At 34.0% G+C, this 69,711-nt stretch overlaps 8 protein-coding genes and 2 pseudogenes across 12 annotated transcripts in view; 7 read left to right on the top strand and 3 right to left on the bottom strand.

The window, feature by feature from the left end:
* Positions 1 to 2,455, top strand: part of LOC18612766 (ER lumen protein-retaining receptor-like) — a 3,276-nt gene extending 821 nt beyond the window's left edge. Inside the window, exons 3-6 of the mRNA XM_007049686.3 lie at positions 1 to 59; positions 816 to 889; positions 1,891 to 1,954; positions 2,057 to 2,455. The exon at positions 1 to 59 is cut by the window's left edge and continues 57 nt beyond it. Of these exons, the coding sequence (XP_007049748.1) occupies positions 1 to 59; positions 816 to 889; positions 1,891 to 1,954; positions 2,057 to 2,093 (234 nt within the window). The 3' untranslated portion in view covers positions 2,094 to 2,455. The remainder of the gene's footprint in view (positions 60 to 815; positions 890 to 1,890; positions 1,955 to 2,056) is intronic.
* Positions 2,456 to 2,635: 180 nt separating this feature from the next.
* LOC18612765 (small ubiquitin-related modifier 1-like) lies at positions 2,636 to 3,687 on the bottom strand. Its single transcript, XM_007049685.3, has 3 exons — positions 3,488 to 3,687; positions 3,227 to 3,376; positions 2,636 to 2,968 (listed from the first exon to the last, which is right to left on the bottom strand). Exons 1-3 carry the CDS (start codon positions 3,587 to 3,589, stop codon positions 2,891 to 2,893), a joined length of 330 nt encoding a protein of 109 aa, XP_007049747.1. The 5' UTR covers positions 3,590 to 3,687; the 3' UTR covers positions 2,636 to 2,890.
* Positions 3,688 to 20,432: 16,745 nt separating this feature from the next.
* LOC18612763 (Transducin/WD40 repeat-like superfamily protein) lies at positions 20,433 to 31,785 on the bottom strand. 4 transcript variants are annotated; one of them, XM_018113969.2, is made up of 16 exons: positions 31,595 to 31,785; positions 29,650 to 29,865; positions 29,338 to 29,464; positions 29,158 to 29,198; positions 28,654 to 28,747; positions 27,432 to 28,315; positions 26,496 to 26,627; positions 25,223 to 25,295; positions 24,829 to 24,868; positions 24,636 to 24,708; positions 24,133 to 24,198; positions 22,980 to 23,057; positions 22,714 to 22,886; positions 22,002 to 22,048; positions 21,101 to 21,356; positions 20,433 to 21,010 (listed from the first exon to the last, which is right to left on the bottom strand). In XM_018113969.2, the coding sequence occupies exons 2-16, from the start codon at positions 29,853 to 29,855 to the stop codon at positions 20,661 to 20,663; spliced, it is 2,640 nt and encodes an 879-aa protein (XP_017969458.2). In that variant the 5' UTR covers positions 29,856 to 29,865; positions 31,595 to 31,785; the 3' UTR covers positions 20,433 to 20,660. The 4 variants fall into 4 exon arrangements, with proteins under 4 accessions (XP_017969458.2, XP_088666811.1, XP_088666818.1 ...); XM_088810685.1 differs by having other exon boundaries at positions 29,650 to 29,839; XM_088810692.1 differs by having other exon boundaries at positions 29,650 to 29,833.
* Positions 31,786 to 33,036: 1,251 nt separating this feature from the next.
* LOC18612762 (xyloglucan endotransglucosylase/hydrolase protein 2-like) lies at positions 33,037 to 34,007 on the top strand. The gene is made up of 3 exons (XM_007049681.3): positions 33,037 to 33,137; positions 33,260 to 33,456; positions 33,602 to 34,007. Exons 1-3 carry the CDS (start codon positions 33,084 to 33,086, stop codon positions 33,993 to 33,995), a joined length of 645 nt encoding a protein of 214 aa, XP_007049743.3. The 5' UTR covers positions 33,037 to 33,083; the 3' UTR covers positions 33,996 to 34,007.
* Positions 34,008 to 34,891: 884 nt separating this feature from the next.
* Positions 34,892 to 36,319, top strand: LOC18612761 (xyloglucan endotransglucosylase/hydrolase protein 2-like). The gene is made up of 4 exons (XM_007049680.3): positions 34,892 to 35,109; positions 35,226 to 35,326; positions 35,445 to 35,638; positions 35,750 to 36,319. The coding sequence occupies exons 1-4, from the start codon at positions 34,935 to 34,937 to the stop codon at positions 36,138 to 36,140; spliced, it is 861 nt and encodes a 286-aa protein (XP_007049742.2). The 5' UTR covers positions 34,892 to 34,934; the 3' UTR covers positions 36,141 to 36,319.
* Positions 36,320 to 36,636: 317 nt separating this feature from the next.
* On the top strand, positions 36,637 to 38,014 carry LOC148764598 (serine carboxypeptidase-like pseudogene; annotated as a pseudogene).
* A 366-nt stretch (positions 38,015 to 38,380) lies between these two features.
* Positions 38,381 to 40,115, top strand: LOC148764597 (dehydration-responsive element-binding protein 2C-like; annotated as a pseudogene).
* A 9,274-nt stretch (positions 40,116 to 49,389) lies between these two features.
* On the top strand, positions 49,390 to 54,491 carry LOC18612758 (GPI transamidase component Gpi16 subunit family protein). Of its 2 annotated transcripts, none has more exons than XR_016028581.1 (5): positions 49,390 to 49,790; positions 50,760 to 52,028; positions 52,898 to 53,047; positions 53,117 to 53,314; positions 54,217 to 54,491. XR_016028581.1 is itself a non-coding variant. In XM_018113978.2 (5 exons), exons 1-5 carry the CDS (start codon positions 49,542 to 49,544, stop codon positions 54,396 to 54,398), a joined length of 2,031 nt encoding a protein of 676 aa, XP_017969467.2. In that variant the 5' UTR covers positions 49,395 to 49,541; the 3' UTR covers positions 54,399 to 54,491. The 2 variants fall into 2 exon arrangements, 1 of the variants encoding a protein (XP_017969467.2); XM_018113978.2 differs by having other exon boundaries at positions 49,395 to 49,790; positions 53,134 to 53,314.
* Positions 54,492 to 55,020: 529 nt separating this feature from the next.
* LOC18612757 (amino acid-ligase) lies at positions 55,021 to 56,783 on the bottom strand. The gene is made up of 4 exons (XM_007049673.3): positions 56,359 to 56,783; positions 55,783 to 55,926; positions 55,559 to 55,678; positions 55,021 to 55,420 (listed from the first exon to the last, which is right to left on the bottom strand). Exons 1-4 carry the CDS (start codon positions 56,660 to 56,662, stop codon positions 55,266 to 55,268), a joined length of 723 nt encoding a protein of 240 aa, XP_007049735.3. The 5' UTR covers positions 56,663 to 56,783; the 3' UTR covers positions 55,021 to 55,265.
* A 2,879-nt stretch (positions 56,784 to 59,662) lies between these two features.
* LOC18612756 (uncharacterized) lies at positions 59,663 to 62,605 on the top strand. The gene is made up of 11 exons (XM_007049671.3): positions 59,663 to 59,865; positions 59,961 to 60,056; positions 60,232 to 60,308; positions 60,403 to 60,482; positions 60,691 to 60,751; positions 60,842 to 60,909; positions 61,031 to 61,112; positions 61,243 to 61,323; positions 61,426 to 61,503; positions 62,022 to 62,141; positions 62,267 to 62,605. The coding sequence occupies exons 1-11, from the start codon at positions 59,850 to 59,852 to the stop codon at positions 62,459 to 62,461; spliced, it is 954 nt and encodes a 317-aa protein (XP_007049733.3). The 5' UTR covers positions 59,663 to 59,849; the 3' UTR covers positions 62,462 to 62,605.
* The last annotated feature ends 7,106 nt before the right edge of the window (positions 62,606 to 69,711 follow it).

Here is a 69,711-nt window from a genome sequence, read left to right as displayed (position 1 = left end):
CTCTTGCAAAGGACTAGAAACATTGACAACTTGACTGGCCAATATGTTTTTCTTCTTGGGTATGCTTTAATTTTTCCAATGGTGATTTAATCAATTGACAATATCTTATATCTTCTGCTTTGTTTGGCTCATTTAGTGCATATGTTTGAATTTTTTTTAATTCTTCTTACGATAGTTCTTTTGATTTTTTTGGTGTTTGAATTGGTTGTGCCTTATGTTTCCACTAACAATCTGTAGCTAGTGCCTGAGACTTTTTAGTTGGCAGTCTCTGCATCAAAACTATAGCCTTTCCCTTTGCATCACATTTGGTTTCTTAACTATTGCTGTTCTTTAGGACTTGATGAACTTTGGTATCTTTTTGAGTTTAAAAAACTTCTCCAACCTTAAGAAGGTTTAGGGTTGAAGCTCAAGGGATAATGACTCAGGATTTTTTATGCCTGTAATATTGCTAATTTTTCTTTTGGTTTAGATGTCCTCTGTGCCAGAGAACCAAATTAGTTATAGTTTACATTGAAGAGAGCTAGAGAAAAGGATTTTTTGTAAACTAAAAATAGAAATTTGTAAGCTGTGTTCCACATATTATTGTATGAGCACTGGAACTACTGTACGCAGTATGGTAGTAATTTAGCATTGCATCATTAACCATAATATGAAATTTCCAAATCAAATAAAATGAGGCATTCTTTTTGTTTTTTAAGAATATTTACTTGATGATGTCTTCTAGATGTGTAGAGATTTTGTTTTAGCTAAGTGGATGTGTATGTTTATGTGTGCAATGGACTGATCCGCTTATGTGTTTTTCTCTTTCATTGCAGTGCATATCGAGGGTTATACATTCTTAACTGGATTTATAGGTACTTCACCGAACCACACTATGTTCACTGGATACGTAAGTCTTTCTCTCTTTATCGGTAAGAGCATGCATTGTTTAGGGACCCCTAGATTCAGTATACACTCATATATTGGTTTATGATTGTCTTCAAACCCCTGCATTGGAAAGGCTGCAAAGAGTGTCTTTCTTCTATTTCCTTTTTCTTCCCCTTTTAAATTTTAAACACATGTGGGATGGGTGAGCAATGCCGACAGTTCATCTATTTGCAGGTGTTTCTAGAGCCATGTGCCTTTACATCCTGTTGATATATAGAGCCAAATAATTGATTTTTTTTTTTATTGTTAGGATTTCCAGGACCTCTTTGTCTGCCAATAGTGTTTGTTACATTATTCAAAAATTAATATTTGGACTGTTGCTATCATGTGAGCGGATGTCTATAACATATTGCGTATGTTGATAGTGTTCCTCCTTTATTGTTGTCAAATAATAATTCCGCTTTTTTTTATTGCTAGTACTAGAAATAATTGTAGTAGTTACTCAAAATCACTTGAGGTTGTATAATCTGTGAATTCCTTCATTTGGTTCTGAACCTAGCTTTGTTTTCTCTGCCTTGCATAACCAGACAAGGTGGTGATCATGGAGTTACCTTGGCAAACATCATTAGCATCTTCTTGGTTATGTTGGTTATCTAAAGCAACAGAGCATATTAGATTAGTACCATCTTTGACATTCTCAAGAGGGTTCTATGTTTATCTGATACCCGACCTTTTAGTGTATTTACGGTGTAATAACTTTTGGAAGGATTTCCCAGCTTGTAGATCTGATTGTATCTTTTAAGTTATCCCTTGGCTTATGACTGCTTGAAGCTTATGACAAACTTTATCATACTGAATAAAGCTAATTCTAGAAAATTTAACTATTTTGAGTTCTGTACTTGGGTTTTATTCAATTGCCCTTTTGTGGCTTTTGCCTTTCTTGATGTACTCTCTTGTATGCTTCTGTAGGCTGTTGCTTCCCATATCATTTCTTTGTCACTGATTCTTTCATGTCTCTGGCAGCTTGGATTTCTGGGCTCATTCAGACACTTGTTTATGCTGACTTTTTCTACTATTACTTTGACAGGTGAAAGTCTAAAATTTTGATACACGAAGTTATGCTTGTTTCTGTTATATCTGTTAATCTGAATCATCTCCTTTTGTATTCTATGCTCCTTAATGATTGCAGCTGGAAGAACAACAAAAAGCTCCAGTTGCCGGCTTGACTTCCTCATACATCATGACATGCAGAGGATTTCCATCAGTACCTGGGATATGATCATTCCTAGAGAACCGAGCTAAACGTTTGTTGAATTTTGTTTTGCTATCGATACTGCCATCCCATTTTACATGTCACTTAGGGATGTATACCTTTTTAGATTAAAGATGATTTGTTTCATAGTTGATAGGAAGGATATCAAGGTTAAGAAAAATGAATCTTAGCTTCAGTGTGCCGTCTGTGACGTGAGAATCAACTTAATTTCTCAATTTATGTGCTGAAATTGTCGAATTGTACCTCTGGGTCGGAACCCCGTTTATTTTGATGTAAATTTTTTATCCTAATGCATCTCAATTTCTTGGCTGTGTATGACTCGCAATTAGCTCCATGGTGTGAAGTGAATTTTACATAATCTCTATAACCATTTGGTTAGAGGCTGCTAAAGTATTTGGTCACTGAGGTGAGGTGAGGTGAGGTGAGGCAAAAATAACCCTTGGAAACGGGGATGATCCTTGACCAAAACGTCAAATGCGCACAAATCCAAAAGGATTTTGAAGCATTATAGCAATATACTTGTTCATGTAGTATTTTGAAACACAATTGACATACCATTAAATATCCATGCATACAGCAATTTACTACTAGCATATCTAGCTAATCAACAAAACCATTGGTGCAAAAGTTGCTCCAGACCGCCATTTACAGTGAACATTTCCATAGACGTACCAAAATATAATATGTACTATAGTTTGCTCCAAGTCTGCGCTCCCTAGCTTTTTTCATGTGTATTCAAATGTTGTCCAATTAGCAGCCATGGACTTCCATGCCGCCTCCGGTCTGGTGCAGCATTGCATCAATTTCATCTCCATCCTCCATCTCGAGCTAACCACCCATGAAAAACATCCAAACCAAACCACAGCATTAAGTATGATAATGATCCCATTAACATTCCGGCAAATAATACATGTCACAATTTAATGAAGTTTCTTCAATTTTATGGTCTGAAATCACAATATTAACAATGCAATATAAAACATATATTAAAAACTTTTACATTAACATGTCATTTAGGCATGCATATATTGCAGAACCTCGAAATAACCGTGTCAAGACAACTAAACCAGCGCCAAGGAGTTTTACCTCGTCGGGAGTCTGCTCTCCCCGAAGCCTCCGCCCATCAAACAAGAAGGCAATTGAGCTCAAATCCACCGACTGCCTATCGCAATAGGCAGTCATCAGTTTCCTCAGCTGAGTGCTTCTCTTAATCCTAAAAAACACTTCGTTACCATCCTGCAAACAAACGAAACACATCAATAAACAGAGAAGGCGCAAATAAGCAGCTAATAAAATAAACAAATAAATAAAGAGAAAATGATGATCTAAAATACGTGACAATAAAACCTGGCCCTTGACTTTGAGGTTAATGTGGGCAGACTGATCGGCAGGCTTCTTATCCTCCTCCTGTCCTCCGCCACCTGCTCCCCCACCGCCTGTCGCAGACATTTTCCGTGCCGCCCTTCGCAACTTTCAGGGGCAGAAACTTAAAAAAGGGTGGTTCGCAGGGAAGAAGACAAGGAGGGGGGGCTTTGAAATAGAGAGGAAAGCGTTGGTTTTACGCTATATATACAATTGTAAACCACTAAGTGGACCCACTTAGTCAACTCAAACCCGCAGGGCCCTCACGTAGTGGCATTTTCGGTAATACCATTCAACAGAATGTCCCGTGTTTGATTAGGTGGCGATTCTGAGACGGCGAGTTTTGGGGGTTTGCGTACTCGCCTTGGTGTGGGAAAAGAAACGCTTTGGAATTGAACCGGATTTGATAAAGATTTGGATTCCAGGTTTTGGAATCTGGGGATCGTCAAAAGTGGGCTAATCTATTAAAGGAAATTTTGTAGTTTTTGGGGTAAAGGATCGGAATGGACGATCGAGATGGAGTAGTTGGGGAACCGGACGGCTGAGGATGGGTTGGATAATTTGTGGTGGGATGAAGCGGAGGGGGCGAGTCGTTTGTTTGGGAATTTGTTGAGAGTACGCTGTGTACCTTTTTTGGGACGTGAAAGATTGGTAATTGGTTGAATTTCATCCTTATCCCATTGGAAATTTGAGGGGTTTGCACGTGTTGGATATGAGTGGATCCGATCAGAAATACGGTAAACTATCCAATCCTTGGCCAAACATGGGTGGCTTCAAATTGGAAATTCCTAAACGCTTTTTGGCACCATAAGTACTTAACAGTAGCATATGCTTATTATATTCTAAAGCAACTCGATTTGATTTGGATTTGTCTTTTACTCAAAATCTGAAAATAATTTGAATTCCAAGAACTCAACTATTTTGTACAACTCATTCATTGAAAAATCACATGGCCATGACGATTAAATAATAAACATGGCTCATTTCCCATAAATTGCCCAGAAATGTATGATATTATTCAGGTTTATTGTCAAGCCTGTAGTCAAAGAGTCAATCTAGATAAACCTAGCATTGTTTTAAGCAATAACGTGCCAGTTGATGTAAAGAAGCAAATCGACGATGCAACTTTGCTACTTATTTAGAAAAAGTTAAAGTATTCAAGTAGTCTTTATATTTATGCGTTTTTGTCAAAATTTAATTAATTTAATCTTTTAATTTTTAGAATTGAAATAATTTAATTCTTTCTTTTACGTTGTCTAATTTTATTGTTAGAGTTGATGACATCAGCATTGGACATGATGACATAACAATTTGAGAAAAAAAATTTCAAAAAAAAACTGAAACATGTCACAAGGATTAAATTAAATAAAACTATACAATGCGTAGACTAAATTGGGTTGTTTAAGAATAAATTGAACAAAAAAATTTAAAAAATATAAATCTTTGAGTAGATGATATGTATACTTATTAATAAATTAAATATTTTAGTGTAAAAATTTAATTTTCTTAATTAATTTTTTGATTTCATAATAGGTATATTAATTCATCTTCTTTGCAAAAATTAAATTGGAATTCCCCTTCTATAAAAAAATTCAATATTTTATAAAATTATTTTTATGAATATCATGATTAAAACCATTATCATTTAAAATTTCCCTTTTTTTTTTTATTAAACTTGATATTATTGTTAATGAAATTATTTCATAATCCATTTATAAAAAGAAACAAAAAGATTTAATGGCCTTTTTAATATATGTAAGAAAACCAAAGTAAGCCCATTAAATTCTTTAATGACAAAATAATTTGCCAAGAAATAATCTCATTTAACATTGTGATTTTGAGTACTTGACAACATATTGCTTTTCTTCTAAGATTAAAATTTAAATAGCATTTATTAGTTTTGAATTAAACAAGTATTTTCATAGTAATATTTCTACAAATATATGGAAATTCCATTGTTAAATTATCAAGGGAATATGTGTAATTCTGAAATTTGAATGGATGTTTCTAAAATTAAAGCGTATTACGCTGTCTCTTCAAATCATTCTCTTCTTAAAAGAAGCTTAATATGACTGCAGTTGTGTTTACCAATGTTTTAGCAGTTCATAGTAGTGAATCTGGCATTTCTTGATTTGATTTTTTGAGTCACTCCAAAATAAAGTTTGAAGATTGCCTGGTAATCAGGTTAACTGTGTGACTCTTGCAACCTACATATAGGAACTCTTCTTCTTGGAACTAGCTGTGGGTACAGTTGGAAATCCCTATCAAAAACTTGCTTCATTTCCCTATAGCATAGACAAGTATGGTAGGAGGTCACCATCACTTGCAATGCGCAACAGTTGCAGTTACGTGACAACACAGGAAGAAACAAAGGTGCAATTATTTTTAAATGTACTAAATTGTATCAACATTCTTAAGTCGGCACTCTACCCTACTAATTAAAGGAAAATGTAGAAGAAGAAAAACTTGACACGGAAGAATACTTGTGAAGACTAAGAAAGAATTATACTTTAGTTCAATTAACAATTATAAACACTCAATCAAAGGCACCACTGCACAAGGAGAAAGAGAAAGAGCAAGATGATTTCTTGGCAACTTTTTGGTACCATAAATATGTAGTAGTAGCATATGCTTATCATATTCTAAATCAACTTAATTTGATTTGGATTGGACTTCGACTCAAAATGTGAAAATTTTCGTTTTCAAATGATTCGAATTTGAAGAATTCAATTACGTTGTACAACTCGTTAGTGAAAAATCACATGGTAATGACGATTAATAATAAATATGGCTCATTTCCCATAAATTGCCTAAGAATGTCTGATATTATTCATGTTTATTGTCAAGCTTATAGTCAAAGAGTCAATCTAGATAAACTTAGCATTGTTTTAAGCAATAATGTGCCACTTGATGTGAAGAAGCAGATCAAGGACGCAACCTTGGAACCTAATGTTCAAAGTACTCAAATAGTTTCTGTATATATGTATTTTTGTTAATTTAGTCCCTATATTCAAAATCTAATTATTTTAATCATTTGATTTTGGGAATTGAACCAATTTAGTCCTTCTCACTTATGTAGTCCAATTTTGCCATTAGAGGTGATGACATCAGTGCTGGTAGGACAGATTTTGTTGATGTGGCAATACCATGTCACTTTGATGTGATAATGTGGTAATGCCACGTGGCATTGACACGATGACATGGCATGCCATGTGGCACTGAATGATGGCATGGCAATGCTAAAATGGCAATTCGAGAAAAAAACCTGGGTCACATAATAGGGACTAAATTAAGCAAAAAAGTATAGTAAATAGACTAAAAAGAATGAAATTACGGTGTTTAAGGATTAAATTGATCCAAAAAAGGTATTTGACAAATACAAATCTTTGAGTAGATAATACAAATACTTATTAATGAACCAGATGTTCAAGTGTAAAAAATTTATGATGTTAAGAAATAATATAAATATTTTCTTGATTATTTAATTCTATAATAGGTATATTAATTTATTTTTTTTGTAAAAATTAAGTTTGAATTTTGCTTCTATTAAAATTTTTTTAATATTTTATAGAGTTATTTTTTAAAATATCATGATTAAAATCATTATCTCTTAAATTTTTCCCTTTTTTATTAAAGCAGATATTATTTATAATGAGATTATTTCATAATCCATTTATAAAAAGAAACAAAAAGATTTAATTGCCTTTTTTAATATATGTATGAAAACCAAAGTAAGCCCATTAAATGCTTTAATGACAAAATAATTAGCTAAGAAATCATCTCATTTAACGTTGTGATTTTGAATATTTGACAAAATATTACTTTTCTAATAAGATTAAAATGTAAATTGCATTTATTACTTTTGAATTAATCAAACATTTCCATAGTAATATTTCAACAAATATTTTGAAATTTCATTATTAAATTATCAAGAGAAGATGAGTACTTTGAATCTCAGAATAGATGTTCTTAAAATTGAAGTGTATGACTCTATCTCTTCAAATCATTCTTTTCCTAGAAAAGGCTTAGTTTGATTGTAATTGTGTTTACCAATGTTTTAGCAGACCTACTGCCCGATAAGCAAGTTAACTATGTAACTCTTGCAACCTACATATGGAAACTTTCTTCTTAGTACTAGCTATGGATTTAGTTGAAAGCCTTATATAAAACTTGCTTTATTTCCCTATAGCATATATAGACAAGTATGGTAGGAAGTCACCATCACTTGCAATGTGCAAGTGCAAATGCAATTGCAATCAGGTAACAACACAAGAAGAGACAAGGTGCAATTATCTTTAAATGTACTAAATTGTACCAACATTCTTAAGTCGGCACTCTATCCTACTAGTTAAAGGAAAATGTAAAAGAAAAAAATTGACACAGAAGAATACTTGCAAAGACTAAAAAAAGAATGATAATTCAGTTAAGCTAACATTAAACACTCAATCAGAGGCACCATTGCACAAAGAGCAAGATGATTTCTTGGCAATTTTAATCTTACAAGGAAAGCAATGCTTTATCAAGTACTCAAAATCACAATGTTAAATGAGATGATTTCTTGACAAATTATTTTGTCATTAAAACATTTAATAAACTTACTTTGGTTTTCATACATATATTAGAAAAGGAAATTGAATCTTTTTGTTCCTTTTTATAAATGGATTATAAAATAATATCATTAAGAATAATATCAAGTATAATCAAAAAAAGGGAAAAATAAAGTGATAATAATTTTAATCATGATATTTATAAAAATAACTTTATAAAATATTGATTTTTTTTTTTATAGAAGGGAAATTCAAATTTAATTTTTACAAAGAAGATAAATTAATGTGCCTATTATGGAATCAAATAATTAAGAAAATATTTATATTTATTTCTAACACCATAAATATTTTATACTTAAACATTTGGCTTATTAATAAGTATATGTGTCATCTACTCAAAGATTTATATTTTTCAAATATTTTTTTATTCAATTTAGTCCTTAAATACGTCAATTTTGTTTAATTTAGTCCTTGTACTGTACATTTTTGTTTAATTTTGTCTCTACAACGTGATCTAAATTTTTTTTTTTGGAATTTTTTTCTCGAACTGCCATGCTAGCATTTTAGTGCCATGTGGCACTATCATGTCAGCATGTCAAAGTGATGTGGCATTGCCACGTCAACGTTGATGTCATCATCTCTAACGACAAATTGGATGACTAAAAAAGAAAGGACTAAATTGTTCCAATTTTCAAAATCAAAAGACTAAATTAACCATATTTTGAGTACAATGACTGAATTGACAAAAAGGCATCGATACAAGGACTATTTGCGTATTTTGATCTTTTAAGAATACAACCCTTATGGGAGAAGACAAAAAGTGAAGCTTTAAGATAGTGTTGGCAAAAGCTTAAGAATTCGAAACAACAAACTTTCTTGGTGGGAGGCAAAAAAATTTTGATAATGGCTATAGCAAGTTCTATTCCTACTTATACTATATCATGTTCCAAGTTCCCTAAGAAGATCCGTAATGAAATATATTCAACAATGACAATTTTTATGGGGGCAAAGAGAAAATGGAAGAAAGATACACTAATAAAGCTAGCTAAAGTTAACAAAGACAAAGTTGGAAAAGAGAATGGGGCTCAAAGCTTGGAGCTATTCAATAAAGCACTATCAGCAAAATAAAGCTAAAGAATGTTACAAGAGCCTGATGCTTTATAAGGGCAACTTTTCAAGGGTTTATACTTTCCATATAAATCAATGTTGAGTCCTACAAAAGAAGTGAGGGCATCATGGGTTTAGAGTAGTATTCTTGAAGGCAGAGATTTTTTAAGAAATAACCAACTTTGGTCAATCATGGATAAAGAAAGCATTGATATTTGGAATGAGTTGGATTCCAAGATTGAGAGGACAAATAACTTTTCCAAGTGCTGTGGACTTTCCTTTACCAGGTAAGATTGTTGAAATTACTAATAAGGAATAAGGTACATGAGATTTGTCTGACATAGAGAATCGAATATGAACAGACTAAAGGATGCAATTCAAAAGATTCCTATATGTAATCAGGAAGGGGAAAATGAATTGATATGGCCTCATAATGAAAAAGGGAGAATAAGTTGTGAAGTCAGGTTATAAGGTGATAAAAAAGATTGCTAATAAATCTTTTAATATTACTCTTTTTAATTCTAATTTGGTCTATGAAGAGAGTTTGGAAAGAGATTTGGAAGTTGTAGATTCTTAGTAAAGTTAAGGAATTTCTATGGAGATGTGCTTAAATATCTATTTTTGGAAAAAGCATTTTGCTCAAAAGAAGACAAAACAGTACAACACATGCCACAATAATGTGATTAGACAAGGCGAGTATATGGATAGAGGGTTGTTATGGCCTTAAAATAACCAAAGAAGAGATCAAGACCTTTGGCCAATGGTTAATGGATCTTTAGTGGTCTAAAGGAGTTGAATGAGGAAGAAAATAAGATGAAAGTTAATAGGGTAAAATACGAAAACCTCCTTCAATACGAATCCAAATCCTCTGTCCCCATTTCTTGCCTTAACTATCATAAATTGGCACATGTTTATTATTTTATTATTAAATTAATACATGTTTGATTTTAATTTTTTCCTTCTTTCTCTCTGATTTTTTTCCTTTTTTCTATCTCTTTTCCTTTTTCCACATCCTCATTTATTTTTTCCAATAACAACTACTCCTTTAGTTGGCTCTTGTAACTTCCACTTGTCCGAAGTTCATCATTTTCAAAATCAATTCTGGCATATTCATCAAGATTAGGAAAACTGGTAATTCTTTCAAAGATCCAAGTAAGGGATTCTAAAAAAGGAAGCATTCTTGTCATTAAGCTTTTTGCCTTGTAATGACAGCTAGAAAGAAATCCCCTCTTCCACTTAAGGAATAAATCTAAGTAAGGGATTCTTAAGCAAGAAGCAATTTTCCTTCAAAGATCCAAGTAAGGGATTCTCAAGCAGGAAGCAATTTTCATCTCTGCTTTTTTGTCCTTTATCTTACGAACACTTTATCTTTAAAATTACAACTAAAAATAAATGAAAAAAAATAGCAAATTCAGGGCTTTCTTTTTCTTGTGTAATTTGTAAGCTTATCAATGGTATTCTTTTTAAACTGTAGTAAGAGTTAGTCGGGCAAATATAAGAGTGAAAGGCAAGTTGCATTTAAAAGAAAATAAGTTGTGAAGAGATAAAGATGGGAAAAACTATGAGAAAGAAAGATAGAAAAAAAATCAAAACCAAACAAGTATTAACTTAATAATAAAATAATAGACACGTGGTAATTTGTGAGAGCTAATGTAAGGAATGGGGCAAGAAATGGGCAGAGGATTTGGATTTTTTCAATACACCTCTAAAATACACTTTGGTCTCTCTTGTTTTGAAATGCATTATTGGCCCCTTTTATTATTTATTATCATTAATCAACATTTATCTTACCTTTAATTGTTTTTTGAAATTTCAGCATGATTTAATCCATAAATTCACCTTTGGAATCAAATAAAAGGATTTTAGATGTTATACACGACATTTCCCTTGGTATAACAATTAAAAATCATCCCTATGAGCCTCAAATATTAGCTTAGAACAAGTTCAAAAACCCAAGTTCTCCCAAATTTAGGAAAATGCCCAAACATTCAACTATAAAAAGACATAACCCAGTAACCAAAACCTATACACAACCCTATCTCAATATAGCATTCAGTACCCTACCCCACTTAATACCTACTCTCTACTAGTGCTTCCATCATAAAATACATAGAGAGATCAACATAAGAAAAATAAAATCATAGGTGTCTCAGGTGCAAGGTAAACATTTAGAAAAAAAAAAAAAAGACCTACTGCCTCTTTCTAATCAACCTTTGCTTAAACTTCAATGTAGTGTGATTAGGAGATCTTCTTGCCACTACACTCTTTTTTTTGCAAGTTTATAAGCTAGCTGATTCCTTTTTTAAAAAATATGGTTTACCTCTCATTGTGTGACCCCCATCTTAAGCCTTTCAATATGTACGATCCATTTTCGTAGCTTCTAAGGAGTTCCATTTGGACTATTCAACTTTTGACAGTGTTTTCAAGTTGTTATCAATGATAAGTGCATGAGATTGGACCTATTTAGAAGCCAACAAAATTATAAAAGCCTCTTTTATAGCTCTAATTTTTGTCAAATTAAGTCTTTTGTGTCAATACTTTTCAAGAATAAAACCTTTGGATGTCCATTTTTATCTCTGATACCTCTCTGTATTCCAACTGCCCCATCTACATTAAATTTCATCTCTCCACTTACTGGTTTACTCCAACTCTCTACTCTTATTGGCATTGGTTCTTTTCATTACAACTCCTAATGTAGGATTTTTAAATATATTCAACACCGCTCCATAATCATGGGGCCACTTTACTTTGGCCCATATTACTACTCGTAACTTGCTAAGCTAAAAAACTTGATTCGGATCCCATATGATTCTATTAAAGACCATTCGTTCCTATGGAGCAATAAGACCAAGCAATGGCGTAGAATGCCATCTTCCATACCATTATCTCACCTTCTTTAACTGCAATGTTAAAGAAATTGGTCATGTCATTAGGTAATGCCCAATAAGGTCCCTACTTATTACTTCACCTCATCCACATTTTCCATCTTCAAAACAATGAATAAAGAGGTGTCTTACCTACTTTTTCTCCTTGAGACATAGAACACACATTGTCAGTTCTCTTGGAATGAGTCTTCTTTTTGGTAGCTTCAATTTGACTACCACTTTCTCATGTAGAAGTTATCAACAAAAAGCTTCTATCTTATGAGGTGCAATGTTAGACTAGACCTCTTTCCATGCACTCACTTTGTTATCATTGCTTGAAAGGACTTGCTTATAAAAGAACTTCATGCTATATTGTCTCGAGGATGTGCCCTTCCACACTAGGTTATCTTTCATGTTTTTGCACAAGTAGTATTCCTCCACAATAGCTTTGAAAGATGTCCATTGGTCCTTTTCCCATCCAAATGGTGGTTTCCTTTGTTCCACATTCCATATCCAAACCTTGTTATCCCATCTACCAGACTCATTAATATTTCCACCTTGTTTGGTTATAAGGATATACATTCTAGAAAAAGAGTCCTTGAATGTGTCACTACCTACCCATTTGTCATTCCAGAAAAGTATGTTGTTGCCATCACCAACAATCATTTGTATATTAAGCTCACTTGCATGAAATAATAATTAGTATAAGAAAAAGGTTTAAGAATGTTTTTTCAAAGTGTAGAGTACTTCCTATCAATATTTGGCATGGTGGAAGATTGGTAGGGTTCCCTTCTACTCTTTCCATTAAAATCGTCCCCCACAAACTATCACTCTCACTACCATACCTTCATAACCACTAGTTGAGCAATGTTTTATTTTTCAACTCAAGGTTAATCACTCCAAATCCACCATTCTCTCTATAATTACACACTTTGTTCAACCCACATAATGAATTTTCCTTGTCTTTTCTGTTTCACTCCATAAAAACCTCCTCTCAATTTTTTCAAGCACCATTTTCACTCCCTTTAAAAGTTGGAAAAGTGATATAAAAAATATAAGAAGGGTAGCAAAGACCGATCTCAATAAAGTGATTCTCCCCTCCCCCCCCCCCCCCCCCCCCAATGTCAAACTTTTGCTCTCCATTAGTTTTAAACTTTTCAATAATTGGTTTCCAAACTTTAACGGAGTCGTGGCTTGCCCCAAGTGGTAATCTTAGGTATGTTGTAAGTAGCTCCTCTTTCTTGCAAGCTGTGTTTTTTTCCCCCACCCTTATCAATTGTTCATCAACTTCAACACCCATCAAACTACTCTTAAGAACGTTAATTTTCAGACCTTGTATAAGCTACCAACCAAGCTGATGGGTTGATATTCAGATATAGCACTTGAATTGGTAATTTTGGGATTAGAGTGATTATCAACTCCCTCATCCAAAGTACCTTCCTCAAAAAAGTTTTACAGACACAACGTCACTTCTTTTTTCACCATTAATCACTTATTTTTGAAGAAGCTGATGTAGTAGCGATCAAGGCCAAGGGCTTTGTTCCCATCACAAATGCACAAGGTTTCCCAAACCTCTTCCTCTGACAACATTTTGTCTAAGAAAATAATAGCCCTTCACTCAATTTTTTGAACTGACAATCAAACTCTTTCAACTCCAATACCTTTCTTTTTTCTTATAAAATTCTGCAAAAGTATATTGCCGCTCTTTCTTTAATTCCCACTAGTTCACACAATCTTCTATTCCCCACTGTCAATTGCTAGATCATATTAACCCTTTTTTGAGCCGAGGCCATAACATAAAAAAATCTTGTGTTATAATCTCCCTTTATCACCCACTTAGTTTTTGACTTTTGTTGCCATTCCTTTTCTTTTATTCTATACAACTCCCATAGTTCAGCTTTCTTCCATAGTATTTCTTGTTTGATTCCACTACCCTCTTCTTCTTCTTGCCATCTTGCATTGAGCTCTTAAAGTTTTGTTTCCAGTCTTATCATTTGTTCCTGAGTATTCCCAAACACCTTTTTCTGCCATTCTATCAACACAGGTTTCAAATCTTTAAGCTTTCTCCATGCCTTTTTTCTTGTTGTGTTCCCCTCCTCCCTTTGAGACTAGTAATCCTTCACCACCTTATGGAAGCTTTTGTCTTTTATTTAATAATTGAAGAGCTTGAAGGGTTTAGGACCCCAATTCGCAATTGCGGATCATCATCTTCTCCTGATTTGATTGAATTTAATGACAACATTTATCCATATAATGATGGAAAAAAAGAAAATTAAAAAAAAATTATTTAAGATTATTTTATTAATAATTTTAAAAAAATCATAACTTTGAAGTGAAATAACAAAAATCTAAAAAAAATAATATTTTAATTAAACTAGATGTAATTTTTTTAGTTATTTTTCTTTTTTCTTTTCTATTTTCTCCTTATTCTTTCCCTTCCTCTCGTTCTCTTTTCACATTGTGGAAAAGTGTAATTGTTCCTTTCTTTTCCATTCTCTTCTTCCTCTATCTCTTCCAATTTGAATATTCATTCCCTCGATCTCCACACACCACCATGATTATAACCTAAAATCATTATCACCAAAACACCAACACCATATACTTAAAATTCAGAATTTAATCATTATCCCTTGCTTCCTCTAAACTACACTTTGTATTTTACTTAGTTAACTAAACATTTAGTATTTAATTGAGAAGATAAAAAAAAGGTATCTTATTTACCGACTAAAAAAAGTTATGCATATTTTATCTACATGTTTTAGAATAATTGGAAAGCCCTCTGGTTGGGAGAGGTTGGTATCTGATCCTCCTTTTGTGGGTCTGCAAAGCGACCCAATTAATGGCATACTGGAACCAACCATGTAGTTCCAATTCCCTCATCATCATCTTCTTATGACTTGAAATTTCTGGTTGAAAAACAACATTTGTACACAGGAATATTTGAAGGATATCCTGAAGAATGGTGGTCACTCAGTTTTCTCCATCAATTTGATGCCATAGGCTTGAAGGATATCCAATGCTGCCACAACCAATATGATTAATATCTCAAGAGAAAGTAAACCAATATAATTAATATCTCAAGCAAAAGTAATGGACCAAAGCAAGAAACTATATGCACGTATGGTGAAAACTTCAATTCTGTCAAAGAATGGGGCTAATGAAAACTTAATTAGAAAGTCGCATCATAAGTTTAAAACCTATGAATTTCAATATTTAAATGAGTTAGTGTAGACTGAATCACTTATACTTAATTAAATTAAATTAAATTATGATATATTTTTTATATATATTTTTGTATTTTTTTAATTATTTGAGAGTAATTATGACTTTTTATATTTGCAAACAACTGCTCACTAATGGCAATGAACAATCAAGGGGTTAGCAATGCATTTTGAAATAAGAGGGGTTAAGGTGTACTTGAAGGGTTATTTTATAGTTTACCCAAAGTTAATATCGCATTTAGCTGCTGGATGATTTGAAAGACCAAATGTGAAGCAAAAGAAGGAAGGTGGCAGCTCATTTATGATTTAAGTATCAAACGAGGTGAAAGAGGCAATCCATGAATCTACTAACGCAGTGGTTGTTAATGCTGAAAGAAATGGACAGAAGTTGTCAAGACAGCAGGTAGAGGAAGTGTACGTGGTCCTGCCCCGATGAAGGTAGGTTAAAGTCCAAGTATCAATTGGGATAGGAATGACAAAGGCGAGAGAATGCAGGTAAACGTGGACTCAGCACTCGCTGCTGAAGGAAGAGTGGAATCAGCTACTGCCAAGATGATTCTGACGGTGGTAATATTGGAGACAGATTGATAGTTGGAAAAGAGGAAGACAAGTCAGCTCGGCATGCAGCTTGGTAGCAACCCAGTCTAAAGGGGGAGGTGCGCCAACTGGTTGGCTTAGACAACCAGCATGCTCTTTGGTGTTGAGGAGTAGAGACTTCCTATGTAACGTTTTTGTCTTACATGATGTGTCGGTGTCGTAAGCTAGTTAATTTAATTAGACATTGAAGTTCCAAAAATATCTCTTAATTTGCTTTGGCCAAAAATCAACCTTGGAATTATACAAGTTATAATGATATGATAGTTGCAAACCAACTTTAAATTGTTGTTCAACTCAGCTAACATCTGATAAAATTAAAGATAGGCATATTGATTAATTTCATAAGTTGTTTCAAGGTCTAAATGGTGTATTACGAATAGAAATCCTTCTTCTGTTTTCATTTTTTCCTTAGGATTGTAAAACTAATTGCTAAATTATGAGTAATGATAGTTAAGCAAATGCTGGGGAGCTAACTAGCTTTGTCTATGTCATCAAAGGCCTAATAACCAACTTGACATTTTGTTTTGGTTCGGAACAATCAAACCATGTGAAGGGTGAATTCCATATATATATATATCTTGTTGTCTGCATTTCTTGCACGCAAAAAACGAAAACCAGAAGAAGGCTCGATATGATGTTCATCATTGATTCTTCCTTTTGTTCATATTGCATGGCAAAAGATGGTTTTATTATAGCTAGCTAATCCTTTGATTCAATTAGAACATGTATCCTTGATGTTTCTGCAGGGTAATTAATCACAATGGACTCTCGTCCTGATGTCTATCCCTTGACAAGTCTGCAGATTGGGTAAGACTTAAGACTAGAGCTAGCCAAATCATTTTTAATGATATTGTGGGTGAATGAAATGAATGCTTTTATTTATTCCATGCATTTCCATTATTATTAATTTACACATAGACCATCATATTTGTTCCTTTTAATTCATTCAATTTTAACTTTATTTGTTAAATGTAACTAAGATAAATTAAAGAAGAGGTGCAACACATTTGTCATCCAACTTTATACTTGTAAAAAATTAATAAACCAAATTGTTAAGGAAAGATCAGGTGCTTGCCTGGCATAATTTGTATGCTTTTCTGTCTGTTTTTTATACATTAACTTTTGCTACATTTGTGTTACACGCAAATGATTAATATTTAAATGTCATAACTATCATTTTGAAAATAATAAATTTGTAGAGCATGATTTAAAGCATGGAACTATATGTGAGTAAAATAAAGATTTACTTTATTAAAAAAATACTAAAACTTAATAAACTTTATGTCCAAAATTAAAAACAATATAACTAATTAAAATCTAATGAAATAAATTTTGAGATCATAAAACCTACCAATAATTACTTTTACTTATATATTTAGAAAATAATGGAAGTGAAAATTTAAACATTTATTAAAACATACCATTAATTAATTACATAAAAGTTATACACTAATTTATCCACCATATAAATAATAATTAATTATAAATAATGATAAAAACACATTTAATTCCCTAAATCACTAACAAAGAATTAAAAAATTATGAATCATAATTTTCATACCACGAATCAAAATTACCTATAAATGTAATTAAATTCAATTAGTAATTAAGTGAGGTATGTGTTCTATAATTGACATTTGATTGACTTATAAGTTGAGATTACAACCAAGAACAATAAACAATTACATTATGTTTTTTATCGACTAACTTATCAAAATCCTGAATTTGTCATGTTAAAATTCTATATATATTTTTTAACTTACTATCATCCCTCTCGTAAGAAGAAGGAAAAAAACAAAATACAAATATAAAGACTGTGCCATACATATAATTTTCAAATCACTATAAATAAATTTAAGTTACTCATTGAGTAATTTGTGAAGGTATCACTTCATAATAATTTTTAAATTTAATTAATTCTGGGAAAAAAACTTTATGAACTCACTAAATTATAACTTAACTTTTATAAGTACATATATGAAGTAATTTTGATTGATTAGAAAGAAAAATTTCAACATATAGTAACTTTTTTGCTGCTTATCATAGATCATAATTAACATTTTTAGTGACCAATTTGGTTGCCTATCACCTCATTGTTATTCTAATTTATTAGTGCCTTTTGATTGATTATTTAATAATATATGCACATTCTATCAATTATATGAAATTCACATTTCTTAATAATAACTTTCTAAATATTGTGTTTCCTTTATTTTGAAAAATCTACATCAAAATTAATTTATTGAGCTTAAAAACTTATGGGTTGTTTTTATAGTTTATTGGATCTAAAATGAATTTAAATTATTAGCAAACAGATAAAATAAATCATAATCATCAAATAAATACACTAACATCATCATATTATTTTTGTGAGCATTTATATGAAAACTTTATTAATAAGTTATTCTATGTAGGCAGACATACATACAAAAAAATTTAAATTCATATTTTAGTTATTATTATCTTTTGTAGAATTAATATGAAAGCTAAATTTATTGAATTGCTTAAATCTCATCACTTGTTTAATTTTTTTTTTATAAGCTTCTACAAAAAAAAAAACAATTATTTTCCTAAGATATTGAATAATAATTTTTAGTTATCAAATGAATATCCTCATCACCAATCAAAATTTTATTTAGAAAAGCATATGATATGATATATGATATATGTATATATATATATATATATATATATATATATATATTATGGTATAAAATTTCAGCTTTTCAAGTATTTTTTATAATGGTGCTGGTGCCAAATCATGTTGTGGATGTCAATTGAGTATGCAGTTGATCTCACCCTTTGATTGCTGTAGGAACATAGAATCTAAACTTTCACGAGCATTCCTGTTCTTTGCCCCCATCGGTCACGAGTTTCTTATCCTGGTTGATAACCAGTCATGGAGGATGAACAAACATTCAAGATCAGCCCAAATTAAGGAATCAATGAGCACCAGGGTGAATATTCCATGTTCTCTATTATCTGTGACTTAAGCTTTTGTTTAATTATTTTTACTCATTTCTCTTCCTTTCTTGTGTTCAGTACAGAATGTCACCTTTTAAAAATAGCAGAACTTTGCTGAGGAGTCCTAGTTTAAGGAGCAGATCATCTCGTTCTGGAAAGAGCTCTCATTGGTGGTTTCCCACTGTTAGCATGGCCACATTGAAAGACAGTTGTCCATTTTCTGTCGTGAATTTGTACGAAACCTTGCATGGTTTTATTGTGTTTGAAGTTGCATGGGAAGATGTTCGTGGCATCAACTATTCCAATGTACTTCAGGTAAAAATCCAGGATGATTGTATTCATTCCATTTTATACGCAGAACAGAAATATGAAAAAAAAATAAAATAAAGGTTGGACATGAAATTGGCAAAGCATATGTTAGATCACTACATTGTATGCATTAAAGCTATGGGTTTGTCAGTTTGCCTTGTCTATATGAAGTGGATTCTGATGTCTTCCACAGAAATTAATTATTTCTCTTTTATAATGTAAAACCAGTTATATATGATTCATCCTACATCTTTTTGAATGCTAGCATCTGTTTTGCCAACAGAATGATGCATCTCTTGCTTTACAAGGGAAATCTATGAGAAAATGGGAATTTAATGACATTGACCAGGCATTGAGAAGCATTGCTTCGTGGTTTTTAGGCACACCAACAGAAACACTAACACTACAAAGAAATCTAATACTTGTGCAAGAAAAAGTTCCTTCTCACTCTCCACAAGGAATTACTATTTCTTCCGGAGGATTGTTGTTTGATGATTCATCTCAAGTTTTTTTTCTTAAATGTTGGTATCTTTGCTCAGAATGCTGCTTACAGCCAACTGAAATCTGGAATCAATTTTTTCTCGTAGGTCTTCCAGCCCCTTCGAAACATAGTACGGGGTCTCGTTGCATTCTTTACATCCTGTAACCAGCATAGATTAAGGTATGATTTGTGCGTACGTGTGTATTTTCCTTTAATTTTTGGCTATATTGGGATCGTACCATGACAAAGACCTCCAAACTAAAAGGATAGTCGTCAGTATGATCATTATGGAGTTTCCTGCCCTGCATGTCAAACTCTGCGCTTAGCAGTTGATATAAGTAGGTGAACAAATCTTGTGCCAATTAAGCTCAAGAATATGTTTACTCTGATTCTCCTGTCCTGTCCATTGCATCTTTAGACATGCGAGACCATTATGATGGTTCCGAGAAAGTCACATACAGGGTAAGCCTCTAATTAAGTTGCTTGTATTTACAAAGTTTTCAGCATCCCTAACCACCTTAGAGAAATCCTTGGTCACCCTCTCCGGTTAGCTCCTCATAGCGGTTCTTTTCAACAAGCATCTGACCAAGTGGAATGCAATCGTAAAGGTATTTATGCTCTACTTTCTCATTAAAATGATTGATTCTATGAAAGTTTAAAGTTCAAATGACCTGTGATTGTGATAAAACCACAATGTCTGTATAGATGTGAATATTGGACCTGGGGAGGTTGATTTGAAGAAAATGTGATTGTTGTTGCCACCATAGAGGTACAAGATAGAGTTAAGGATGACCATGTTCTTCCCCCTTAATCACAAATCCAAGTAAAACAAGGCACACCTTCAGCTGTAAATGTTCCTTTCTAATTATCTAATCGATTGATCATTGATGTAAGGCATATGTAACATTGTTTCTGTTTTAGTTAGCTAAATGGTTATTGTCGTCTGAAAGCTTGTGACAAAGAGGTTCTTGAATGAAAATAAAGAGGAAAAAGAAGGGCTGCTATTATGAATATGGACGTTACCGTTGCCAGTTGACTTTGCCAAAATGTTGAAGCTCCTAACCCTTTTTAACTTTTTCTTGCTGATTTCTTAGCAACATCAGGCACTATAATCTCTTGGCATCGAACAATCCCAGCTGCTCCTCCATAGCACAACCACCTCTCACTACCCTTGTTCATGTTCCATCTCACTCGATGCATCGCCACAATCTTGGGAGGAAATACTTCTATTTCATTCCCAGCTTCTTCTTTCTGTGTATTTGCTGGTTCATTAATCCTGACTGCCAATGCTTGATCGTCACCTGCTTTCTTCATCCTGTCACTCTTTGATTTTTGTTTTATTTTGCCTTTAAGAGCTGCCAAGGTTAAGGTTTCCTCAGATTCAGATTCCACACCAGGATCATTGCCATAACAAAGGGCTGCAACAGATTTAAGAATTTGTTCGCTGTTACCAAAGAAATAAAACAAAGAAAAGTAGTCAAATAACAATATCGGAGTGTCAAGCATACCTAAAGTTTGTTTATCAGGAGTTGGAACTTTTGCCTTATTATCCTTGGCATTTTTAGCCTGATTTGACTCAGTTAAGAAGGCCCGCATGGATCTTGGGCCCTCTCCATAATCATTAGTCTGCTTCTTCAACGTCAAAGGAATATCTGGTAATGGAGTGTTAACTACAATAGCAGATTCCTCCTCAGTCAAGGATCCACAGACAAAATGCGGGGCTCGATTTCGTGAAAAATCTTTGTCCACTGCTTTCGATGTAAGCTGGTTATAAAAAACAATACCATCAGTTGAGGCTAAAGCTCAGAAGCAGCTTATCAATATATGATGAATTGCCTTTGAATTTGATTTTGAAGGAAATTTCAAGCAGTGGTGTCGCAGAATTAATAATATGCAGCATCAATGAATGGACTTGAATAGTTTTACACTGCCAGTTGACCAATAACTACTGCTAAGGTTAAGGCTCTGTTCCAATCTAAAATACTAGGAGGAAATGGAAGTAGACATGTAACGGTAAGCAACAAAAAAGACTTTATAATCTCTCTTATTCTTCAAGAGGAATTGTCATTGGAGGCTAGGAAAAGAAAAGAAAATTTTATTTTTTGAACAGAAGAAAAAAGTGTTGGATCATCTATTTTTGAGTTATAATTTAAGCAAGCAAAGATTATACTAAGGTCCTGACAGACTTTGGGCCAAATCTCATGTCATTCTCATCAAAAGTGCTGACAGAAACTCATGTTTTTTTACTAGTGAGGTTTACATTTGACATGGAGGGTTGGAAATTAATCAACTTAAAAGACAATAAAAGAATTACATTCAGGGTTGCAATTAATCATGCATAAACCACAATAAAAATGGGAAGGAAGAAAAACGATAACAAGCATTGTAGATAAAGCTAGACCAACTCACCTGAAAGCGGGTAACATTACCATCTGCACCGCAATATGCAACCATGCCTAACATTTAAATTCACCAGTCAATGGATATTTGGAAATGACAATGAAAAAATTAAGCTGTTCAAGATCCCACTTTAATTGTCAAAAAAATTTGTTACTGCCTACAAACATGTAATAGCTTTGGTGACATGCAAAGACACAAAATATGAAGAGAATTTATGTCCATATGATGGAATTAACCATGTAATGTTGCAGCAAAAGTCATAGACCAACAACTAAGATCTCACAAACAAGAAAAAAACAGTTCGTCAATGTAGAGCAGTTTTATGCTAGAAACAACTTGATCTAGAGAATGTAAAACCTATGATACACAGCATCTACCTTGTAGGAGCAAAATTACATTCTATACTAAGCCTATACAGTTTTAAACACATTTCTAGTCAGAGTTAGTTATACATTCGTTGACTTATCTTTTACATGATCTTTTGTTTCCATATCTTGTTCTTTAAAAAAGTTTTCAGGTTTCTGTACACCGAGATTTCCTTTTTCTTTTACAAAAACAAACTAAAATTTTAGTTATGGACTAACATATTAAGTCCCCCGCAGTTTTAATAGTGAAAAAAAAAAAGTTAATTGTAATTTCACATGCACCATAGTGTGTGCTTGGCTACTGCTCCCGTGAAAAGACAGCATTAATAATGTAAGAAAACCAATCCCTAGAATACCTGTTAATCGTGACACTTGTACATTCCAGATAGCAAAGGATGAACAATTATAAAGGTGCAGTCCTTGTTGCTTGGTCCCAGTGAAAGGTTTTCCAGTGACAGGTACATCACATGCTGCCTGAATTAAGCTGAGCATTTTCATTGTTCCATCATCGAAGGATAGAATAACACATCTAAAGACATAAAAAGTTTCTTCAATTCTAGTTGAAGAGAAGATCACCAATAAATAAATAAATAAATATGAAAGACCATCAGGTATAATATACCTTGGTTCTGGCAGCCAATCCAGGCTATATATGAACTTTGGTGCTGGATGGACATCCCACAAGGGAAGGAATGGATCACTGCAAACAATCATCAAACTATAGCTCTTAAGTGACATATAATCATGCTACCACAGCAACTTGAACAGGTTAAATTGTTCCACACGCACACACATACATCAAGAGAACACATTTTCAGAGCTTTTAGTTGAAAGGAAACACATGACTCGGGATTCCTCTCCTTAAACATCAGTAGAAACCTATTTTACAATTAACATGCAATACATCTGCAAGCGTGTTCTCCATGAAATCCGACAGAATCAGAATCCTTTAGAAGTACAAAGTTCAAATTTTCAATGCTTCAGAACCTATATCGGGAAATACTAAATCACTCTGATGCCAACTGAACTTAAAATCTTGAATATGGAAAAAAATTGCAATTTCCCCTTAAACAAGGAAAAGTAAGTGCACATAAATATCGAATTAAGCCTTAAATTGATACATACCATCACTTCATCTTACATGCTAATTGCAGCAACTAGATATGCATAAAATACATAGTTGATATTGTATCTAAATTGTAGGGATTTTATTCTGTGGTTTACAACTGAAGGTGAAATGAGTTAGAGGAAAAATAAAGAGAATCGAGCCAACTCCACTCATTTTTTTAATTAGGGAAGGGGGGATTCAAACCCTTATTATAGAGCAAAAAGATCAAGCACCAACTACTGAGCCAAATGCTCGAATAATGATAGAAATAGAAATTAATTTGAATTTTCAGACAGTAAAAAAGCTCTATCTTTAGCTGAAGCTTATATTAATCTGTAAGCTTCATTAGATCATAGAAGTTTATGGAACTTCAATAGAACCATGAAGAAAATGAATACATTACAGTAAATTAGAAGGTAAACATTAAAGTGACAGTGTAAACTACCAATGCTATGTACAACATGCCATCACTTAGAAGATTCACAAAGTTTAATTAAACTTTAGAACTATATAGTCAATGAGATTGATCTTAAAAAATGGAATACAAGCCACCAAGCATCTGAATTCAATTGAGATGAATGCATTAGGACCAAGATAAGCAAAAGTCAAAAGATAAACCAAGATACAAAGTGATCAAACTTAAACCAAAGCAGGCTATCAAGGTTACCGTATGTCCCAAAACTTTAGACCTCCATGTCCAGCAGTAAGAACAACATTTGCACTCTCCATGTCACTGAACCCAACAACAGAGTTTTATTTACAGCAATCAGCAAGCATCACAGTATTAAACATACGGGTTGGAAGAGTGCATCAACAATATTGATAACAACACCACTATCATATTCTAGTCCCTTTTATGCTACTCAAGCATCCCTTGAAAGGAGCTTGCATCCGGTTGACTGCCAAAAAGAACTGTCTAGCAAAGTAGTTCCAAATCATTAGCAATCCCTAGTCCAGCAGAGGATAGATAGCCCGTAATTAAAAACAAAAAAAAAAAAAAAAAAGAAGAAGAAGAAGATAGATGCTATTTCTACAAAAGGCCAGACCCTTTGCATTTTGACCACCAAATTTCCAAAAGAGACTGCTTCTGAACAGAAAAAAGCATAGCTAAATATATAGCTATATAAAATTTTAGTCAATTGGAAATGGAACACTGATGACATCACTCACCTTCCAGATGGGGCCCATGCAACCGATCTAATTGGAACTGTATCTGCAATAAAACAAAGTAGAGGTCTTGTATCTGCATAATTACAAAATGGGAAATAAAATTCAACTGTTAATTTGATGCACCATAATCCAAGCCTTCTATAAACCACAACAGCAGAATAACAAAAAAAATTGACTAATACATTGCCAATACCTGTAGGTGAACCACTTGCAGAGAACTTCCACAAAGCAACCTGACATAAACTATGTTAGTTCTGATACCAAATAAATTCAAAACTATGAGTAAAAGATAATCTTATTCATTGAAATGATAATCATAGGACAAATCTAAGAAACTTAGCAGATGCTCAGTCAACATATTAATGCAAAAGAACTTAATTTTTTATTTTAAAAAAAAGAACTTAATACACATACATTCCCTAGAAAAATAATATTGATTACCGACTAAATCCGTAAAGAAAAAGAATACTCCTAATCCCATTTATGCAAAAAGCATGATATCAGTTCTCTCAAAGGTCAGAGCAAATAACATATGTTAAATTTTTTATAAAAAAAAAGCATACAAAAATAACAAACTGACATTATACCATTCCATCATGGCACCCAGCCAGTAAGTAATTGTGTGGAGGTGAGGTTGACCACTCAACTGTCAAAGGGATGCTGTATAACAAGTCCGAGCCTCTCTATTAGTGACCAATGAAATAGAATCAAACACACCACTAGACCAACAAAGACAACTGAAAGTAGCAAAAGCTTGCAGAACTAAAATGAAAATTCCACAGCTAGAATGATAAGCTTGTAGAAGCAGCCAAATTAAACTTTTAATTAGTAAACCATTCAGTTGAATTGTATGTTTGCAAATCAAATTCCTCCACGTGGAAGATGTAATATCACTACGAAGTGAACCCATTTTGCAAGAAATTGGGTGTACAGGTGCATCCAATATATCAACTAGCCATAAAATAGGACAGGGTGAACACTGAACAACATAGCAGAGCCTTTCATTGCTATTGTTCTTTCGCCTGTCCAAACAGAAAATCTATTAATTCCAATTCATCCAACATGAAAACAGCAGCTGGAACATGTCAGCAGCTACAGTGGCTTGAAGATGTATTTCATGGCTCTATTTAAGCAGGCCAAATCCGGTGCCCTATAATCAACTGTTAATTAACTGACAGGGAGACAAGCTGCATGATGATGGTAATGATGATGGTAATAAAAATAATAATAATAATATACCAATTAAATGAAGAAAATTCACCACCTTCTACCCAAATTTATAGCTAGTTGCAAAGAGGTAAAGTAAAAATACTTTTCTTTTACAATGTTCTCCATGTAAGCTAAGAAGCTCTAATAAAAATTATTTTAGGTAATAAAGTCTCACAAGTACATTATTCAACAGCAGTATATGCAATCTTGTTCTTTATTTTTCCTTTTCTCATGGAAAAAAAATCTCTTTCATGTAACACATGCAGAAGGATTCTATCATTCTAAACCGGAAGCAATCACTAAGAATGTGCCATGCAATGCACCCCAACAGTAACAACCCAGCCATGCTGCAGTGAGAACTATGATATTGATTGCCTATGCATTAATAGCGACCCATGCTGTAAAATAACCCAGACCCACAACGCCCACCCCCCCTCCCCTTTAATCTTTTTTTTTTCATTTTCTTTGTAAGGTAGCAAAGAGCATACCTAACTCATCAATATTCTAATAAATGTTCTGTCTCCATCATGTTTTATAATTTTTTCTGCCCCATCATGTTTTAGACATTCTAAAGAATTTCTGCAATACCAGAAGACTAGCAATAATATCTTAAAAAGTTTATTACAGAAAAATGATAGACATCCAAATTACCTCTGTACATCACCACATTTTAACTTTGAGCACTTGAAAACTGGCTCCAACTTTACAAAGCGAGGATCAGTACCCTGCTTAGGTGAAGATGAATAAACAATGCTGATCATATGAGGAAGAGGAACCTCCCACCTGCTTTGCATTGGTGGAATCGGGACATAGTATCAATGAACATTGTCGACAATTCACCATAATGAAACATATAACTAACTAATTGGCACAACCTAATGCAAAATTGACTGATATGGAACTTGAAAAAAAAAAAGGATAAAAAGGAAGTGGGGGCAAGCTGCCATGTAAAGCTAAGATTCATAATAGGTAGAGGAAAGGAAGGCCCCTAAAATGATACAACAGTCTAATATTTTAATGTTTACCATAGTACTTTTAGTTTTCTAATTTCAAGCTTTTGACATCCACCTTCTGCCCCTCTTGTTTACATTCATCTTAGGCACCCATTCTTTTCGCAATATTGCATAATTGAATTCTTATTCTTTTTTAATCCTCCATAAAATTCAACCTATCTTTCATCATCTACTTCAATGCTTCACATTACATGATTGTTAATATTAGAATTATTCCAATTATTTCCTCATTTTTGAAACCTCAAAATGACAACCAATATCAACATAATTGTTCTTTGGATTATTATCCAATCCACTGCTAGTGGAATGCAAAGACTCCACAAGCAGGGTTGTTTGTTGCAATATCTCCATTTAACATAATGAACAATGAGTTCTGAAGTGAACCTATACTGTTAAATAATGACATGGGAAAAGCACAACCCCCCCTAAAGAGTTTTTGCATTCTGTTAGTGCTGTATAACATAGTGATGCTTAACTGCTTATTCTTCAATGACTAAGTCCTAAACAATTATAGGCAAAAGAGTGACAAAGAAAATTTTGAACAGAGTCTAGAAAACAAAAGCAGATCTCTTACACTTCCAGAGATCCATTTCCCAGTAAGACAGCAAGATAGCCCATCCGCTGATTGCATTCACAATCATTTATGTCATAAGGCTGCCATTTTACATCCCAAGCAACTTTTCCATTGTGTGCTAGGCAGAGGACAGTTCTTGGCAGCTCAATGTCCCTTGGAATAGAAGAACCTGGGGTCTCCGACGAATTATCCCTTGGAATAGAAGAACCTGGGGTCTCCGACGAATTACTATCTAAAATATTATTGTGCACCATAGCTTCCTGCCCAGAGTTGTAGTGAATTTGTTTGTTTATTGTAGAAGAAGATCTTGTTTCTTCATTTTGAGTCAATAATGGGAGACATTTACCATGAGTATTAGTTTTTGCCTGCACCTTACTTTTCAATTTTCTACTCTGCACAGAAGTCGTAGGGGTTGCATCAGATGTAAATGCTCCCTCTTTTTCACCTTTTTCTTTTTCATGATGGCTCTTATTTGGAGCATTTTCTTGTGTATTTCCAAGTGCACTGTCTATAGCAACTGGCTTAAAGGAACCTTCTGGGTACTGAACAGCAAGAGGCAGGAAAGACTGTTCATTCTGATCATCATTAAGAGATTCACCAATTGGTTTCTTTCTAGGTCTACCTTTTGGCCTCTTAACCTTATCTGGTTGAGATTCATCTATTGGATTCTTTCTAGGTCTTCCTCTAGGCCTCTTTGATGGGCTCTCCTCCATGGCTTCTGTAGTTTGAGATCTCCATTTTGGCCTTTTCTTTGAAAGAGGAGCCTCTTCCTCCTCCACCCCAACATTTAGCATACACCATATTTGAATGATGCCTCTACCAGTAAGTGGGGTACCTATCTTGTGATAATAAGAATCAGGAGGATGAGCAGCGACAGCAATGAACTGGGAAAAGCAAGGCATAAGAAAAGAAGATGTCATGACAAGGACAGTCTCACAAGATTGCAGCATTACGATTGTGATAATTATTGTTTAAAATCCTGCTAATTAAGCACACAGGCAACATTTAAACCATTATATAAGAACAAATCTAGGCTTTTGTCTCTTTCATTTGAAATATCCCAGTAAACGAGTTTTAGGCTATAATAATATGAAGCCTGAGAACAAAACATTTCGATACAGAAGCAAATTGAAGCTCAAATGCACACACACACACACACACATAAAAGAAAAAAAAAGGTTCCCAGAAGAAGGTTAGGGGTTGAGGGGAAAATGGGAACTACCTCGCATTTGACAGTACTGTTAGGATTCTCATGAACTCTAGGACACCAATCTAATGCCCAAACAGACCCTCCAACATACATCACGAAGTCCTTGCTGCAAGTAGATTGAACTTTAATCATGTTATTCAAAAAATGTATATGACAGACCTCATTTGCAATGGTGTTGTAATACAGGCTTCAAATCTAAATTTACTTTCATAAACAAAATATTTGGTTGCTATACATGGATCTTCAACAAAAGGAACAAAAGACCTAAGTTCTAACCAAGTAATATGTATATGCATCACAAATTAACAAAAGCAAACACCATTTGTAACATGTTGTCCGTAAAAGTTAAAAAATTAAAAGGAAAGACTCCTGTAATATAGCAGAAATTCTAACAGTTGATTAACTTTGCATTTATGCTGGTCAAGAATGAAACTAAAACTACGCCATCCTTTTATCACCTAAGGTAAACCCATAATACTGGAAACTGGTATTGAGCAAACCAAAATCCAATCTTACCAGGATTTTGGAGATGTTTTTCCATTTAGTCCTTCCCGTTGCTTCCATCAGCAAAACAAACAAACAAAAACAACAATTAACAAAATATTATGCCATAGAGTAATAACTATTCCAGAAATTTTATGCCGTGATTGAAGATTCCCTGAAGTGGAGGATCCAAAAAACAAGATTTTCTTTCACCTTGAGAACAGTTGCTGATGAAAATTGAGGTAACTGTATGCAATCAGAAACATCTTTACCCTGTGAGTCTCCTACTTCACTAGCAAACTTAATGATCCTTGGTTCATAATTGAAATGCCTCCATTCCCTAAAAGCATGTTCAATAGTAAATTAAAAACATGTAGATGTAAACTCTATATTAAACAGATAAAACTAAAATAAAAAATAAACAAACCAAACTTATATCAGTAAAGTCAATTCAATCACCGCTGCTTAAAAATTGGTTTTAAACATATGGAAGTTCTAAATGCACAAAGATAAGCATAAATTTACCTTAAGAAAGTGATTGAAGAAGAGAATCGCTGGATATCAGTTTCATCGGGACCATCACTCTCAGGCTCTTCACAAAGCTTACAGATTGTATCCATCGCCCTAAAATGATTCTCTATTGAACAATCAAATATAGAGACCCTAACTCCTGGCCTGCCTTTTAAGGGTTCTGCCATTTTCTCTTTCTCTTTCTCTTTTATCCACAACATCACAACGCATCTATTGTCAACCACTCAAATACAAGGCATATAATGCTAAAGAATTGATTATAAGAAATAGTACATAAACTAAAATCTAATGCTAAATTTCGTATTTGAACTTTCAAAAAGAATTAATTAAAAAAAAATTGTTTGATGTGGTACCTTAACTATAATGCAAAGCATTGTTATAGAGATGATATGCAGGAGCCTAACTCTAATAGGCAATAAACAATATAGTTTGATGTTGAATTTTGCGCAAATTACAAAGAACTCCTTGAGTTTTGACTATAATTACATTCAAGGACATTAATTTTGAAAAACTACATCCTGCCCCAATTGTGTTAACGATGGTAACAGAATGTTGGTAATTACTAAGATGCATATTTAAGCTGTAATATAAATTGTTGTTCAACAATTTAAGAGTCTTTAGCTTAGGGGAAAAAAAGATTGAAGGGTCTACTCCATCTGTTTCCCCAGCTTCCTTGACAGCTATCTCTCTCCATAGTCCATTAGTTCCTCAGTGGTGTGTGTGTGTGTGTGTAAGTAAGACTTAGAGTGCCCAACATTAACCTAATAGAAACAACCCAAAAATAAAATTAAGATTCCAAAACCAATAAGCCCCCACTAAACTCCAAACTCCCATAAAAATTGAATCCAATCACCAAGTAGCACTAGCATGGCAGCCCACAGACTCGACATAGGGTAGTGAAACTTTCAAAAGAGATTTAAAGTGACAATCTCTCGAGCAGCACACGTGCATAAATAAACAATACCCAATTTTTAGCACAGGAGTGTTAGAATTCTGCCTCAAACAACCGAAATATCCAAAAATGGTTTCCACAACTTTAATTCAATAAAAAGAAAAGAGAACTACTGCTAATTGCAGACTTGCCTAGTACATAAATGAAGAGAGTTTCTAAGGAACTGCCTCTGGTGTTTTCTTTTCATGGCAAATGGAGGATTTTGGCGTTGGTTATGCTGGGTGGGTATTGCCATTTTAGTCTTTTTATAATTTTTGTTGCCATTGATATTCTCTCCAAGCAAACACCAACTCTTTCCTCCTTTCTTGGTTGGCTTTCTGGGTTTCAAAAAAGTTAAGGTCTTGCTAACTGAAGCGGTGGCCAACTCACTAACTTGTGATTTGAAAATTTAGGATCTTCCGTACTTGGCTTCAGTTTTGGTAGAGGTAACAGCAGTTATGTTTTCTCTGAACAATTCTGTCAAACACTTAGGCAAGAATTGTTTAATCTCAGCATCTTGTAATGTAAAATGTTTTTTTTTTTGGGGTGAAATGTAGGTTTTCTAAACTAGTGTCATTGAGTGCAATTATGGTCCAAAAACTTAAAGGATTGCACGCAATTTACTCTTTAATTTTAAACAAAATTAGTTTAACATGCAACATCAAATTCAATGCTAATTATTCTGGCCAAAAATACATTATTCAATGATAACTACAATGCATTAACTTAAAAGTTATCAAAACGTTTTAGCTCTACTTTTTCCCTCTTAACCAAACACAAGAAAATAAAAAAAAATGAACAAAATCTATGAATTTCATTTATTTTAACTTCAAATTTTCAATGATCCAAACATAGCAGTAGCCGAGACCAAGACTGAGAGATATCAATTTTGTTTGACAAATCAAGACTGTAAAGGATTAAACGATGAATTGGAAAACCAGGACTCCAATTTCAAAGAGAAAGAAAGGAACCAGAGACAAGAAAAAAAAATCCAAAAATCTAAATCACCTGAGAAACGGGAGAGAGCTTTCCGTAAGACACGAACCGCGACTTGCCCCGGCCACTCGACTTGTAGTGGAATTTCTGTTAGGAGATAGATATGCAACGAGAAAAGAAAATGGAGGGAAAATCGTGACTTCTTTTTGAAATGCGGGAAGCTTCTTCTTTCTTTTGTTAGGGTTTCCAGATTCGAACCCAAGACCGATTGTGGTCGTCCTTTCGTTTGAGACAGCTAAATTTTATAATAGTCCTATCGTCCCCAAACTTATGGCTAATATGTGGCAGAGTCCCTGAACTAAAACTATTACTTCAATTAGATACCTGAAATGTTCAATTAGATTTAGATGGCACTCACGAATATTTTACTTTTTTTGACATGTTCAATTGAACACTGTAACAATTAGAAGGGCAACGATGATGGGTTTGGTGAAGAAAACAAAAAAAAAAGCTTAAATGAAATTCTCAAAGTTGAAAAATATCTTTAAATTCTTCAAAACAAATTTAAATGCATCACGGCATATGTATATAATAAAAAAAAATTTAAATTCAAAATTAAAAAAAAAAAAAAATTACAGGCAAATTTCTGAAATTAAGTCATCTTCTAATAATTATACAGTAATATATACTTTGTATCACGACAAAGTTCAATTTGAGCATTTGGTCGCGAGAATGAGTGCAGAAATTGAATTAGCCATGCCTTTCTCTTACAAACAAGGTAGGCTTCTCTTTTTGTCTTATAAGTTGTACACTTCCATATAGAGGTTTGAATGTGAGATTGATATATTAAAGTCTACCACTAAGAATGGGCTACCTACCATCTTTTTTAAGAGGAAGGCCTAGCTAATTGAAGTAAGGAACCATGAAAGGCAACTAAATCAGCTTTACAATTTCCTGACATATGAGAGTATATATTGTTATATAAGAGACTTCTCACTATCATGTAAATTTCAGAACATACTCTTTTTGTATCCTTGCTCCCTAAAAGTATGATAGAATTCCTCCTTTGCTAAGATAGGAAGAAGATCATTGCTATTAGAAGAAATACTAAGATATGGTGGCTATGGAAAAGAGGTTTTTCCTTTTGGTCATATTACTTTTTATGCTGTTTATCTCATGACGATTTTACCTGCTGAGAGTTTTCATAAATATTATTCACAGCTTTGCTTTTTATTAGTAATCAACCTTAATAAACATAATCCTGGTTGGGACAGGTTCTTCTTTGCTCTTCTCCTGACGGCTATAGTAAATGCAAGCAGAGCAAATGATGTTAGTTTTGATCAGAATTACCACATTACATGGGGAAACTCTCATGTAACATCTCTAAACGAAGGAAGAGAAATTCATAGTTCAATGGATAATGATTCAGGTTTGGTATATCAAAACAATTAGTAATGTTTACATTTTTGTATGTATATGCGTATCTATAAAAATTAGTATTATGGTTAATGCAGGGGCCGGGTTCCAATCCAACGCGAGATATGCTTCAGGGTTTTTCCAAATGAAACTAAAGATACCTAACAAGGATTCTGCAGGAGTTGTCACAGCTTTCTATGTATAATCTTTTTCTTTGTTCTTTTTATATAAAAAATAAAATAAACTTAATTCCTATCTGCTCTCACATGCAATTACAGTACTATTATGTAATGAAAATTTTGGTGGGCTGATGGCATGCAGTTGATAGATAACAAAGGAGAAGGAGACCATGATGAGCTTGATTTTGAGTTTTTGGGCAGCAAGGGGCAACCTTGTACATTGCAAACAAATGTTTTTGCTAATGATAAAGGAGGCAGAGAGCAAAGGTATCATCTTTGGTTTGATCCCACTGCTGACTTTCATACATATGGAATTCTTTGGAATCAGCATCAAATAGTGTAAGCAAAACTAATCTCTTGCAAAGTTCTGAATTACAACATGGCTTGGAAGGTCATTAATTGGTCTATGTTCTGTGCATGGTTCATGGATGGAAACATCTAATTTATGTTTCTTACATTTACCCAATTTGTTTCTCTTTTTAAGGTTTTATGTGGACAACACACCCATAAGAGTTTCCAAGAACATTTCAAATATTGGAGTGAATTATCCATCGCAGACATTAGTAATTCAAGCAAGCATATGGGATGGAGAAGGTTGGGCATCAAATGGAAGAAAACTCGATTGGAGTCAGCAACCTTTCACCGCTAGTTTTCAAGGATTTAACGTGGATGGGTGTCAATCATTGGAGAACAGCAACAAAGAGCAATGCTACGATTCCAGTTTGTGGTGGAATGGGAATACATATTGGGGACTAGACCCGGCTAAGCAGAAAGCATTGGAGGATGCAAGAGCCGAATATATGTTTGAAGACTACTGTTCTTCGAAAGAAGGGAAATATGGACATAAAGAATGCCAAATCAATACATTTTTTTATTAATAAAAGTGTAGACACAGAGAAGTTGTTTCTTGCACTGCATTGCAATGTGAAGTTAATCATTATCCTCAAAGACCCAACTGTGTGTTTGTTATTTATCATTATCACATTACAAGATGAAGCTTCCTCTCTCTGCCCTTCATTCGCATTCCAGCATGAAAGTATGGCTCCAATATGCTTATTTCATTACGCAAAAAAGTTAGCCAAAAATTTCAATTCAATGAACTTAAATTGATATGATTGCCGTGTCAGCCTATTGTTTGCCTTAATTTGATGCCATGCCACATGCAATTCTATTTAATTTGTCTTGTCTGATACATTCAATCATACGTGAAGAATTCGACTTTCTTTCTTTCTTTGTTTTTTTGTTTGGTGGTTTAAGGCCAAATTAATTTTGGTTCTTCTATGAAGCCTAAACCTAATCAACACCTTTTAATTAATTATATCAGCCATCGACCTAATGAGTGAACCTATTTATGCTTTTAATCCAGATTAATTAGTGATCGAAAGGATTGTTTTGAATTTGCAAAGTTTTTTATTCTTCAATTACATAATGGAAAACAATAAACAAAAGCAAAAAAACATATTAGACTCCATTTAATTGACGCTTATATTATTTGTTTTTTTATTTTTTGTTTTAAATGGACTGCAATCTGTTTTAGTTTGAAGTTGCTTCCAAGTTCCAAGCATTGTGGTAGATAGCTAGATTACAATAAGGGGCTTGTTATGGGGATAACAAGGGACAAGTCAATAGCGTGTGGGGAAGTTGGGATCAAAGGTGATAGCTCATACCTTTTTTGCATTTTCCATGGATAGCTCTTGGTTAGGAAGCTAGTAGATCAAAAATCATCTCTCTCTCTCTCTCTCTATATATATATATACACACACACACACACACACAAACTCATCAATGATGCACTCATTGCTATAGCACTACTCAAGATGGAATATTATAGTTTTCTGCTAGGTTTGCTCGCATTTTTCCTTTTTGGCAGGCTGTCTGCAGACGCTGATATTGTTAGATTTGATGAGAACTATGAAATCACATGGGGTTATGATCATGTTCTCTTATTTAATCAAGGAAGAGAAGTTCAGCTCTCTATGGATATCTCTTCTGGTTACCTTCTTCCCCTCTTAACACTCAATTAATATTGACAATAAGTTCAAATTTTTACTTATGATGAAGAGATTGACTTGAGAAAAATACATACATTTGTTGCAATGTTCTTACAGGAGCTGGGTTTGGGTCGAAGCTAAGATACGGAAGTGGATTTTTTCAAATGAGGATCAAGCTGCCGCCGAAGGATTCTGCTGGGGTTATTACTGCCTTCTACGTAAATATCAAAGCATCTCTTTCAATTGCTCTTTTCATTAACTATTACTATATTTTCTCATTTCCCTTTTATTCTTGTTTCAACATTCACAATCTAAATAATAATTTTGTAATGACAGCTAACCTCACAAGGTGACAAGCATGACGAGCTGGATCTTGAGTTCTTGGGGAATAGAGAAGGCAAGCCTATCACCTTGCAAACCAATGTGTTTGCAGATGGTGTTGGGAATAGGGAGCAACGGATTCTTCTCTGGTTTGATCCTACTGCAAATTTCCACACTTACCAAATTCTATGGAACCAACACCAAATTGTGTACGGATTACTAACATTTAATTTGAATCATATAAATGTGCTAAATGTTAATTAACTTATATACCTTAATTGATATATATCGTACTTTTAAAAATTTATATCTATATACAGATTCTATGTGGACAACGTCCCAATTCGAGTGTTCAAGAACAACAAAAATATTGGAGTAGGGTACCCGTCGCAGGCAATGCAAGTAGAAGCAAGCTTGTGGGATGGAGATAGCTGGGCAACCGATGGAGGCAAAACAAAGACTAATTGGAGCATGGCACCCTTCAAAGCTCATTTCCAAGGATTTGATATAGGCGGTTGCCCAATAATTCAGAACTCAAACGTTCAAGAATGTTATTCTCCCAAGTATTGGTGGAATTCAGAGAAATATTGGAAGTTAGATTCCAAGCAACAAATAGAGTTGGAAAATGTAAGGAACAAATACATGAGCTATGACTATTGTTCTGATAGGCCTAGATACCCCGTACCTCCTCCAGAGTGCCTTCTTCAGTAGCAGACAACATTAAAGAGAGTTCATGACCATGGGTTAATAAAGTTGTAGAATAAAAAAAGAAGGGAGCTGATGGGACAAGGAAAATAAAAACACACAAGTAACTGTGATTAAAGAAAATGTTAAAAGTCCAACTATTCATAAAACTAATTGTTTATGAAGGTTTTATTTATTACCTTTTATCTTTTGTGAGTTGAAACAATTGAAGATTGGGATACAACTCTTTTAACTCAACAAATATCTTCTGTTCTGAGAATATGTCCCGTCTCTCTACCTCATCAATAAAATCTTGCCATGTAGTATCATTAAAGAAAAGTAATTAGTTTTTATGTTTAAAAGCAAACTTCCATTATGCTTAACTAAAAAACTTCCTTAACCATATTAATTTTTCATAAAAGAAAAACATTTCTATTATTTGGTGCACTCACACCATTGAACAAACTCAAAGTCAAACCATTGACATGACTTGTGAGAGGAGGTGAGGGAGTTCAAAGGATCAATGAGGGAATTTGAGTGTTTTGGGGATGAGTTGATAGAGGAACAGGGGAGGGAAAGGGTGACTAGATCTACTTATTAGTAGGAGAGTTTGTGGAGGAGACAATAATTTTTGGAAAAAGAGAAGAAGGTCGAAAGAAAGGGAAAGAGTTAGGCTTCACCCATTATCTAAGAAAATCAGTAAAATGCACCATAGCAGGCCAGACAAAACAAGGAATGGAACAAAAAATTTTCCTCAACCATATTTTCTAGAAAAGAAAACAATTTCTATTGTATGGTTTACTCAAACCATTGAACAAATTCATTCAAATGGAACAAACTCAAAGTCAAACAATTAACGTGATATGGGAGAGGAGGTGAGGGAATTTGAGTGTTCTAGCTGGACTTGGTATTTTTAGATACGGCATGGAATTAAATGGCTTTGGGTTTAATTTTAAAAATTTTGTATTTTAAACATGTCAAATATGATTAACACAGTTAAAACATGGTTAAAGTCATTTAATTAATCGTGTTATCATTTTTAATCCATATAGATGGACACGTTTATCAACCCATTTAAGTTTTGTAGTAAAAGATTATTTTATTATGATAATGGATTTTATGGATTATTTGTGTTGAATTTTATTATATTTGATGCTATTATTATCTTGTTATAATTGTTTTTATAATTATTGATTTTAAATTTGAATAATAAAAGCTTTACGCCACTGACAGTGCAATCTCTTGCATGGCTTCATATTTTGTCTGCAATACCATATTTAGTGGCATCATGACAATTGCTGATGATACAAATTACTACAACATTAGAAAGAAATGTGAGGGAAGCCTTTGCTACGACTTCTCAAATATGGAGATATTTCTAAACCAGAAATCTGTTAGGGATGCCCTTGGAGTTTGGAATATTAACTTTGCGTCCTATAGTTCTACAGCGTATCAGGCCATGCTGGTTGATTGGATAAGGAATCTCAAAGTTGGCATTCTTGCTCTCCTTGAGGATGGTATCAAGCTTCTTGTATAAGTTAGAGAATATGATCTTATTTGCACCTGCCTTAGCAATTCGAGATTGGTCCATGCAATGGAATGGTCTGGTCAGAAGAAGTTTGTAGCATCTCTTGAGGTTCCTTTTGTAGTTGATGCTAAGAAGTAGGAGTCTTGAAAACCCATGGACCTCTTGGTTTCCATAGGTTTCTTTGTCTTCGAGAGAAACAAAGAAAACCTTGTTCAGAAAGAATTGAAGCAGGAAGTTTGTTCATTCTTCTGATTCTTTTTACAGAATGGAGTTTGTAGCATCTCTTGAGGTTCCTTTTGTAGTTGATGGCTTAGAAGCAAAAGTCTTGAAAACTCATGGACCTCTTGATTTCCTTAAGTTTTTTTGTTTTTGAGGGAAATAAAGACAACACTGTTCAAAGAGAATCAAAGCAGGAAGTTTGTTCATTCTTCTAGTTTTTTTGACATATTGGAGTTTGTAGCATCTCTTGAGAATTGAGATACCTTTTGTAATTAATGGCTCAAAAGTAGGAGTCTTGAAAACTCATGGAACTCTTGGTTTCCTTAAGTTTCTTTGTTTTCTATAGAAATAAAGAAAACACTATTTAGAGAAATTCGAGGCAGAAATTTATTCATTTTTCTGGTTCTTTTGATAGATTGTTGGGGTCTAAAGCTGTCTAAATTACTCAATTTTTAACAACTATTTCAAGAGGGTTTCAAGTACTAGAGCCTTATTTACTACGTTGGATCATGGTTGCAAGATGGATCAAAACCTTAAGGTGGGTTCAACTCTGTCTTCGAATTCTTGTAGAAAAGGGAAAAGGCATGATAGTTTATCAATTGCTAACACTCTCAAGTTCTGGAGTCAAAACAAGGAGGCTAAAAAATCGTGTAAAGCTCATGCTAAGGGATCGAAAAAGGGTGCTAGTGTATATTGGTTTTAGATGGAATTCAAGAAATCAATAAAATTAACTTCAAAGTGAGCCTTTCAATAAATACTATCTTTAAAACTTATTTTTCACTCACCACTCAATATGCCAAAAGAGAGTTATGCAAATAGCCTTAAGGATACAATGAAACTATCGTCTAATTTTATCTTTGCACTTTACAAAAGTTGACCGCTAAATGCACTCGAGGATTTATAAAGTTGTTCGACCTTAAAGTTTACTTTTTGCAACAAATAAATTATAAGGAATTTGAATTCCTTTGATAGATAGTAAGAACTCAAGTGTTTATATTTAATTTTCATTTGAGTATTTTATTCATTAGTTAATACATTTTCTCTTTCTCTAAAGAGTAGGGTTCAAATCTCCCTTCTTTCAAATAAAAAAAAGTGTTTATATTTAATTTCAGAATATAACACTTGTATTGCTCTTAACTTTTATGTTCTTGTCTTATTTGTTTTTTGTGTATCAAAATGGTTGGCAGTATGCTTTTTATATAGACTTTCAAGTGTTTTTTCTTAATGACACAATCTTTTCATTAAGGCACCTTTTTGTTTTAAAAACACCTTTACATTTTGCAAGATATAATTTTTAGGTAAAGATATTGTTTCAATAATTACTTAATGAAAGGACAACCATTTATTCCATAAGATATAATCTTATAAGTTACAATATGAAAAGATAACTTTTTATATTCAAAATTTTGAACTATAGTGTTTCTCTTAGACATAATCTTTAAGTTATAATACGAAAAGATAACTTTTTATATTCAAACTTTTGAACTGTGATGTTTCTCTTGTTGTCTCATAACCTTTGAATTTAGAGGTGTTTTTTAACATATCACTTTGCTAAGAGTAATAGCTAATCATATGAAAACACATCTACAATCAAATAATAACACTATGTGATATAACTTTTGAATTAAGATAGCTTTTTATATGAAGGGACAACTCTTTATTTTGAAGATGCACCAACAAAAGGGTGTATGAAAAAGAAAGGAGGGCCTCAGAATTGAAGCTGTAACTACCGAGGTGTTATGCAAAGGACTTGGGGTCAATGGCTGGCTGGAATCCGAGCACCTAATGGAGGGAAGAGACTTTGGTTTGTTACGTTTCCTATTGCCTATGAATCTGTTTTAACTTATGATAAAGCTTCCAAGACGATGTATGGTGAAAATGCTATACTGAATTTGCCTCATGTTTCGAATTCTGACTGATCTGCAGCTACTTCACATATGTTTTTGGAGACAACTACTTGTGCTACTTCTAACTCCATGACTGTGTCTAGTAATTTTGAAATTTGTGGAAGATATGTGGCTGGTGAAGGTGAACCAACTATGATGAACGTTGAATATGCTGTGGATTTTAAAGCTGCCAGGACGATGTATGGTGGAAATGTAATACTGAATACGCCTTATGTTTCGGATTTTGACTCAATTGCAACTATTTCGCACACATTTTCAAAGGCAACTACTTGTGCTGCTTCTAACTTCAAGACTGTGCCGAGTAACTTTAAAATTTGTGGAAGAGATGTGAACATACTTGGATTGTAAAGCTGTGTTGACAAGTCAAGATGTCAAAGTTGATGCAATATCAAAAGATCACACAGATTATAATTGGCTAACTAATGGTTTAGATTTTGCTAAAGAAATTTCAACGGATTTTGGAGAGACTAGTGGCTGGCTTGAGGGTGACTATTTTAATGCACTTGAATTTTTTGATTGAAATGTAATGGATGAAAAAGAATTGTTTAGCTTTTGTTATTGTAATTACCTACTAAAATGAATTAAGAAGTTTACAAATCAAAAAAAGCTGTAAGTATTTTAATTCAATCATGTATTAATCATGTTAGAGTGTTAATCACATTAAAAATTGAATCATATTAATCGTTTAATCTTGTTTTTAATTGTGTATCGTATAAAACTTAACTCAACATGTTTAATAAACGTGCTAATTGTATCATGTTAAAAGGTTACTAAACATATCTATATATGTGTTTCAGATTCTCATGTAATCAGTTAATCATGTCATGTTTGTATTTATTTATATAATTATTAATATTCTATATTTTAATAACATGATTACGATATGAAAATACGAATTACCAAATCTAATTCTAGCGATGAGGGCAATGAGCGACCAGATTTGCCTATTAACAAGAGAGTTTGAGGAGACAATTTTTGGAGAACATGAACGAAAGTTGGGCTTCACCAGTGATCTTAAGAAAACCAGTACAATGCACCATAGCAGGTTAGACAAAACAAAGAGCATCATATACAGAATTATAGTAGAATGATGTCTGCGTATATTTACTTGGGCAATAATGAACTAAAGATGTATATAGATTGAAGAAGGCCATCAAGGTCATAGGAGACAACTCGATGAATCTGTACGCCAACCAACAAAAGGCCACTTCCTTTTTCTTGATAAACAAAAATTAAAGCCAAGTGATGAAATTCCAGAGCATTTCATCTGTGGTTGTTGATGGAGAAATGGTTAGCTGTGGTGGAGATCCGTGGGAGATGGGTCTTACCAGGGATTGCCCAGTAAGCTTAAAGGCCTAAAGCGATTATCATATATTTTTTAAATCATTAATAAAAATCATCAATCAAAATTTTTAATTTAAATAAATCAATTATCATATAAAATAAAAATAATATACTAATATGATATAAACTATAAATTAAAATAAAAAATCTGCAAATATTAGTACAATAGTATTTAATTGTTGAATACTTATTACAAACCATAAAAAAAGGCTCAAGGTTTTATAAAGATAATAACATAACAGACTTCTTATTTATTTTTTGAAAAAAAATTGAATTCAAAAAGAAGAAGAAGAAAGAGCAAATGAGAAAAGAAGAATTTTAAAGTAGATATTATATATTGAAAAAAAAATAATTGATTTCATATAAAAAAATATAGTTGCTGAAATTTATTAAATATGTTAATTGAAAATAGGAGAAATAAATAAAAAAAAAAGTTGTTGGAGATGATTAAATACATATGACTATTAATTGATTGAAAATAAGAGAAATAATTGAGAATTAATAGTATTTTAAAAATTAAAAAATAATAAAAAAATAAAATTTATTAAGCACATAATTAGAAAAGTGAGAAAATAGATAAATTTATTAATTATTAATTATTTTTATATAATTTTAAATTTTTATATATTTTTAATTTAATTAAATTATATTATAAAATTATAGAAATTTTTTAAATTTGAGACCTCTCTAAATTGGGGGCCTAAAGCCTTTTCTTGGGTGGCTTTACCTAAGGCCCTGCCTTGGGTCTTACAGTTGAGAGAAAGAGAGTATTGAGTTAGGAAAATTGTTTTAGGGAAAATTTTTCAATGAAAATTTAATATTAATTTTAACTTACGTAACGTGGCAAGATCGGGTATGTGGTCGTAACGTGCGGGTCCAGGAACCCGACTGCTAGACGTGAATGTGAAAACTCACTAAAAATTAAACTAGGAGTCGCCACCAATCTTTTTTACTAGGTGCGATTGGTCACCTATTGACTCGATTCTAATCGATGAAAACTTAAATTAATTTTAAGCCCACCGAAAAGAACCTTAAACCGGTCTACAATCTGGATCTAGGTTCGGGAGTACGGTTACGCTCGGGGAAGGATTAGCACCCCTCGGACGCCCGTTCCATGAACGGTACCATTTTTAGATTATCCTATTGGGCTTTAATTTTTAATTTCACTAGATTTCCTTAATTATTATTTTTTATTTTATCTCCTATTTAACCTAAAATGGAAAGCAAATGGGTGGCGAGATGAAATGCATGGCGTGAGATAAAAATGCCGGACAAATAACCTTTTATCGAGGATATTTTTCGAATCCGCCCATCATACTGGTGGGACTCGGGATATTCTCTCACCTAGGGAATTATCCGAGAAACTCGCCTTCGCAAATTCGACGAATAATTCCCGTCATCGGGGTCATAGTACGTTTTCTTTTTAAAATAATATTTTTGTGCATAATGAACCCAATTCGGGCAAAAGCCTTTTATTAAAGGTGGTTCTCGAGCCCTCCCATCCTACTGGTGGGACCCGAAGACATCTTTTCACCTAAGGAACTTTTCGAGAAATACCCGCTTTCGCAGGATCCCCGAAAGATCCCATCATCGGGGCTTAAACTCGAAAACAGAAATATTTATGTGCAATGATATGTATGATGCAATACATATATGCTATGCTAATGCAATTATCTATATTTTTTGTTATTATTAATTATATATTTTATTATCATATTTCCTATTCTTATTTCTTATTATTATTATTATTATTATTTTTATACTTTACATTTTTTTGTTCTAAGTTCTTTGTTTTTCACTTATAGTTAGACAAATTGTTTATAATTCTATGTTATTTTAGTGAGTAAAAATTATATATTTTTTTATCGTACTATTTTTATGTATTTTTATATTTTTATTATTATTATATTTTTCATAAGCGATTTTTATTCAAACCTAATGCCTAAGATCTTATTTTATATATATATATATATATATATATATATATATTTATTATTTTTTTTTCATCTTTATCTTTACATTTCTTATAGTTTATGCCACTTAATGCTCAATATTTAATTTTGAATTAGTTATTTTTTGCTATTATATATTTATTTATTTTCATTTATATAATGTCATGTATATTATATTTTCAAATTAATTATTTATTATATGTTTGAATTATTATTATTTATTTATTATTTATTATTTTTATCAAGTAATTTTTTTGGTATAGTCAAACTTTTCATTTATTAAGAATTTCGAAACCTTAAAATCGAGGCCCTCCCATCGTACTGGTGGAGCCTTGATTCGGATTCTGAATGTAAAACCCGACCCTATAAATACATGTCATGACATACATGCATTGAGTAGCATGTTATTACGCTAGAAAAGCACCTAAGAATAAACGAAACCTGATATTGTACCTAACGGTACACTTAAATTTATTTAACCTCGAACTAGTTCAAATAGGAATTGTAGGATGAAATTTAATATTTTATAGTCCATGAATGACTAAAAATGATTGTTCGGAGTTCGAGGGTTCATTTGGGGTAAAATTAGAAATTTTGATATTTAAGGGCAAAATCGTCATTTTGCCACCTAAGATAATAATTTGATCATGGAGTGAAATTTTTGATCAAGATTAACTATTTGGAGTATAATTTAATGATAGGAAGTGAAAAAGTTTAATTCTGGTGATTTTTGGAGTGTAGGGGCAAAATCGTAATTTTGCCACCCATGGACAAAATTTGAGATTTTGAGAGAATTTAGATCAAATTTGACAAATTGGAGAATGGTATGAGTATAAGGGGTGAAAAATATGTCTATGGACAATTTTTCAATTTTTGGGGCAAAAATGTAATTTTTGACTTTTACGGGGGCAAAAGTGTAAATTGCAAAAATTACTCCACCGAGACTTTGGATGAGTCTGAGAATTTTATCTAAGCTATGAATATATGAGACAAGTGTATGGTGAAAATTTGGAAACAAATGGATGAAATTTTTAAAATGGGCCAATGGGAAAGTGACACATGGCATTTTTTAATGAAATAATATTATTTTAATGAAAAGTCAGCCATTTAAACCCAAATTTTGAGTGCTGGTCGGCCATAAGGAAGAAAAACAGAGGAAATAGAGAGGAAAGGAAGAAGAAAAGAAAAACCAAAGAGAAACAAGAAAATTCAAAGAGAAATTCACGGTTTTCGACCGTTTACGCGTCTAACGGTAAGATTTTTCGATTTTAGCTTGATTCCTACCTTTCCTATGCCTTTATTTCCATTTAGCATGCTTGAGGAGAGAGATCAAAAAGTGATATCAAGGGCTGGACGAAATTCTAGGAGAGAGAAATTGAAATTTTTAGGTTTTGATTTTTAGTTAAATTGATAGTTTTAGTTAGTTAAATGTGTTTAGAAATTAAATTGGGCAAGAAATCATTAAATTTTCACAATACCCACTCTTGGCTGGATGCTCAATGCTGTACAATGATGATGAATTGATTTTATTCTAAGGGAAATGAAGAGAAAATGATGAAAAACGATTAAACGTGATAGAAAAACAAAGTAGAAAATTTACCGAGTTAATGTCCCATTTTTGGCCGAATTTTCCAAGGAAGGGAGTGAGCTGATTTTTGTTGTTTTTAGAAGGTTATTGGCTGATATTTGATGGTTAGAAATGTTGGAGAGAGAATGGGATGATTTAGAGCTAAAATGGAGCGCGTTAGCAATTTATCGGGCAAAGTGCCAAAAATAGGTTAATACCGCATTTAAGTCGTTTTAGGCTATTGCATTTCATACCATGCATTAGTATAGGATTTAAGTTAATTATATAGTGATTTAGCATCAATGTGATGAATTGTGTAAATTTTTGTAATGTGTCTAGGAGGAGAGCCTTCCGGAAAAGGCAAAGAAGTCGTACCCGACGAGTAGTGATCGGGGCGCTTAGAAAGCTTTTATTTTGTACAAACGGTGAATAAACTTATTATTATTGTAAATTATCTAGAGTTTATTTTAAATGCCCTTTATGTATTTTATGAAATGAGAATGAGATTAAAACGGGATTTTTGATGTTTTAGGAATAAATGTGACAAATAAAAATATATTGTATTGATTATGAAATTGAGTAATTGGAGGCTACAAATTGACTTGAAAAATATATATTTTCCTAGGAATGGCTTATGCGAAATGAGTATATGTGGCTATATTTTGTGAATGCATTGGGAAATTTATGTAAGTTGTTTTACTATGCAGGCTGGATAAATAAATAAAAGCCACGTTATACTGTCGAAATTTTATTAAAATTGGTGGGTTAGTCACTGCAGTGACGGGTTTCCGTGGACTGCCTATTAGAGGGGCACGGTAAACCCAGTTATATAGTTACTCCGGTTGTAGAGGCGAGGAGGGTAACTCCTGGGGTAGTATTAGAGTTCACTTCACGTCGAACCCCCACGTGAATGTGTAACTCGGCCAACGCCGAGGAACGGCTGGTTTTAAAAATAAAAATGTGTTTCACGTGTGAATATTTTAACACCCTTGGCGAACTCGGTTAGATGCCTCGGCCAAGGTATCCCCGAGGATTAGTTTTGGCTTGAGCCTTGTTTTTATAAAAGACATAAGCCTTAACAATTGTTTTGGTAAATTACAAATATTTTATGGTTTAAGAAATAAATTGAAAACATTATGAAATGGGTTGAAATTTATTGTTTAAACTTACCTCCATTTTACTCGCCTTTAGATATTTATGATAATGTCTGTTTACTCATTGGGATTGCAAAATCTCACCCAACTCCTTTCCACCCATTTCAGGTTCAGTATAGACTGTAGATAGCTGATCTCATCGAGGACTACTATTGGATCTGCATTTTCCAAACCGTAGGTTCACAGTCCTCTTTACTTTTGTTTATTCGGGGGCCCTCTGGTTATTGTAAATTAAATTAAATATTTTGGCTTACTGTATTTCAGTATGTATAAATTTATTTAGCTTTTACGCTATAAAAATTATTCACGTATAACTTTATAAATATTGTTTTATAAGAAAATAGAATATTTCCCTTAATATTTCTTTTATTTTCTTATTTTATTCAAATAATCGTAATTTCGTTTTAAATGAAGATTTTAGACTTTTAAACTCATTTTGAATATGAATTATGTATTTTGTACTTGTATATTACGTTTTAGCCAGTTTTGAAATTTTTGAGAAAAAAATGACCAAAATACCCCTATGTGGCGAAAATTTTATTTTGATTGTTTTTGATCTAAAATAGTATATATTCTCTAAAGACTCGATATCTAACAATGATTGCTCACAAGAAAGGAAAGAAACTGATATGTAAGCCTTGCGGGGTTCCGGTTGGCATTCCGGATAATGAGTGTCAATCGGGACGTCGCGGCGATTGTCATGGGCCTGAGGGAGGTTCCGGGTCGTGACACTGAACCTAAGGAATATCGGCCCGGGATTGCGACTTCTCGCATCCCGATCGATTATCCCATCATCGGCAATTATTTTATTAATCATATATATTTTTAAAAGAGTTAACTTTCTAATATTGATATACCTATTTTATTATTTTAACGCTTAACCTAGTAATTTTTAATTTCTTAATTTAATCTTTTAGCCTACCATTTGTTTCATTCATTTATATTATTATTTTATTATTATTGTTTTTGTTATCTACCTATTTTTTATGTTTTCTATTTTAATGATTTTAATTGATTTTGATTTTTGATTTTTGATTTTATATTTACATAATTATGTTTATTATACTATGTTCCCATTATCTTAATAACAAAAGGCTACATATATAAAAATAATCATAACCAACACCAACAAAAGCCCAATATTTAAAACTTACCTAAGATTCAAGCCCGACTTAGCCCAGTACGCATCAGTCCGGCAGAAAGCCCGTGAGCATGCCCCAAGTATTCAGCCTTCCTTAGCCAAAACACAGTCGTTTTGAATGTCCTTGAGCTGCCCAAACGTATTCCCCAAAACGACACCGTTTAGCTTTAAGCACTAACTATAAAACCCCCCTATTCTTCCTTTTCTCCCCATTTCTCCCTTTCACTTTCTCTCTCTACCTATAAACTCTCTGACTTCTCTCTACACTATTCCTCTATCGGATTTCCCCTCCTCACGCCGGCGAACTTCCCTTGGCTGTCAACCTGCAGGAAATCTCACGCCGGCGAACTCTTACGGTTGGCTTCCCCAACCGGTGACGTTGCAGCTGTCCTGAATCGGCTCTTCCTTCCAACGACAGATCTGGAGGCGTCGATGGTCTGGTTCCTTCTCCGCCGGCGAGCTCCTCCTTGCGGGCGTGGGTCAAGTCGGCTCTCCCCCAACCGGTGGCATCGCAACTGTCCTGGATCGGCTCTTCCTTCCAGCGACAGATCTGGCGGCGTCGATGGTCTGGTTCCTTCTCCGCCGACGAGCTCCTCCTTGCGGCGTGGGTCAAGTCGGCTCTCCCCCAACCGGCGACAGATCTTCAGCCGCAATCGGTCTTCTCTGGCCGGACTCCCTTATTCACTCTCCCTGAACATGTTTTCTCCTTTTTTGTTCTTTTTGGATATCTCACTTCGATTTTTTTTGGTGTGGCTGCTGGGATCTTTTGTTGCAGGTTTCTCCTCCCGGAATGCTACAGTGCCCCCTCTCCTTTATACCCGATTCCCGGGTTCTGGAGGGGGCACGCCCTATTGCCTTGTCCCTGGGCACCCAGGTGTAAGTTCCACTATCCTGCCAGACGCGAATTTTTCGCGTCTGGCAGGTGAGAGAGGTGCCTGGCAGGGTGCGTCCGCACCCTGCCAGTCGTACCTCTCTCCTTTCTTTTTTTTCATCATTTTTCATTTTTCATTTTCTTTTCTCTTTTTTTTTCATATCTTTTAATTTTTCTTGTTTATAATTTAGTGTCTACAGAAAAATAGGAGAAATAAATAAAAAAAAAAGTTGTTGGAGATGATTAAATACATATGACTATTAATTGATTGAAAATAAGAGAAATAATTGAGAATTAATAGTATTTTAAAAATTAAAAAATAATAAAAAAATAAAATTTATTAAGCACATAATTAGAAAAGTGAGAAAATAGATAAATTTATTAATTATTAATTATTTTTATATAATTTTAAATTTTTATATATTTTTAATTTAATTAAATTATATTATAAAATTATAGAATTTTTTTAAATTTGAGACCTCTCTAAATTGGGGGCCTAAAGCCTTTGCTTGGGTGGCTTTACCTAAGGCCCTGCCTTGGGTCTTACAGTTGAGAGAAAGAGAGTATTGAGTTAGGAAAATTGTTTTAGGGAAAATTTTTCAATGAAAATTTAATATTAATTTTAACTTACGTAACGTGGCAAGATCGGGTATGTGGGTAGACTTGGAAATTCGTGTTAACGTGTCGTAAACGTGCCAGACATGATTAGACACGAAACACGTTAAAGCTAAATACAAATACAATACGTTTAATCTTCGTGTCTCAAATTTAAAATACGTACACGTACACGTTTAATACACATGTAACACGACATGACACGATTAACACGTTTATTAAACGTGTCAATATATGATAAGATACGATTAATAACACGATTAACACGATTAACACGTTTAATACGATTAACACGTTTAACACGATTAACACGATTAAATAAAAATATTTACAATTAAATATAATTTTATTATTTAAATTTAAAATCTATAATTATAAAAATAATTATAATAAAACAAAAATAATAATAACAGTAAATAATCACAAAAAGTTAAAAATTAAGATTGAACATGTATAATTACATTATACCCTTTATAAAATTAAAAAAACTTATTAAAATAATTATTTAAAATTATTTATATAAGGTTAAAATAGTTTTTAACTATTAATTTTTAATAAGTTAATAAATGTGTCACGTATACATAGTTAAATATGATAACACTATTAAACACGATAACACGATTAAGTAAACATGTTTAAACGTGTTTTAAATATATTTGTCTTGTTAGATACGTTAAGATACGAAAATTTTCATATTTTAACGTATCAGACACGATTAGATACGAAACACGTTAAAATTAAATTCAAAATTTATTTAACTCGTGTATTTTCATATCATATTAACGTATTATATTTAAAATTATCAAATCTAAATGTGGGGCAAAGAGAGGCACGAACGCGAGATTTCCATTTAAAATTTTAGATGATTATCGTTAGATCGTTTTAAAGGGGCTAAGTCTGATACGGATGGGCTACAAGAGCCCAATCGACAATCAAGAATACCATCTGGTCCATCTCTAAAACAGGAAATTGTAATTTGGTAAAAAAAAAATTGTGCAGTTAAAAAAGGAAAAGGAAACTGCACACTGATCGGTTTCCTTTTTTTTTTGAAATCTGCCTGGAATGGGTGCTCGCATAGCGGATTCTATATAGGCAGTAGCATAGTTTCAGTTTCCGAAGGCAACCCAGAGATGACCCTTCTTCAAAGACCACTTCTTGTGCTCCTTCTCCTAGTAACTCATCACCTCTTGCAGTGTTGGATTGCTTTTGGATCGGTCGATGAAGAAGGCCAAAAACAAGAAGAATTCAATGAGGAACTACTATTGAAGCCACTGCCGGATCGAAAAGTGTTGGCCCATTTCCATTTTCAAAGCTCTGCCCCTCCTTCCACCTCTAATGGCCGCCATCACCACTTGTTTCCGAAAGCCATTTCTCAGTTGGTACTTATTGTTGCTTTAATTTGTTTTATTCGGGTCACTGAGAAATCTTCTTGTTTAGAAAGGAGAATTTGTTTTTGGTTTGTACGTGTTGCTTTTGTTTGAATGGAGTCAGAGAAGGTAGCTTAGCTAAGTCGAGTCGGTTTTTTTGGTTTCTGAATATATTGGTAGTTTAGAAAGGAGATGCCAAAAAGTAAGACTTCTAATCTTTCCCTTTCTCTTGATACATTTATTAGCAAAATCTTGAACCATTGTGTACTGCAAGGAGGGATTTAGTTTGCTTGCTTTTGGTCTGCTTTTGCCTGGATGTTGATATTTATATTTAAGAGGCAGATTGTGCAAGGACTATGTAGTTGTCAACTCAGGCTGAGTCAATTTAGGTAGTTAGTAGACTGCATCATGTTGCCAGACTAACGGGATTTAAACAATTTCGATTTATTAGCTTGCGTTTCAGTCTCAGAATGAAAATTTGATGCAGTTTATTCTGAGGTTAAATGTAATCATGATCTCTTGAGCACTCAGCTTGGCCTGAGTCAATTAAGGTAGTTCATAAAGGGTTTTTTTTTTCTTGAAATCCTTTTACTAGCTTATATAATTTAAATTATTAGTCAACCTATCTCTGCTATTTTCCTACTCAATAATGATTAATTCATTATTTTCTGCAATCATAATATACATGAGAAAGAATTGTTCTTATGAGCTCATTATCCTTTTTAAAAATATTATGTCCAACACAAAGTACAAACTTGGCTATAAGTTTACCTGAAAATAATAGTGCATGTGTTGCAGTAATTTGTCTGTCTCTTTTTCTGCAAGGAAAAGACAAGAATTCTGATATATAGCTTTGTTGCAGATATTAAGAAGTTAAGAACTAAGTTAAGTAGCTTTGTTGTAGATATCAAAAGATTAACAGTTAAGATAAGTCTTTGAAGTATTTGAAAGCAGTGCATGACTATGAACATCTTTGAACAGGTTCAGAAATTTCGAGTTAAGGAAATGGAGCTGTCTTTCACACAAGGTCGCTGGAACTATGAAAGATGGGGTGGATTTGATCCCATAGCAAGCAGCAATGCAAAGCCCCCTGGAGTTGAGTTATGGGCTGTCTTTGATGTCCCACAACATCAGGTTGATGCTTCCTGGAAGAATTTAACACACGCTCTCTCAGGTCTTTTCTGTGCCTCAATCAACTTCCTAGAGTCTACTTCAACTTATTCTGCCCCAGAATGGAGTTTTCCACCCTCTTCAGGCAATCTGAGGTATGGTACATTGCCCCGTGAAGCTGTTTGCACTGAGAATCTAACTCCATGGCTGAAGTTGCTTCCTTGTCGGGATAAAGCTGGGCTTGCTGTGTTACTGGACAGGCCATCTATTTACAGGGGTTTTTATCATTCTCAGCGATTGCATTTGACCTCAACTGGATCTGGTTCAAAGGGGACTGATTCAGGCATCATATTAAACCAGGCACTTACAGTTGTTCTTCAGCCTATCCAGCCAAATGGTCTAAGAGCTAGTATGGACCATGCTAGTGAAAAGCATATTCAACCAAGCTGGTCTCTTAGTTCAATTTTTGGGAAACAAGTTCGTGGAAGATGTGTTCTTGCGAAATCTAGTAAAGTGTATCTTCAACTTGATAGAGGCTTAGTTGCTGAACTGAAGCGTATCCATAAAGAAAATGAGAAGTCTGTGGCAAATGGTTTAACCTCTGAGAATTTTTGGAGTTATCCCAGCTTTGAGTTGTCTGCTAACCCGGACAGGATAGTTATAGAAGAAAATAGCTTGCATAGCAAGAGCTCATCCATTTTGTATAATTTCCAAGTTGAGAAATACAGTGAATCTGAGCCATTAGATCTTGGCCTTACTTGGAAGATTCCTGTAGTTTGGTTGTGTCAATCAGCACCGTTACATTCTAGTAGGTTCTTGATGGGAAGCGGGAATGAGAGGGGTGCCATTGCTATTTCCTTGAAATCTACACAATTGCGAGAGGGCTTCATGGGTGCTTTTGCCGATAATGAAAGGTGTGAATTGCGAGTTGATGTTTTTCAAGTTGTGCCTTGGTATGTTAAGGTCTATTTCCATTCTCTGCAAGTGTTCATTGATCAACAACCTAAGGCTGTTTCAGATGTTATTGAGAAGATACACGTTTCACCTTCCAAAGACAAAGTTTCACCTGGCATGATGGAAATGGTTCTGAAACTTCCTTGCAGAGTAAAATCAGCTGCTTTAACCATAGAGTTTGATAAGGTGTGCTTTTCATTATGTTTATTTTAGCTATTGGTTGATCTGGTCTTACACATTCTATTCAATAAACACAAGTTATTTGTTTTTACCCTTAGAAGAGAATTTTTTATTAAAGGTTTGGATAAAGGTGCTAATGTGGTCCATAAATGTAAGATATCAAGCTAAGTGAAATCAGTGCTAACCATTGGTGGGTTTTGCTGCTGCATTGGAGTCCAGTTTTTTAGACAGAAAATGTATTTCTGTAAAAGCTACCTTCAAAAAATTAATCATATAAGATAGCAAATTGAGTACCTTGAGTATACCTGATATTGACTATACAATGTATCTGAATTCAGACTTTGTCCATAAATGTTTGTATGTTTGAACAAAAACCTATTAACTAATTCCATTGGTTAGGTAATGTTCAAACCTAAACCTGCCTATCTGAACCTCTAGATTCTCAATTCACTGTTTACTCCTTGAGCTGGATGCATATGATGAAACCTACCAATACATTCAAATTATATAATCTTTGCCTATGTCCGAAAAAAAAGGGATAAATTGCTACTGGCTGTATCCACTATCCCCACAATAAAACTGTTTCATCTTATTAGGTCTCATATGTTTTTTTTCCTTTGCATTGTTTGAAGACTTGTTATTCCAGGAACTGCTTCTGTATAAAATGGAAAAGTCACTGCTCTTCTGACTTGCTGCTATCAATCTAAGACATCCTCTGCTTGTGGATAATGACTATCTGTTTTGATGAAATTAATAATTTAGAACTGAAACAAAAACAGTTTTGCTTCTTGCTTTATGGGCCAAACTTTAGTATGATTTCTGCTTCTTGATGTATTGTTGATGAGTTGATTCTCTGTTTTGATATGTCTGAATAGGGTTTTTTACATATTGATGAATACCCCCCTGATGCTAATCAAGGATTCGACATACCATCAGCTATTATAAGCTTTCCCAACTTCCATGCAAGCATGTTTTTTCTTGAAGATGGCTCAGTAAACAAGTCACCCTTGTTGTCAAAGTTTCAGGTACTAATCTCTTGGTATTTCTGGTGCTAAACATGATCCATTTGTATTCTTCTTCTCATTTGGCATTAGCTTTGTCTGTCATGCAGGAAAAGAGTCCTGTAATGTCTTACACAGAAGTATTATTGGTACCTTTGACAACTCCTGATTTCAGCATGCCTTATAATGTTATCACAATCACGTGCACGGTGTTTGCGTTGTATTTCGGATCATTGCTCAATGTACTACGAAGGCGTATTGCTGAGGAGGAGAGGTTTCTTAAAGACAAAGGTGATTTTATCTCATGGAATAGGCCATTATTGATTCTCTTGAGAATATGGATTTTTTATGGTTTTCAATAATGAAATAATCCCATATATTATCATGCCCGTAGCCCATTTTTTAGTATAGTTGGTAAATACCACACAAGTCCAATTTGTCAAGTTCAATGCAAACTTTGTTAACATCTACTCACAGTCATGTCTATCAGTATAAGTAAGCACTTAGCGACATGGTCAGGTGAGTGGGTTTGGATGGGAACCTGAAATTAAGGGTGCTAGGCTTCACTTGTAGCCAATCATTCTTAAATTTTGTGGTCCTTTTAAGTTGCTTGATAGCATTAATATTAGCTTCTTGTTTCTTTTTTTCTGATTCGAGATATCTCTCTATGTTACTGATTGGCAATTGGGGTGCGCTCTCTCTTCTTCTTTTTGATTATTTTTTTAGAACTTTGATTTGTTTGGACAATGCGCATTTATTATATAATAATAATCTATAGTCCCTCAGAACATCAGTAAAATATCTGAAGAATTGCATTCATGGTAGTGTATGGAGAGCTGAGCTTTAAAATATTTGAAGTAAAAGGAGAAAACCACACATTTTTTTTGTCAATGTAGCTGAGTTCAGCCCTATAATATATGCTGTTGCTTTGCATTAAGCTAACATAGGCAGTTGAATGTTAAGATATCTTCTAGGCATCCATCTTCATTACTTTTCTTCTCCCTGATAAAACTATTGGTTGGAAAGGTAATTAAGGGAGAACATTGGAAACCAAAATTTATATGGTTTGGTTATTTAATTATATTCTATATGGTCTGGCAAACCAGCGTTTATGTTGTGGTCGCAACTTTTGATGGTTTGACTATCACATCTTCCCTCTGACTGATATTTTCCCTTTATTGTTCTACTTGCAGCCACCAAGAAAACTGGTCAGCTACCTCTGCTGCTATCAAAGTTGTCTGCCAAGCTTAGGGGTAGACCATGGGAACCTCCGCATTCACCCCCATCTACATCATTCTTCATTAGTTCTAAGTTAGTATTCAAAGTCATACTAGTAGCTGGACTGGCTGTAGGTTGGCAGTACTATTTTTCGTGAAGTTAAAACTCTAGAAACTTTCAGTGTACAATATGAGCAAGAAGAAAGAATGCTGAACCTCAGAATTAGTGAAAGGATCATGTTCTTCCACAATCCCAGGCCACTAATTTTTTTTTTCTTCATCATTTTGAGCCATTGACATATTCTTTTACTTTTTGAAAATTTGACTCATTTTTTTTCCTGAGCCACTAGATAACTTTGTTCTACTAAATTATTCACATTTGCATCAAGGTCATTGAATTTTCGGGCTCTTGCAGTACAGGGGTTCGTGCAAAGATATACAGGTTTGATAAAGAATGTTAATCAGGTTTCAAATTTGACATGTCTGCTATGGTCATTTCTTCGGGCTGTTCCTGATGTTGTTTAAGTATAAAAATCAAGCCTTGGGTAATTTCTTAGCTTTTCTTAACAGCCCATTAGAGGTGGTCTCTTTGATATGGATCTAAGTTCGGTTCATTTTGCACTGTCTTATGTTATATCTTCTACCATCTATCTTGCATAAGGGTCTTGGCCTCCATTTCAGCATCTAAAGAATACAGGTAACGTGATTTCAGCTCATTGCTTCCTTTTTGCATCTCTTCTACAGATTTAATTGCAGAAACTACTACAATTTTGGGTTCGATTTACAGAAAGTGGCCCATGTTTATTGTGGAAAAAAAAACTGTCAACATCAGGAACTATGAACCAAGTCGGCTTGTAATTGCAAACTAAGCTTATTACAAGTCTGTCTCCACAAAAAGCATGAATCCAATGAACTCTATTTACATCTTTATAACTTACAAGAATTCAAATCCTCAATCTCTCATCTGAAAGTTGGCATTTGGTGGTTGGCCTGTGAATTAAACATATGGAGACAGTACAACCTGATCATGTAGAATGACAGCCATAACTGATCCTCTTGCAAGATGCAGCTACAACCACTTCATCTTCCCTCATCCTCTTCATACTGCCACTCAAGTAACAGCATTTAAATGGCGTGCTCAAAATGGTGCTAGAGCGATTGTTCCCACTTGCTTGAAAATCTGTAATGTGAACCACAAAATGCATCATTTGAAATGGAAAATGAAGATGAAACAACTAGAACCATGTGAAACCATCAGAATCATTCAGTAGTAAGTATATATGTGGTGATGGTGCAATGTTAAATGGATGGCACAAACCTGAGCTGGTCTCATTAATCTTTAATTTCTTGAGTAAGCTGACATCGCCCATGAAACTCTTTCTCTTGAAGCCAAGGCCAGTCCATTCGGAAACTGGACGGCTAGCTCCCTCATGGCATCCTGTATGCAAGGGCTCAATCTCAGATAAATGTGAACAAGCAGGCTTTCATTAATTTGGCGAAAGGTAATAAAAATTAAGTCCCACGACAATTCCCCATTTTTACCTGAGCTGCTCTCTCTTAGCTTTTTATTCTCGATCGAGTCAAGATCTTCAAACTGTAGCTTTGTGGTAATTCCAACCTCCCTTATTCCAGGCTTTCCAGCTATGTCTTGATTCCCATTAACACCATATTGAGGTTCATGTGCTCCTGAAAACAGAAAGCACTCATCCGTCTTAAGGCGAAAAAGGACGGAAAACGAACATGATTTTGATTTCTGACTAAGATGCTCAAAAATTTGTCATACTCTCCACTCTTGTTCACGAGTATTCAGCTACCCACCCACCTATGTTTAAGCAGTCTTCTTTTATCCTTCTTATAAAGCCTAAACACAAGTTTTCACCAATGTTTCAATGATCATACTCATTAGTCGATGTCAAATTCTTAAAAGTTTCCCAATTTTTTTCTACACATTCATATACTTCAAAGAAAACCCACAAATCTAAAAGAACAACCAACAGCAACCTTCCTCTTCCCATACTTTCCCAGCAAACCAAACAGAACACCGAGAACACGACCCCCTTCATCCAAAACAAACTCCCACAAAGAAAACAAACAGTAAACTTAATACTTAATACTTACTCTTAGTCCCAACTTTGAAAAGCTTGCCATCAACAATGAGAGCGCTCTTATCATCAGTCCCAGTAGACAAACCTTTAGAAGAGAAGAAAGAAAGCAGTGACCTCCACGTGACAGACGACGAAACGAGATCCACCCCTCTGCTTATAAAGTGCCCATTAAGCTTAACTGTCGATGGGTCGAGTCCGAATGCTCGAGCTATCGACCCAAGGTCAAGTTTCTGGCCATCCCATGCCACGAATGGAACCAGCTTCGATACTGAAGGACAGAAAAGCTTGATTGTTGTTGGTTTGTTATCACCTGACATCGATTTCGATCTCTCTTTTAACTTTGTCGAAAGGAAAATGGGTGAGACCTTTTTCTATCTCTTTTGTATTTGATCATGGTCTGCTAGTTTGCTTCCAAGTTCGAACGGCTTCTGGAAGTATCTTCCAGACTTCCACAAATTCTGTTTCTGATTTTTGGACTCTGGACCCACTGATTTGGATTGGGCTTTAACCGATTAAGGCTTCGGCTTGAAAATTTTAAGAAAAAAAAAAGTTTAAAGCAATCAAACTCTCCAGTTGTCAGCATACTAAACATTATAATTAAAAAAAATATTATGTATGTACGTGTAAATGTTCATTACGTTATGGTCCAAGAGTATGTTCATTACGTTATGGTCCAAGAGTTCAATTAAATTAGACAATCTAGCAAATAGTAACTCAAACAGTCCAAACTAGACACATGAGCGTAATTTGATTTTAATTCTTAAATTTGATTATATATTTTGGATGTAGATTAAATTAAGATTACGATTTAATTTAAATATTATCTATGAAATTAAATTCTTTAACAGTATCTCTATTTTGTAAATTTTATCAAGATAATAGGCTATTAACCTATAAATATCCCTAACTTCATTTGTAAATATACAAATGAATAAGATCTTTTTACTTTTATGTTCTTTTAAGTATATTTCACAACACGTTATCACCCGATTTTTTAATATCTAAAAGTTTTGGTATCATTTAGTTTGTTTCATTTCTTTGACTATTGATTTTAGTGAATTAGGTTAGTAAGTAACTTATATTCTCGATGTTTTCAACATGAATTCACTATTACATATATATATATATATATCATATTTTATCCTTTAATTTATTAAATCAGATTGAGTATGTATAAGATCTTTTTTTTCTAGTTTTGGAATATGATTTGCTCAATACATAATTTTTTTGTTTTGAATTTTGAATATAAATTTCAATATACGTAAATTTATTTTTGATATTATGAAATTGATATATATTTTGTAACAAGTAAATAAATACTGCTTTGTATACTCTAATTAATCTGAAATACGTTTTGATCGTCAGAAAACAATAATTCTTTCAAAAGCTCGGTTGGATGTATTTACGATTGCGAGATTTTAAAATTATAAGTTAGTATAGCTTAGCAATATTTAGAATCAATTCTCAAATAAAATTGTGTGGAGAAAATATTATTGATGCAAATATGTTAGAAAGAACATTTTCTACTTTTCACACCTCCAATGTGCTTAATACAGTAAAAAAAGTTTTAAGAAATACTCTGAAGTGATATTATGCTTCTAACATATTTGCATTAGTATTATTTTCTCCACATAATTTTAGTTTTGAACTAATTCTAAATATTGTTGAATATTGTTGAATTATACTTGCTTATAGTTTTAAAATTTTGCAATCATATATGCATCCAGTCACAATGAGCTTTTAGTTTTTAGAAAAATTATTATTTTTTGATGGTAAAAAATAATATTTATCTATTTGTTACAAAACAAATATCAAACAAAGTCAATTTCATATATTCAATTTCAAATTTCTTGAATTATATAAAATCTCGTAGTATCAAAAACAGATTTATATATACTGAGCATAATTATATTCAAAATTCAAAACAAAGAAATCATGTATTGAGCAAATCACATTCTAAAATAAAAACGAAGAGATCATATATTTCAAGCAATATAATTATATATATTTGCCTACTCAATTTATTTAATAAATCAAAGGATAGCAAATTAACATTAAGATTGATTTTCAGGGGCAGGGATGAAATGTCAAAGTGATATCAAATTACTTACTTGACTCGTTAAAATAAAAAATCAAAAATCAACTATTGAAATCTTTTTGAAGTTTGAAGCTCGAAGAAATTCGATTTTGAGATGATAATAATATTAAAACTTAAGATATTAGAGAATCGTGTTGATAATGTGTTATAAAATATAATTTAAAAAAACAACTATGATAGAAAAGCATTAAGAAAATGAAAGATCTTATTTAGGTGTGTATTTACAAATGAAGTGAGTGAATTTGAAAAAACAACTATTGCTGATAATGTATTATAAAATATAACTTAAAAGAACAATTATGAGAGAAAAGCATTTAGAAAATGAAAGATTTTATTCGATTGTATATTTATAAATGAAGGGAATGAACTTGAAAAAATAATTATAAGAAAATAAGTATTAAGAAAATGAGAAGATTTTATTAGAGTGTCTATTTATAAATGAAGTGAGTGGCATTTATAGGCTAATAACTCATTTATATAGATAGAATTTACAAAATAATGATAATGCTAAGAGATTTAATTTAGAATGCATAATATTCAAATTAAATCATAATATTAATTTAATCTAATTTACATCTAAATATATATATATATATATATATATATATATATATATATATATATATAATCAAATCTAGAAGTTTAGATCAAATTACACTCATGTGTCTTACCAAATATTTTTAAATTTTCATTTTAAATATTTGTCATTATTAAATTAATAAGACTTATCTAATATGTAAATATATAAGATTTACCTATTTTGTAAATAAGAATTTTAATTACATTGAATGATTTTTATTAGAAAATGTTTTTATTAATCTTAATAGTATTGAATGATTTATAAATTAATATTATAAATTTTAAATAGATATAAGTGAAACATTAATTGTATTTTACATTTATTGGCTTTCAATTATAATTATCTTTATAGCCAATCAACTTTTCATTTTAAAAATATTTATACTTTAAATATTAATTATTATTTAAAAGGAAATAAAAAAAATTCACGTATAAAGCAAAAGACCATAAATACCACGAATTTTTTTTGGCCCTGGTCATTTTCCTCTGTTTTATGTGATCCCTTTCCCTCCCAAGAAGGAAGCGTGCGTGTTTGCACGTGCTGGCAGGAAAGTTCTTTGCGTATGAGCTAACCCCATGGCTCCCGTAAGGTATATAAAGTGGGGGAGGGAATCAAAGTGTTGCCGAGAAGAAAGAAAGACGCAAAAGGGAATGGTCCAAACCTGAAGTTGCCAGGGCTTTCCAAACCAATCTCCTACATTTTTCAATGCTTAAGTTGTTGGGTTTTCTTTCAGGTTCCCTGGAGAATCCCTTGGTTATTTAGACCTCATTTCTTTTCATCTTCCCATATCACATTCCTAGCTAGCCTTTCCTGGATTCTGTCTTCGATGCAGACCCAGCAAGGTATGTCAAAACTCATGCATGCTAGCTAACTCTTAGAGTTAGATCATTTATTTTTTGGAATTTATAATTTGCTACTCTTTTATTTTATACAACAGAAGTTCCTGTTATGGAAGTAAAAATGAAATTGCTTGGAGAACTTGAAGCAGTCGGATTCCCTCGCGCCCGAGCAGTTCGAGCACTTCATCATTCAGGTGAGCTTTCGTATGCATTATGTGATGCATTTACAGTATTTGTTTCAAAAAAGTAATGTACTTTTACTTTCCCATATAATTTATTTTCAAGGTAAAGGATGATATTTGTCTGATGTAGACCTATTTCGAACAGTTGTGTATATTCTGTTAACATCAATATTTCCGCGTAGCGCAGGTAATACTAGCCTTGACGCTGCTGTAAATTGGCTCATTGATCACGAGAATGATGCAGACATTGATCAGATGCCCTTGGTGTGGCTTTGTCGCATTGATCAAAATCTCCACCTTTGTTTTTGTATCCTTTGTCACAAGGATTTTTTTTTTCTCTTTTGTCAATTAAATCCAGGTAGCAATAAACTTGGATATTGAGTCGCCTCAGCCATCTGATATCACAGAAGCAATAAAAATTAAAGAACAGGAACTAAGGTTTGATTTCGATTATCCCTTTGTGATGAAAGCTTTTACACCCTTTTCAAGACAGTTAAACTCTTTCTATTTGATTGTCTTCCCTAAATATCTATAACTGACCTTTTATGTTTGATGCTTTGTTCTTTCCCCATTTTGACTCTGTTAAGACTCATACTACCCTTTTCAATCTGTTCCTTTTCATGCTCATTAAGCTGCTCACTCTTAGGGATCGAGTTCGCATAAGGAAAGAAGAAGAAGAAAAGAAAAGTGAAAGAGAACGGAAGAAGGTATCGTGTAATCATTCATTTTGTTGATCTTACCATTGTGTGTAACTAGGCATTTTGGTTAGTCTAACCTACCTGCTACGCCTTTTGCAGGAAAGGATTCGTGCAGGTAAAGCATTCCTTCAAGCAAAGAGAATTGCAGAGGAAAATGAACAACAACGGTTTGTTTTAATACTCCATATATATGCTTCTTCTATGCAGAAATATTAAACCTTATATCTCCTCTAATTTCTTAAAGCAATGACATCATTCCTATCAACTTCTGAATGCATAATTTATCAGCCTTTTAGCCTTGCGAAAAGCGGAGAAGGAGGAAGAGAGAAGGGCAAGGGAGAAAGTGCTTCAGAAATTAGAAGTGGATAAGGTCATTTCTAGTTCTTACTATGTTCTGGCCACTAAAGGGTGGGCGGGCGCGGAATTCCTACTAGGTTATTTTTAGTCTCATTATGATCTTGAGCCTGCATGTAATTCAAACGGTTTATATAACTTCACAGTTAGAAAGAAAGCGAGCACATGGATTGCCACTTGAAAGCCGAGCTGTGAAACCATCTGGACCTATTATACAAGAAAAAAAGGTAAAAATATCTGTCAAACAGTATCTCTAGGTACAGGGGACACTTTATCTTATATGGAGATTTTTATCAGATCGTATTGACTTGATCCTGTTTAAGTTGCAGAGTTCTTTGCCTGTTAAGTCCGTTAAAAAGGATGAGCCCATGAGAGAATGTCTACGGTCTCTGAAGCACACTTACAAGGTAGGCGATTTCTTAACCCATTGTTTTCGCAGAATCAAACAAAAGTTTATATATGTTAGAATTGCCTCCTTGTGCATGACTTGCAACAAAATGTAATTCTGGAAGCGAGATTATGTCATTGAATGTATTAAACTATTGATAATCCTTCTGGACAACAATAATCACAAGCAGAATTCCAAGAAAGCCTCCAATGGGGTGGCTGTCTTTATCCACATCTATTCAACAAGCGAGGTTGCTAGGTTTGGAGGCAATTTCAAAGTCATTTTAACTCACAGAACTTTATCTTGAAAATGTTTAGAGTATACTTTAGGAGCCCAAACAAGTTGAGCAGCATTCTCATTGCAAGTGTACATATTTTCTGCTCTATTTTTTCACCCCCAGAGCCTCTAACAGAATTGCGGGAATTTCCTATTTCCATTTTTACACTTTGCAGGCTTAAACTACATTGTCCATTTTATGTACTCTGTCTAATATATTTTACTTCAAGCAAAATGATTCTCTGGTTACTTTTATCCTAGGATGATCATGCCAGAGTTAAAAGGGCATTCCAAACCCTATTGATTTATGTCCGAAATGTTGCAAGGATGCCTGATGAGGAAAAGTTCAGGAAGATTCGACTTGGTAACCCACACTTCCAGGTAAGGTACCTTTGTTTGTTGGTCCTGTTATCTGATTGAAGTGTGCAGAGACCATCTTTATATGTGTGTCACTGTTTTAATTTTTTATTATTATTTTTTTTTATGTCTCACTTTTCTTCTAACAGGAGAGGGTTGGGAGCCTGAAAGGAGGGATTGAGTTTCTTGAGCTTTGTGGGTTTGAGAGAAGTGAAGGGAGCGACTTCTTGATTTTTCCTCGTGACAAGGTCGAGATAGAAGTGCTTAACTCAGCTGGTTCTCTGTTAGGATCTGCAATCACAAATCCCTTCTTTGGTCTTTTCGAAAAGATGAGAGAAGATTAAGGTTCCATAAATGAATAGAATATTGGAATTTGTACCTACTTCTATTGTAGAAACTTTTATGTTTCTGAGTGTTGGCTAATGTTTCAATTACAAAGCAATTGCAAGTGAATTATGAAGAAAGTTTGGAAGCAAGTGTTTGATGTATGTTCTCTAGCTTTTCAAGTTACAGAAGCTTAAAGTAGAGGAACTTTTAAAATATCAGAACGAATAAGGGTGCTGAAGAAAATATAGGATAACACAATGTTAAACTAAATTATCGACAGAATATTTGGTTGGTGAGATGTTCATAGTAAGATTTTTAAATTAATGATGAAATTTCTATGGATAATTTGGTCGGGTAAATAAAAAATTAAATGTTTAGAAACGAACCCTATTATTTAATTAATAGAAAGAAAATGTGGTCCCAATTTGTAAAACACGAAGTGAACCAGTTTGTTTTTGTGTTATTAAAATAGTTGAACTTGATACTTTTGTGGTTCCAATTTTGAGTAAGCAGCTGGGTTCCAATGAGGTCACAAAGAAAAGCGTTCCATCTGTTACGTGCAATGAAGATTCAAGCCAAACCAAATTAAAGGGCAGGGTGGCTATGCAAGAAAGCTCTGAAAATGATAATTATGGAGCAGTTTGGTTGAATTGATAGATTCAAATTCTGTTATGTTAAACATCACTTTCCATAGACAAGTTTTTGTTTCATCCGAGTGAAAGGGCTCAGTTTTCAGAAAAATCAGTTCAGTCTTTGAAGACAAACCCCTTTATCCTTTCAGCATTCACCTTCGACTAATGTCAACCATGACAAAATCTGATAAATCCGTTCCTCCAACCGAAGATCCTCTTTCACCATACTTTCTTCTTCTTCATCATTCGGACCATCATGGTTTGGTTTCAGTCATTCCTGAGCTTATGGCCACAAATTACTTAACCTGGAGTCTGTTATTGATATCAAGCAAGAACATTAGCCTCTGTTAAAAGTTAAGAACAGAGGCAAGAAAGGAACTTGCTGGAATTTTTATATATTCTGCTGTATCAAAGTACATGAAGATGACAGTTTGTATATGACCAGCAAGAACACTTGTATGAACTTAATCACCAAGTGTTAAAACATAAACATTAACATACATGCAGCCTTACACGTACACCAGACACTTAGCTTGCTATAAGCTGATTTAATTTACATCAAAATAGGACAAGTGTCACAAGCCATGCAAGAGTTACTCTTAACACTCCTCCCTAACACTTGCATTCCAAACATTTAGCTTGTTTCTGAGAGTCTCAAACCTAGTCTTCATCAAGGTCTTGGTCAAGATGTCAGCAAGCTGTGATTCAGAAGAACATTACTGAACACAAATCTCTTTTCTCTTCTCGGCATCTCTAATGGAGTGAAACTTAACATGGATGTGCTTCGTTTTCCCATGACTAACAAGATTTTTGTGATGGAAATAGCAGATTTATTGTCCACAAAAAGATTAGTGGCATGATTATGAGGGAATTGTAGATCAGTAAGCAATTTTCTCAACCAAATGGCTTGGTTTGAAGCTGAAGCAGTGTAGATACTAGATTTTGGTTAATACCGTTACTCTAAAGAATTATGTTACAACATAATATTATATAGAGAACAAGTGAAACGCTACTTCACGCAGAACAAGTGAAGCGCTACTTCACGCAGAACAAGTGAAGCGCTACTTCACGCAGAACAAGTGAAGCGCTACTTCAAGTATTACTTAAAGCAGAACAATTAGAAAAAGTAAAGTATTACTCCATATAGAATAACTAATACAAGTAGAACAACCACCTTGAATAGAATAACTGTTTCACTTGGACGACAGTGAAAGTAACTCAGAATAAGTGACAGGGTTCAGGGGTTACTTTCATCTTGGGATGTTTCAGAGAGTTTGGCTTGGTGGCTGAGATATGGAGGTAGTTAAGAGGTCTTCCTCTTAACCCTTTCCTGAAGTACAAGTGTTTCACCCTCTTATCTTGTTCTCGTATACTTATTCATGTACAGCTTATTCTCTTGTACCTATTCTCATACAGCTTCTTCTATCGTACCTATTCTTGTACACCTCTTTTCTATTACCTTTACTTGAGAACAAGTCTTACTACATTCAATTACAGTAACGGTTACTTACATTAATATTCTTCATAATAATGTCATTCATTAGGCGCATTAAAGCCTATTCTTATGTAACCGTTACTTTTAACACTATATATAGAGCCTCACAATTCATTTGAAGGGACTCTTTTTTTTTCTCTCAAAACCTAACACATTCTCAACTTGAGAGCTTCTCTCTCTAAATTCTCTCTCTAATTATCTTATACTCTCTAAGTCTCTTTAATTCTTTTCTTATTGTCTTCCACCTGTCACAACACTTAGTACTTCAGGAACTGCTTCAATCTTCCTCTCTGCCTCCTCTGGCACATCCTTTTACTTGTTTGCAACACTTCCTCTCCCTATCACAAGAACCCCCTTTACATTTTGGCGACTCCACTGGGGAGGAGTGATTGCATTAAGTAAGACTTTTACTGCTGAAATTTCTTGTTTTCGAAAAAGATGGAGAGTTCCATTGGCAACCAGGATGCGCCTGTTCCTTCCTACATTCAAGATCTGATGAGAATGATTCAAACTTCCCAAGAGAGGATGCAAATTTTGGAGGACAATAATAAGCGAATGATGGACACTATATCTCAATTTGCATCCTCTACTGTCACCACTTTTCAAGCTCAATCTGTGCATCCTAATGAGAATGCACCTGCTGGGGTCACTCATCTAGTTACAAACATTGAGGAGAATGGAGGCAATGGAGAAGGTGCAGTTGATGTAGTAGTTGCTGCAAACCCTAACCCTACCAACACCACTATTGCAGTTACTCCAACTACTACTTCTACTGCAGTAATCCCACCTATTCCTACTCAAGGATTTGTAACACTGGAAGAGCTCCAAAAATTGTTAGATCAGAAGAACAAGAGTTTGAATTTTTCTGAGTTTGATCTCAAGTTGCCTTACCCGGCTAGTGTAGCTGCAAAACCATATCCTAAAGACTATACTAGCCCTAAGTTCAAACAATTTAATGGAAAGACTGGTGATGCACGCGAACATGTCATGAAATTTGTGGAGACTCTTGGAGTAGCTGGATTGGATGATGACCTGAAGTTGAAAGAATTCTCCAAGTCTCTCACTGAGAAGGCTTATACATGGTATGTTAACCTTACTCCTGGTTCTGTTCAATCTTGGAATCAGATGTGTAGGATGTTTGGGGAAAAGTTCTTTTCTACTCAAGAGAAGGTTACTCTCGTTGATCTTGGAAGAGAGTTTCAAAAGTCTAGGGAGGATTTAATGGAGTATATCCAACGTTTTAGAGAAAGAGTGCTGGACATACAAGAATCTCATGATGAGAAAGAGTTGGTAAAAATGTGTATTCAGGGGATGTTTGATGAATACAGGTTACATTTGGAGAATCTACCTCTTCCAACCTTCGCTACACTAGTGGAAGCTGCACGAAGGACCAATAATACAGTTTTTAGACAAAAGGGACTCACTCGTTTTGGTAGAAGGAATAACCCAACGGTGAATGCCATCCAAGGAGGAGGTAGAGAAAGAAGGGGTCCAATTCGAGCAAATTTACGTCCTCGAAGAGATGTCCCTAGGAGAGGGCTAGATGAGGAGAATGACTCTTCTCCACCGTTTTCAGTACCTTTAGATAGAGTGAGAGCTCTTCTCCAAGAATGGGTTAGGGATGGACAAATAAACTTACCTTACACTCCACGACCACCAACAACGGAGGAAAAGGCTAATCCAAGGTACTGTGATTATCATCGGGCAGTCGGTCATCCACTTGCTGAATGCAGAAACCTTCGAAGAATGTTCCACCGACGGGTGCAAGCAGGAGAAGTGTTGATTGGAAATAACAGAGTCCAAAATAACCCTCTTCCCATTCATCCAAATCCTCGCGGACAAGTAAGTGCAATAATTCATGCTCACCATGATGACCCTTCCTCTTCAAACACCCAATTCAATGATGCAAATGAAGCTACTAGGGTTACTTCTTCAATTGCTAATTCACTCATGAAGACACCTAGCTTCCGGCATTTCTTTGACCAACTTGGGTTTTCAGAAGAAGCAAGGAAAGAAGCAGCTATATCCCTAGTTCAGATAGCTGGAGAACAGTATGGAGAATGTAACTTAATAGGACGACCTATGGGGAAGATGGTTGGTGCATATAAGAACGCTATTGTGTTTACAGAGGCAGACATGTGTACACCTCATCCGTACCATAATAAACCTCTTTATGTGGAAAGTACTATCAATGGATATCCTATTAGGAGAACATTCATTGATGATGGTTCTTCTGTGAATCTCATACCTCTATCCACTTTGAAAGCTGTAAACATGGATTTGAAGAGTTTACGTCGTCCTATGGCTATCACTTCTTTTGATAACAAGGAGATTATAACTTTGGGGCAAGTGACAGTGAATTTTAAGATGGGGCCGATTCAAGATCAGACATGTTTCCATGTTATTGATGCAAATGTGGCTTATCATGCTCTAATTGGAAGAAAATTTTTGCATATGCATAATATCATCCCTTCTTCACGTCATCAATGTATTAAGGGATATTGGAAGGGGAAGGAGGTTTTCATTCCAGCCACTAAAGCCCCGTTTGAACGGCATGAGGTGAGTTATATAGAGGCTTCTTTCTTTGAAGATCTAGCTACTGATGGAGAAACAGCTATTGTTAGACCTATCGGTGTTCCATTTCCACGATGGGAGAAGTATGAGAATAAGACAGAGAGTAATGGCAAGAAAAAGGAACGAGGTGGGAAGAGAAGAAGGGAAAACACTTCCACATACAAAGAAGTAAATGAAGAAAAGATGTCTAATGGGGTAACTTCCTATGCACGTGAAGATGGAAAAATTGTGTATTGCTTATGATGGGACGCGGGGTCTGGGGAAACATCTTTTCCTGATCCCAAACTTTGGAAGCCACCGGATACATCACCATCATGTTTTCAAGTAGAAGCAGAAAAGGAAAAAGTACAGGAAGTATTATCCACGGAAGAACAACTTTCAGATCAACCCAAGCCTCAAGGGGATGAGTTGGAAGAAATAAATATGGCAGAAGAAGGAGAGACAAGTAAGCCACTTTTCATAAGCAAGAGTCTTTCTGGTGAACAAAAGGTTGTGCTAATTGAGTTGTTAAGAAAATTCCAAGATGTGTTTGCTTGGACTTATGAGCAGATGCCTGGACTGGATGAGAATCTCATTACTCACGAGTTACACATTTCTCCACAAAGCAAGCCAGTGAAACAACATGCTCGTGTATTTCATCATGAGATAGAGGGCCAGATAAAGGAGGAGATTAATAAGCTTCTCAAGGTTGGATTCATCAAACCCATACATTATCCTACATGGCTAGCAAATGTAGTTCCGGTGAAAAAGAAGAATGGAACAATTCGGGTGTGTGTAGATTTCAGAGATTTGAACAAGGCATGCCCAAAAGATGATTTTCCTCTTCCTAATATTGATACTTTAGTGGATGCTACAGCTGGTCATGAGATGTTTTCCTTCATGGATGGGTTTAGTGGATACAATCAAATAAAGATGGCACGAGAAGATGCAGAGAGAACAGCTTTTAGAACTCCATTTGGAAATTTTTACTACACTGTAATGCCATTTGGATTAAAGAATGCAGGTGCAACTTATCAACGTGCCATGACAGCTATCTTCCATGACATGATGCATGATTTTATGGAAGATTATGTGGATGATATAGTAGTGAAATCCAAGAAGGCTTTTAATCACTTTGAAGATCTGAAAAAAGTATTTGAACGGTGTAGAAAGTATAATCTTCGCATGAATCCTTTAAAGTGTGCATTTGGAGTAACAGCTGGAAGATTTTTGGGTTTTATGGTTCACAGAAAAGGTATAGATGTTGATCCTACAAAAATAAAAGCTATTCAATCCATGCCATCTCCGATGAATCAAAAACAACTCAAAAGCTTGTTGGGAAAAGTCTCTTATATTAGGAGATTCATTCCAGCTTTAGGAGAAATCATTGTGCCTTTTCAAGCCTTGCTTAAGAAAGGTGTTCCATTCATATGGGGTGAACCACAACAACAAGCATTTGAGAAGATTAAAAAGATTCTTACTTCTCCTGCAACGATGATCATGCCTATCAAAGGAAAGCCAATGATGTTGTATTTGACTTCTACTCCATACTCAATTGGTGCTTTACTTGTTCAGGAAATGGATGGAGAAGAAAAACCTGTGTACTACATTAGTAGATGCTTACACGGAAGTGAGTTGAATTATCCACCTATGGAAAAGCACTGTCTTGCTTTAGTCTATACAACTCAAAAGCTTCGGCACTATTTCTTGGCACACAAGCTCATAATCATGACAAAGTCAGATCCCATCAAGTTTTTACTTTCTAAGCCAGTTCTATCTGGAAGAGTAGCAAAGTGGCTTCTTTTATTGGGAGAATTTGATGTATCAGTTGTTCAGCCAAAAGCTATAAAGTCTCAAGCACTTTCAGATTTGTTAGCATATTTTCCATCTCCGTTTGAAGAGATTATTTCTGATGCCATTCCAGCTGAATTTCATGAAGAAGTGTGCGCAGTAAATATTGAAGAAGGGGAGTGGAGTTTATACTTTGATGGTTCTTCAAATAGTTTTGGAGGAGGTGCCGGAATAGTTCTTATTCCTCCGAATAAAGAAGATAACTCTGCAGTACAAAGTTCTGAATTAGTTGCCTCTCATTTGAGTAGAGGTCACATCTCTTTGAAGAGAAAAGGTCTTCGTGTTTTGGAAGCACCAAGTGAAGATGAGAATTTCTTGATTTCATGTTTAGAGTTAAACTCTTTTGAGTCAAGTAGAGAACCTATCTCGTTAGCTTTCAAGCTAGATTTCCCATGCACAAACAATCAAGCTGAGTATGAAGCACTAGTTTTTGGGTTGTATGCGGCAGCAACAATTGGGATAAGCAATCTTTGCATCCATGGGGATTCTAATCTTATTGTAAAGCAGACTAATGGTGAGTTTTCTTTGAAAGAACCAATACTTGCTTCTTACAGAACTCTTGTTCAGTCTTTGTTAGAGAAATTTCAAACGGTGAGATGTGAACATACTCCGAGAACAACGAACCGCTATGCAGATGCTCTTGCTACTTTGGCTTCTAAAGTTTGTATTCCGGAGAAAGAACGAAGTATTCCTATAGTTGTACTCAAGAGGACTATCTCATGTCCATCCAGTGAGC

The sequence above is a fragment of the Theobroma cacao genome, chromosome 1 (genome assembly GCF_053813885.1).
Source record: "Theobroma cacao isolate CCN51 chromosome 1, ASM5381388v1, whole genome shotgun sequence".
Lineage (NCBI taxonomy): Eukaryota > Viridiplantae > Streptophyta > Magnoliopsida > Malvales > Malvaceae > Theobroma > Theobroma cacao.
The sequence above is the reverse complement of the archived record's forward strand: the minus strand, read 5'-3'. Positions and strand labels throughout refer to the sequence as shown.

Excerpts from the sequence above, each read along its gene's own strand:
- LOC18612756 (XM_007049671.3), top strand. Across the intron at positions 60,483-60,690 it reads ATTAAAGAACAGGAACTAAG|GGATCGAGTTCGCATAAGGA; the intron begins GTTTGATTTCGA and ends GCTCACTCTTAG. Across the intron at positions 62,142-62,266 it reads TTGGTAACCCACACTTCCAG|GAGAGGGTTGGGAGCCTGAA; the intron begins GTAAGGTACCTT and ends TTCTTCTAACAG.
- LOC18612757 (XM_007049673.3), bottom strand. The coding sequence starts at position 56,662 with ATGTCAGGTGATAACAAACCAACAACAATCAAGCTTTTCTGTCCTTCA. Across the intron at positions 55,927-56,358 it reads TTTCAAAGTTGGGACTAAGA|GAGCACATGAACCTCAATAT; the intron begins GTAAGTATTAAG and ends TTCTGTTTTCAG. Across the intron at positions 55,421-55,558 it reads GATTAATGAGACCAGCTCAG|ATTTTCAAGCAAGTGGGAAC; the intron begins GTTTGTGCCATC and ends TTCACATTACAG.
- LOC18612763 (XM_018113969.2), bottom strand. The coding sequence starts at position 29,855 with ATGTTGTGGATAAAAGAGAAAGAGAAAGAGAAAATGGCAGAACCCTTA. Across the intron at positions 26,628-27,431 it reads GGAAATGGATCTCTGGAAGT|GTGGGAGGTTCCTCTTCCTC; the intron begins GTAAGAGATCTG and ends AATGCAAAGCAG. Across the intron at positions 24,869-25,222 it reads CTGGGTGCCATGATGGAATG|GTTGCTTTGTGGAAGTTCTC; the intron begins GTATAATGTCAG and ends AGTTTATGTCAG.
- LOC18612758 (XM_018113978.2), top strand. The coding sequence starts at position 49,542 with ATGACCCTTCTTCAAAGACCACTTCTTGTGCTCCTTCTCCTAGTAACT. Across the intron at positions 49,791-50,759 it reads CGAAAGCCATTTCTCAGTTG|GTTCAGAAATTTCGAGTTAA; the intron begins GTACTTATTGTT and ends ATCTTTGAACAG. Across the intron at positions 53,315-54,216 it reads GAGGTTTCTTAAAGACAAAG|CCACCAAGAAAACTGGTCAG; the intron begins GTGATTTTATCT and ends TTCTACTTGCAG.
- LOC18612761 (XM_007049680.3), top strand. The coding sequence starts at position 34,935 with ATGGAATATTATAGTTTTCTGCTAGGTTTGCTCGCATTTTTCCTTTTT. Across the intron at positions 35,110-35,225 it reads CTCTATGGATATCTCTTCTG|GAGCTGGGTTTGGGTCGAAG; the intron begins GTTACCTTCTTC and ends ATGTTCTTACAG. Across the intron at positions 35,639-35,749 it reads TGGAACCAACACCAAATTGT|ATTCTATGTGGACAACGTCC; the intron begins GTACGGATTACT and ends ATCTATATACAG.
- LOC18612765 (XM_007049685.3), bottom strand. The coding sequence starts at position 3,589 with ATGTCTGCGACAGGCGGTGGGGGAGCAGGTGGCGGAGGACAGGAGGAG. Across the intron at positions 3,377-3,487 it reads ACCTCAAAGTCAAGGGCCAG|GATGGTAACGAAGTGTTTTT; the intron begins GTTTTATTGTCA and ends GTTTGTTTGCAG. Across the intron at positions 2,969-3,226 it reads GAGAGCAGACTCCCGACGAG|CTCGAGATGGAGGATGGAGA; the intron begins GTAAAACTCCTT and ends ATGGGTGGTTAG.
- LOC18612762 (XM_007049681.3), top strand. The coding sequence starts at position 33,084 with ATGAAACTAAAGATACCTAACAAGGATTCTGCAGGAGTTGTCACAGCT. Across the intron at positions 33,138-33,259 it reads GAGTTGTCACAGCTTTCTAT|TTGATAGATAACAAAGGAGA; the intron begins GTATAATCTTTT and ends GATGGCATGCAG. Across the intron at positions 33,457-33,601 it reads TGGAATCAGCATCAAATAGT|GTTTTATGTGGACAACACAC; the intron begins GTAAGCAAAACT and ends TCTCTTTTTAAG.